At 34.5% G+C, this 72,089-nt stretch overlaps 4 protein-coding genes and 1 long non-coding RNA gene across 5 annotated transcripts; 3 read left to right on the top strand and 2 right to left on the bottom strand.

Moving 5' to 3' along the window:
* The first annotated feature begins 11,788 nt into the window (after nt 1–11,788).
* LOC145115748 (cysteine protease RD19A-like) lies at nt 11,789–13,239 on the top strand. Its single transcript, XM_079052105.1, has 3 exons — nt 11,789–12,269; nt 12,399–12,518; nt 12,615–13,239. The coding sequence occupies exons 1-3, from the start codon at nt 11,811–11,813 to the stop codon at nt 13,131–13,133; spliced, it is 1,098 nt and encodes a 365-aa protein (XP_078908231.1). The 5' UTR covers nt 11,789–11,810; the 3' UTR covers nt 13,134–13,239.
* Nucleotides 13,236–17,826, bottom strand: LOC145115747 (V-type proton ATPase subunit a3-like). Its single transcript, XM_079052103.1, has 16 exons — nt 17,531–17,826; nt 16,841–16,885; nt 16,534–16,656; nt 16,346–16,453; nt 16,169–16,279; nt 15,679–16,098; nt 15,472–15,579; nt 15,225–15,373; nt 14,976–15,129; nt 14,715–14,875; nt 14,419–14,625; nt 14,161–14,344; nt 13,990–14,073; nt 13,708–13,904; nt 13,543–13,602; nt 13,236–13,446 (listed from the first exon to the last, which is right to left on the bottom strand). The coding sequence occupies exons 1-16, from the start codon at nt 17,678–17,680 to the stop codon at nt 13,236–13,238; spliced, it is 2,472 nt and encodes an 823-aa protein (XP_078908229.1). The 5' UTR covers nt 17,681–17,826.
* A 10,354-nt stretch (nt 17,827–28,180) lies between these two features.
* On the top strand, nt 28,181–28,829 carry LOC145111069 (uncharacterized). The gene is made up of 2 exons (XR_013710163.1): nt 28,181–28,233; nt 28,528–28,829. It is a non-coding gene; the product is annotated as an uncharacterized LOC145111069 (long non-coding RNA).
* Nucleotides 28,830–51,466: 22,637 nt separating this feature from the next.
* On the bottom strand, nt 51,467–55,691 carry MCM4 (Minichromosome maintenance (MCM2/3/5) family protein). The gene is made up of 16 exons (XM_079052111.1): nt 55,614–55,691; nt 54,822–55,481; nt 54,602–54,730; nt 54,336–54,417; nt 54,089–54,226; nt 53,915–53,981; nt 53,582–53,821; nt 53,272–53,484; nt 53,105–53,203; nt 52,862–53,022; nt 52,689–52,785; nt 52,433–52,594; nt 52,186–52,345; nt 51,968–52,104; nt 51,808–51,861; nt 51,467–51,713 (listed from the first exon to the last, which is right to left on the bottom strand). The coding sequence occupies exons 1-16, from the start codon at nt 55,633–55,635 to the stop codon at nt 51,639–51,641; spliced, it is 2,496 nt and encodes an 831-aa protein (XP_078908237.1). The 5' UTR covers nt 55,636–55,691; the 3' UTR covers nt 51,467–51,638.
* A 5,445-nt stretch (nt 55,692–61,136) lies between these two features.
* On the top strand, nt 61,137–64,055 carry LOC145113285 (uncharacterized). Its single transcript, XM_079049397.1, has 2 exons — nt 61,137–61,857; nt 62,002–64,055. The coding sequence occupies exons 1-2, from the start codon at nt 61,137–61,139 to the stop codon at nt 64,053–64,055; spliced, it is 2,775 nt and encodes a 924-aa protein (XP_078905523.1).
* Nucleotides 64,056–72,089: the final 8,034 nt, after the last annotated feature.

Raw genomic sequence — 72,089 nt, forward strand, 5'->3', positions numbered from 1 at the left:
ACTGCTTGTGTGGGGGTCAGATGCAAGTAGCTTGATTAGGTCTAGATACGGACGGAAGTGGTTGGTCAGGACGATGTGTGCAAGCAAAGATTAGCCTGGTAAGGTATGTTGAAGACATTGAAGACTTGCATCTTGGTTTTGGGGGGAATACCCCTTAGTACTCCCGAGTCTCGTCCGAGCCTTACTTAGTTAGATTTTCACCACCTTTTTAAGATAGGTTATCATTTTTATAGGGGTCTAGAGTAGATAATTAGATATGTTATTTTTATCACACCTTACATTTAGGTGTTTGATGAACTTTGAGGCAGGCCCCCCAATTCACATTTTTGGGACTAAGTTTTTTTTTTGGTAACATCCATTTTTGAGTCATATCCCATCCTTTTTAGTAGATCTTGCCACATTGTCAATGATCATTAGGTGTTCATGTTAGCCTCTATCTATTACTCCATTTTTACACTATTGGAGTCTTATGTTATATGGTAAAATTATTTAGACCTTCCAAGAAGAAAGACAAGAAGAAAACATACAAAAAATGAAGAAAACTAGAAAAACAAAGACAAAAAGAGACAATAAAAGAAGATTCAGGAAAAAAACCCAACAAAAATGAAGAAGAAAAATGAAGGAGCAACACAAAAAGAAAATCCAAGTTCAAGCATTCTCTCCAAAAAACAAAATATAAAAATTAAAAAAAAATCAATGAAAAATGAGAGAAATAAAGACGAAGATCGAGCAACAATGAGACTGAAGACCAAATAACAGAAATTCAAGATTGAAATAAAAATTGTAATTAATATGGGTTTTGAAAACAATTGTATTGGATTTTGTGGTTGATGAGAATGTGTTTTGGTTAATCAAAAATGAAAATTTTCTTTTGAAAATTAGGTCGTTATAGAATTTGTAAAAAATTTGTAGATGTATAATCCACTCTCATAACCATGAATTGTCACTTTTCTTTAAATGACTTAATGAAACAATAACATTCAATAAATACAACTTCAATGAATGGGTTCATGTCTTAAGAGACAATCTCGTGAGAGATGTGAAATTGTGTAGACTTAAAGGTCCTATTCTTAAACAAATTGCTTTGAGCAATAGACCTGAATATGATACCTAGTAAATGCATCACAGTGATGCTCAAGATGCTTCTAACATTATACTAGGAACAATTACTCATGACTTTTAGGAAGTTTTTGGATAATATATATATATATATATCGGATAATATAAAAGGTTAAGCAATATTCCAATAAATATAGTGATATTTTGTTGGAATAGTGCAAGGCTAAAACAGTCACCTTGTGTGATCTAAAAGGCCCATGTTTTATGGACTAAACACCTTTAATCCCAGGAAATCCAATAAGGCCCATATAGATGGATCTTGTTTATTTTATGAAGAAATTGGACACTGGTAGAGGAACTGTTCCTCTTATCTAGAAAGAAAGTATGGAAGAGATTAGTACTTCAAGTATCTACTGGATAAAACTCATATTTTTCGTATAACACTCAGGTACTTGGTACTTAAATGTTAATCTAATATTTGTAACTTGATTGCAGATATTTACAAAAGAGTAACTAGATGAGCACAAGCAAGTTGGAACTACACTCTCGAAGTTTAGTTTATTATTTATGATTAGAACATAAATTCCTTGTAATATAAAACAATGTTTGTTTTGGAATAATGTATGTTTTAAATTTAGCATGTCTAAATATTTATGTCTCAGTTATTTATTTAAATGTTTGATTATTTACTAGATCGTTTTTCATAACGATAATACTCATATTCTAAAATGATTGACTTCTATTTCGGAGACTAGATCTCTTTATAGAATTACAAAGTAAATATCAACATTTTATAAATAAAATTAAGTTCTATATGCAAGCACTTTTGAATTAAACTTGTTTTAAATCAAACTTATCCATGGCCTTGTTATATTTATTGTATAAATGAAATCCACATATTCAAACTTCAAGAAAGGGATCTTTGAAGGCAAATAATATAGTTTATTTGACATATGTGAATCTTATTTATATATAAAAGATTCCTAATAATATTTTCACTAAAGTGTAGAGAAAATAATTATTAAGGAACTATACACCTTGGTGTATGACTTCCTTTCTAATGAATGTCTATGATTAAACACAAGATACAACCCAGTAATACCATCTAAAGCCTTCGTGATGATAAAGGGTGAATTAAACTTTACTTGATATAGTTTACTTTCTAATTAGTAGAAATGTCCTCCTTTTTAACCTTTTTGGGATTATACTTCAAACACTATTAATTATATCTAGAATACAAACACCAACTAATTACATAATTGTAGAATATTCTAAAAAGGGCATTTAGATTATTACATACTGTTACAACTAGCATTTTAGCTAGGAAAAATCTATTCTCATGAAATCATTCAACTATTGTAAAGGATGTACTCTAAGTGAATATCAATCAATGCCTATTTAAATACATCTCTTATGTTCAACTCAGGGTTGAAAACCCTAGAGATCCAAGTTCAAGTTCTTTATGGACTAGGATTTTCCTTATTGGGCCTAATCGACCAATAAGCATTCAATTAAACTATATTGGGCTTGGAAACCCTCTTTGGATTCTAAATGGACCCAATTCATAAACCTATAATATTTTGGACCATTTGGGCCTAGAATGATTTATTCTAACCCTAATGGGCCTTGTTGGGCCATAACTAATCCAATTAACCCTAATAAGCCATAAATCCATTCTTTTATGTCAAATTGGACCGTGAATACACTTAAGGGCCCAATGGGCCGAAAACCTTCCTTATGGGCTTCATAATTTCGAGCAAGGACCAAGATAAGGCCCAAGCTTCCCCATAATTGCCCCATTTCGGCCCAAGTGTGTAAACAAAAAAAATAGTAATAATAACAACAATGAAGGTTAGACTAATCAAACTATGACACATCATTATTATTTGGAGGATAACCAAGTTTAATACCCCACATGCATCTAGATAAGTCTCATGTATCCATGCACACTCTTCTCACCCTCTCTCTTCTTTTATTCTCAGCCGAGAGCAAGATCAAGAACACACACACACACAATTTCAAAAACAACTCTTCCTTTCCTCTCAAATTTTCGAGATTTTGAACATTTTCAAGAAGGTTTCACCACCAAAAATCATCATTTCTTGGTAAGTTCTTACATATTCAAGTGCTATAACTTCATTTTATGTCAAGACACTCCTTCTAAACAAGTGTTTGTAAATCATACTCTTAGAACCCTCCTAAGTTCGAAAACCACTCGAGGAAGTTTGCTAAGGGCCGAAAACCTCTTCATCTCTTCTTCAAAACCGAAACATCAAGCAAAGGTGAGTTCATACCCCCTTGTTTTCGGTTTTCCCTTGTTTTTGGGGGAGAATACAAGTATTTATGTGTAGCTCTATGTGTTTATGCATGTTATGTGTGATTTTCTTGGCTTTGTTTGTGGTTGGGTAAAAACTCGATGGATCTATAAAACTATAACAAAAATAAGTTTGAATCACAAACAAAGACACTCTAGACACTATACTACAAAGTTAAAAGTGTTACAAATACCTAAGTTGTGAAAAACCAAACAAAAACTTGTGTAGGGATCATTTTTGGCAAATAAACAAAAGTTTGGGGTAAAAAGTGACACCTACGGTTTTATAAGGACTAAAAGGGTATTATTGTCTTAAAAATGAGTTTTTATAACAACCATATTTTTTTAAGGGTCAAAAGTGTAAAATATGGCATTTGGGCCTTAATGTGGGCCTCACGGCCTACTGGGCCCAAATTGCGAAAATATCAATCTTTGGGGATAAAAATGTTATTTAATCAAAACTTGAGCCAAAAATGAGAATAAACGAGGTTAGGTGCTGAAAATGACACTATCTCAAAATTTGGATCAAAAATGTTAATTTTATAAAAATTGGGTCGAAAATGTTATTTTATGCAATAAGGGCTGAAATTGTAATTTTCTGCAAAAATGGACTAAAAATGTCATTATATGCATTTTTGGGCCAAACCCGTCAATCACTAAACATTTGGGGCGAAAATATAGATTTTTATAAATTTATGGACTAAAATGTTGTTTTTAATATAAAATAGACCAAAATGACATTTTATGTAAAATAAGCCCTTAAATGTTCAAATTAGTTCTCAAGGGACCTAAAGTGTAATTTTTAATAAAAACGAGTTTAAATTATAGAATTTTGACGTATTAAACTAAAAAGATCATTATAACGAAACATTGGACTTTTTTTAACGTCACGGATAAATAATTCGATTTAATGAAATACAACAATGATGCGATTATTGGGCCTAGTATTTGCTATACACGTTTATTGGGCCTACGTGATCCAATTACATGTTTATTGGGCCCAATGTATTCATCACATGTTTGTTGGGCCTCAGTGACCCAATTACATGCTAAATGGGTCTAATTTAGCATTTACATGTTATTGGGCCTTAATGGCCCATTTACATGCTAATTTAGCCTGAAAATAACTTACACGTCTAATGGGCCATAGTTGCCTTTTCTTCATGTTTGTCGGGCCTTACCTTGTCATTTCATACATTACCTAGTGTTCGAACTTCTAAATACATATAACATTATACAAATTCATGTGGAGACAAATGGGATCTAGTGAGACGTGTCGGTTGACACCACTGAGTGTATGGTCGTAGCTTGTAGTTATAATCAGAGTCTCCTGCAGGGAGAGCGAGAGTTTGTGTATAGATTTATACGGGGGTGACTCCCCCACACCTGAGTTGTTCGCTACAGTTAGACTAGTTCAGTCTAGGGTGTCAAAACCTTGAATGAAAATCCGGCATTTGGAAAAATGCCAAGACAGGCAAATCAGTCACTATCATGTATGGTTATAACGACTCATATAGAGATCCATTCCAATTAAGACATTACGGGAAAATTAGAAACTCGTAAGTCATAATGATACAAAACATTTCTAAAGTGCAAGGATCGCGACATTTTTATAAATAAGAAAATATCGGATTTTCTGGGGAAATACTATTATTCAATTACCACTCACGTACAACAGAAAGAATACAAAGAAATTTAAACTGCATTCTTATATGTTACTACCATGAAATGCACACATGCATTTATACTCGATTTTCACATCATTTTTCAGACATTTTACAGAAAATATCGGATTTTCTGGGTTTACAAAGGATACAAAGACTTTTATTCATACATGCTTATGAACTCACCAACATTATATGTGTTGACCGTTTTCAAAATAACTTGTATTCTCAGGTAATCGTTAAGCAGGAGGATTTTCAAGTGTGTATGGATTTCTTTTGTGTAACATCACTCATCGTACTATTAATACTTTGGATTTATGTAACCTATGACAATGTACTTGATGTGAACAATACCAGCTGTAATATGTAATGTTTGGTGATGAATGTGTTATGTTTCATGTATATTCATTGTGATGATATTTCAATTTATAGTCACACGAGCCCTCGGACGTTTCCGCCGTTTGGTTCGGGGGTGTGACACATACAAACCCACCAAGAATAAGTTCTTCTATTCCTCTGGAAGCCGAGTTAGCAGAAAGCAAGCTTATAATGACAAAGCAAGTGAGAGGCACATAGAAGTTGAAGTAGTTCAAGAACCATAGCCTGATCTAACAATTGTTGGCACTAGTTTTAACAAGAAATTGTTAAACACGAATAATAGCTATTCATAAACATAAATTGTTCACAATAATGGTAGAAATCATCTATGACTTGAGAAATGTGGAATCTCTCATTTATGAGTTCTTGATGGTTTCTAGTTAAAACATCAACTATCAAAATGTTATATCAGATCTTGGATCTGACAAATGACTTAGAGTCATGGACATTGAGATGTAATCCATGTTTAATAATCAAGTATGGGCTTGATTAATCTTCCTTTCTGTATCAAGGCTAGAAGGAGTAAGAGATTCTTCTAGAAAGAATATATACATGGATATATATACACATTTAGTAATACTTTTTATATAAGGATTTTCTCATACTCATGTCATTGACTATGGTCCTTATCATACTCATGACATTGACTATGATCAAACCTTTTCACAAGTAGATATGATTAGATCAACAATTAATTATATTATTTACTATAACTTCATATTCTTAATATGAGATATAGCAAATATATTTCAAGAAAGACCGATTTTCTTAATAGACATCTACTAGAAGATATCTATATAGCTTAGCCTGGAGATTTTCATAATCCATGTTATCCTAACCAAATGTTTAAGGCTTAAGTTCCACTTGTGGATATAAAGCAAACATCTCAAGGTTGGAATAGTCATTTTAATATAAAGATACAAGATATGCTTTTATATCAAAATGAAAAGAACATGTGTGTTTATTAAGAACTGGTGGGAGGATATTGATATTCCTAATCTTGTATGAATGAGACATATTTAATCATTTGAAATAACATTCTGACTATGCAAGGTCGTTTTCAACTTGACTCGGAAAGTATTTCTAAAATGAAAGACTTAGGAATGACAAGATACATTCTTGGAATGTAAAATCTATAGAAATAGATAAATATGAATGTTGAAAGTTTTAAACTCTTTTGCATGAATTAATAATATCTTGAATGAGGTCAAGATACAAGATTCCTTTGGATGATTCTTTGCATTGTTACATGACACCTTTTTGAGTCTGTCTCAAAGGACCTAGCACATATGTTTGAGCTAGATGAAATGATTTATATTTTGTTTGCTTGGCAAATGAATCCGTCATTTATGTCATATCATGAGATACTAAATTGAATACATGGTTAAGTCACTAGTTGACTGTGAGAACATTCTAAGAGTACTTAAGAAGAGCTAAGAGAATGTATATGAGATAATTAGTTTAGAATAAAATCTTAATGTAAAGAGCTACATATGATTTTGATTTCTAAATAAATATAGATAATTATGAATTATAATTAGGTTATGACTTCATTGTGGAATGAAGAGTAAGCTTAGTTGGAATGAGGTCCAAGCAAAACATAATGACACAATCTACTACAAAATAAGTATACACAACTTTTAAAGTTGAAGTCAAATATGATTGGATGAATGAGTCCATTGAAAAACTATGTTGATTTATGCCATTCAAGGATCACATAAAAATCTTTGTGACTTCGAGAGTTCACTTAATCAAGCTAAGAAACTCTATGTCACATCAGAGCACCAATCATATTCTCCAAGATATTTAAGTATACTTAGAGTAAAGTCAAATATGGAGATGATAGTATTCGTAAAATTCACACAAATTAAATTTAGTCAGACCCATTAATAAAGTCCTTTCTTTTAAGCTAAGTATGAATGGTCACACTTCAGCTATAGGACTTCATTATTCTAGAAATGGGTTGTAATTTGAATTTAGTATTTTGATATTGGAACATTAAGACAGCAAGTATTATATTGTTTATGATATATTGGGATATGATAATTACTTCAATACTTGTTGTGTTCTATATTAACATGTTAAATCCGTGAATAATCTTATTATTCTAAAAGTTCATAGTCGGTCATGATTGTGGGAGCAGTTATGAAGTAAGACTAATATGAATTAGATTGGTTGACTCTCACCAGATGAAAGTAGGCAAGTGGTTGTAACCAAGTTTCATAGGTACTTGTTAGAGAACTAGTATTGAACGGACCTACATCAAGATCAACTCATAGATCGCAGTTATGAGTGATACTTGATTAAAAGGTACTATATTTGTATCCTTAACACCTTAGATACATAGTGGGACTTAAGTATAGGGGGTGTTGTGCTTTGATATGGTCAAATGTTGATCATTAACCAGGCAGTTATAAAAGCCATTTTCAGGTATGGTGTGAACTATGCAAGAGACTTATGTAGTCAAGATGAGATTTTTTCCTCTTATGTGTTGAGAGTTAGCCATCTAACGTGCGTTACCCAAAGTTGAACACCAAATGAGATTGATTGTGATCCAAGTCCCATGTTCAACAAGATGTCTGTAACAAAGGGATAACTGATAAACTTAACTTAATACATCAATTGAAGCTTGAGGCTTTTGGGAATTGGATGTTGATGAATGGCATTCTTCGTCATGTGTTATTTGGGGGCAGTGAAATGTTGTTAGACGTTCACCACAATCTATGATGAGTCTTGTACAAGTGGAAGATTGAAAGATCTTGTATGCCCAAGAGTCATTATATAATGATATTGCTAATAACATATGATCATATAGGGTCATACTAACAACAACTTGATGAAAATATATTATTTATAAGAATTTGATACTTGATAAATAAATATATATATCATTTGATTAATTGGAAATTATTTATTTCATCGAAATATTAATTTTCAATGTTAAGTATCAAAATATATCATAATATATCATAATGTATGGTTTATTATGTCATGTACATCTTTTTGGACCAAAAGGGGTTTTTGTCTTATATGGATTTATATGTTTTATAAGTTATAAAAATTAGAAGAGTTTTTTTTATAGAAAAACTAGCTTCTTCTTATTCAAGGAGACAATAAAGGGAAAAGAAGACATGTTTGCTTTTATTTAATCATAAAACCATGTTCTTACACTTGTAGCCTTTTGTTGCTAGATGCATAGTGTATTAAAGTATCAAGACTCAATGGGTAAGGACTTGGATTAAGATGATTAAAAGACTTGCATGTATTTCTTCTTTTACTAGCTAAAAGTCATGAAATTTTGTGCTTCCTATCTCCATATTCTCTTTAGTTTTTGTCGCTTAAAGTGTTAAGAACATAAAGATGAAGATGATACTTGAATACTCTATTTGAAGACAAACTAGTTTCTTTGTCTTAAGAGCTTAACATATTCTTTTATTACAAAAAGAAGACTAGCATCTTATCAAGTTGATTTATTGTTGGTGGATATCTCTAGAGAACTTCTACCTTGAAGTTTCATGTCATACTTCATCATCTTCCAATCTCTCATGAGAATCAAAGTCTTCAAAGGTTGTAACACTTTTCTTTCTATGGCTGTTTTTTTTATCTTTCTAAGTCCTGCAAAAGATCATTGGCGGGTTAAAATAGTTTTGGTTTATTCAACAATTTTAAAGCTTTCGTTTCCGTTTTTACCGTTTGTGAAATCGGATTTATGAATAAAAACCCAACACTTTGTGCTTACGATTTGTGGTTTAAATGTTTTAGGTTTTTTATAATAGAGAAGGGGCACGACTTGATTGCATTGCATCAATTGAGATTTGTGTACATAATAACTTTTAAATGAGACTCTGATAAATGTTTTAAGATATTGTAGTTGTGAATTGAATAAACACTTAAAGTTTTAATTGAAAATTTTGGGTTGAAATTTGGGGCATTTCACAATCATGGATCGATATTTCAGAAGATGCGAAGACTGGCAAAGACCAGAAACATGACCGTTTTTGGATGCGAGTTAGACATAGGTTCCACAAAGGAATGAATGTAGGAGAGTATCGTTCAAAACACCAAGTTTACTCGAAATGGGGGAAGATGAACAAGGAAGTCATGTTGTTTAACGATTTGTATAACAACATGAAACGTCACTGGAAAAGCGGAGAAAGTGATGATGTGATTTTCCACAAAGCTCTAAAAGTCTACCAAAAAGAAAACAAGAAGCCTTTCAAGTTTTTTGAAGTTTGGAATCTCGTCAAAGATAACAAAAATTGGCAATTCAACAAAACATCCGACGAACATATCGATAGTGGTTCAAAATGGTCAAGAACATCCGAATCCGAACACACTACAACCGATGCTCGTGGGTTTCGACCTCAACGATGATGAACCTGTTCAAATTTCACCACCTTCCCGGCCAATGGGAATGGACAAAACAAAAAACAAAGGCAAATGTAAAGCATCAGATTCAGATCATTTAAAAGAAATCGGGGACGATATGAAGGGTATAAAAGATAGAATGGACAAAATTTTGCAAATTGCTTCCGAAAGAGAGCTTAAGAAACAAAGGGAAATTGACTTGAAAATACTAACGATGGACAAGTCGAACCTAATCGGAGAGGAGCTAGAAATTGCTATGACGATGAAAAACGACCTAAAAAAACGTTATGTTAAGTAGGATTTTTTTTAAATCGTCTGGTATGTTTTTTTTTCAAGTTTGTACGTTTAATATTTCTAGTTTTTTTTTTTCTAAGTCGTTATGATTTTTTTTAATGTGGTGTTATGTTTTTTTTCATGTAATGCAATGTAATGGTTTTTTATCTTTAATTAATGAAATATTATGTTTTTAGTTAAATTAAACTTTTTATTTATTAAAAAAAAAAAAACAAGTGTGACACCACTTCTTACCTATCCGGCTATCCGGCTCTAGTAACTTATTTTTTCTCTTTTTTAAATTGTCTTTTTAAGAGATTTAAAAAAAACAAACTTAAGATAGGTCCTTTATTTTTTCAAAGATAACTTTCAAATTTTCTACTATATATATTTTAAACGAAATTGAAAATTTAGATAAGTCCCAAAACGTAACTTTGGCATAAGTAGATACGCCCTATCCTCCTGGCTTAGAGAATGTTAAAGTTAGTTGGAGAATGTTGAATGATAGCTTTAGTAGCGTACCTTTAGCTTTGTATAAAGTCTATATTTGTTTTCATCAACGCAAGGTGATCATTTCATCTTCTTCTTCGCAAAGTTAATACATATTTTAGCATTTTGAAAAGTATCGTCTTTTGTAGTGTATATTTACGTAATATGTTCCTCCCACATTTAATAAATTCAAGTTCCCTAATTTCACTAACTATGAATTTTAACCATCTAACATATCTACAAATACGAGTTTGAACTCTATACCTAAACATGTTTTAATCATCTGTTCAAGTTCAGTAGCAATGAAAAAAAAAAAAAAAAAACAAGTTCAGTAGCATTGGGATTTTTTTTTTTTGTCGGATTTAGATTTTTAAAAGTTGATGTATATCCCTTTTAAATTTGAGTGCAATTGCAATCTTGTGGTTTTGGCTTGAGAGTTAAGCGTAGTGAATGTATCAACTAAATTGTTCCCCTAAAGCAACCTAATAAAGACTTCTAAGCTTCAAAATGCATTAAACTGTACTCAATATGACTTTGGTTTATATCAAACAGATGAAGAGGTTCTCATTTTAAATATCATTAAAACGAAAATTAGTAATAGTGTATAAGAATCGACTGTTAGTTTGGTTTCTTTAGGTTTAATTTTTTATTTTTTAATATTTTTTTCAATTTCTTTAGTTTGAAACTTTTTTAGCAGAACAATCTAAGAAGACATACGGATTAAAAGTACATTTTGATCGACTATTTTAAACTATTGTTTTTATGTAATTAGAAAATATAAAATACTTCTTTTGTTATCTTTACTCTGTATGATATAATAGAAGTCATCATAGTCATGGCCAATCGGCCATTACGTGCGACACTCTTTCATTGAAAATGTTTGTATTTAAGGATATTCTTTTCTTGTCACGCCATCAATACTTTCTTTTAATGGTTCATAAAATGGTTTAAAAGAAAAACTAAATTACAAATTTACATTTTTTTGGTTTAGGTCTATGGGTTTTTTTATGTTATTATATTTCTATTTCTATTTCTATATAGTAATAATCTTTGAATATTTAGAACGAGAAGCAATTCGCGCAACTACTACCAATCAAACTCTGCCACGTGTCATGTTCTCACTGGGACCACTTCCCCGTTCCCTTCCAAGCAACTGCCGTTCTCATCACGTCGATAGCGAAGGCTTCCTACATTGTTGCTAATGCTATACATCCCGCCTATATATACACATACCACATTGTATCTACATTTATATTCCTTCTCTCATGGATCGTCGATTCTCACTCCTCCTTGCTTTTTCTCTTTTGATCGCCGGCGTCGCTGCCACCTCTTTCGCCGCCGATGAATCCGGAGGCGATATATTCATCCGTCAGGTGGTGGAGGATGAAGATCACCAGTTAAATGCCGAGGAAGAGCACTTCGGTGCCTTCAAGCGCAAGTTTATGAAATCCTACGCATCCCAGGAGGAACACAATTACAGGTTATCAGTTTTTAAGTCTAACCTGCGCCGTGCTGAGCGCCACCAGAAGCTTGATCCCTCGGCTGTCCACGGAGTTACTCAGTTCTCTGACATGACGCCTGAGGAGTTCAGTAAACACCTCGGATTAAGGTCTCGTCTCAAGTTCCCCGCCGATGCCAGCGAAGCTCCGATCCTTCCGACCGATAATCTTCCAGACGATTTCGATTGGCGAGATCATGGCGCCGTTACTGGTGTGAAGAATCAGGTGCTTAATTTTTGTTTTCTTCCGTAAATCTATCCAGTCATCTAAGTCGAAAGTTTAAATACATTTACATGATCTGACCTCGAAGTTGGATTTGACGTCGTTTTTCGGAATGATGATGATGATAATTAGGGTTCATGTGGATCATGCTGGTCGTTTAGTACTACCGGAGCTTTAGAAGGAGCGAATTTCCTTGCGACAGGGAAGCTAGAGAGCCTTAGCGAGCAGCAACTCGTTGATTGTGATCATGAGGTTTGATTTATTTTTAATTCGTTTAGATTTCATTTAATTCTCCATTTATTGGTTTTAAATTTATCGTAAAAACTTAATCTCGTTAATCCTACACAGTGTGATCCAGAAGAAAAAGGATCATGCGACGCAGGCTGCAATGGAGGTTTGATGAACAGCGCATTTGAGTACACTCTTAAAGCCGGTGGACTCATGAGAGAAAAGGACTACCCTTACACAGCCAAGGACCATGGAACCTGCAAATTCGACAAAACCAAAGTCGTAGCATCCGTGAGCAACTTCAGCGTGGTCTCACTTGACGAAAACCAGATCGCTGCTAATCTGGTCAAACATGGTCCTCTTGCAGTTGCTATCAATGCGGTTTATATGCAAACGTATATTGGGGGAGTGTCATGCCCGTTTGTATGCTCAAAGAGATTAGACCATGGTGTGTTATTAGTTGGTTATGGTGCTTCTGGTTATGCTCCCATCAGATTGAAGGAGAAGCCATACTGGATTATCAAGAACTCATGGGGAGAGAATTGGGGTGAAAACGGGTATTACAAGATCTGCAAGGGTCACAATGTTTGTGGTGTCGATTCCATGGTCTCCACTGTTGCTGCAATCCATCGTCACTAGTTTGAATATTCTGGTATGAATCAAAATATTATTATTTTTAAACAGTCAACATGTATATACGAATTATTACATTTCGAAATTGAAAAGAGTGATATGATTGATTTAAGTTGATTCATCCTCGTTACCGAGTAATTGAAAGGAGAAGGGACGAAATTGATGTCCGTTTCCTCCGTAAAACTTGTTTTGGAATTCCACCCAGTGAAGTCTTAATGCGTGTAGGAAAGCACTTAGGGTTTCCATTACTAGCAACACTCCTGCTGTTGCAAAAATGAATACAACGATGCCTATGATGAGAATGACAACGTTGTTATACCTGAAAATAAATCGAATTTAAAAACAATTATAATTTGTAACAACGATAATTATATATGGAGATCCATAAACAGAATCAACTTAATTAATTAATTACCCCCATGCAAGTAGAAGAACCTTCTCGTAGAATACAGCTGACAACTCCGAATGTGCCAAACTAAGAAAGAAGAGAATGGTTGCAATAATTCCATTTCATCTTACCAAACCAAACTGAGGCATAATTGGGGAAAAAAGTAAACAGGGGGCCTTAATTAGTTGATACCTGAGTGCCCATAAACGAAGGTATGAAGCTGTATTTGATACAGCCCCAAGAACAAATTCTATTGTATGGATGAGTTGATGAACAAATACTTCACTGAACTCGAATTCATGATCACCCTCCGAATCAACATTAGCCTCTCCATGCAAAGAGTTGTCTATGTCTTCCAGCAGTTCATACTCATCTATATCTCCGTGTCTCTACAACACAAACAAAAAATCAAAAAAGATCCAATTTCCAATGTATGCTTTGTAGTTTTTATTAGCTTAGATTCGTAGTACATACCAGGTTATGTTGTGATTTCAAAATGAAAGGCTTAGGGAACAGCATCCATGGGACTGCAATTAGTGAAAGTAGTAGCAGCCCAATCTGGTGATAATTAATCAAAATGATTTATATCAAAAATAAAGAAAACATTATTCTCAAAGACAAGAATTAAAAATTAAAAATTACAACCTGAACTGTCTTCTGGTTATTAAAAAGCTGGTTTTCACCAAGATCATCAGTGGGACTTAGGAACATGTATATCATTATATGGTATAAATCAGCTTTTGAACCAGTGTACCACTTTGCGATTATAATAAGGGAAAGGTATCCAAACAGACCATTCAAAAAAATCATCTGTGGAACAAATTGAAACCTGGAAATTGCATAAACTTTATAAATCAATATTCTATTTGCAAGATGTTATGTAAGAAATTAAATTAAACTTACCATATATTCAAGCTATTTCTGAAATACAAGGCATTGACAAAACTCAAAATAATCCCAAGGTTCATTTGTGCTACCCCAATAAGAATCGACATTTTCATCTTCAATGAGTTGAGAAATGGCAACTCACTACGAGTCCCATGCCATACAGGATCCACACCAAATGGGTAAGTATCACGCACCTTTATCAACCCTATAGTCGTAGCATCTCTGCATCAAACCAGACTAAATTTTATTTTATTTTTTTGAAATAAAAAAATAAAATAAAATAAATACAGAAACGGTGTTATGAAAAGCACCTGCAAGAATCATCCCGACAGGCGTAGGCTGAAGGACCAAATAACTGAAAAGGAACTGAGAAAAACTCGTTGTATATCAATCCTGTGTAGATGGAGAAAAGTGACATCAACAATATGACATAACGCCCACCAAATGTCATCTCCACAATGTCTCCAAGCTTCTGTAACATTTAAAAATTTTATTATTGTAAAAATACATACATACATAAACAAACAAACAAATGAATTAATTAATTAATCTTACTCTAGTTAATTAGCTACCTGACCATAAAATTTCTTCTCCTTTGATATTAAATATAAAGTTGCTAGAAGGAGGCATATACCATGACCCCAATCACCAAACATTACAGCAAACAGAAATGGGAATGTGACAACAGTGTATACTCCAGGGTTTGCTTCTTGGTACCTAGCCACCCTGTTGTTTTTTTAAACAACAGGACATTTTTTTTAGAGATGGAAATATTGAATAAATAAAAAAGTTGTGATGATATTAATATTGTGAATTTGTACCCAGTTGCATCAACAATTGCCTGAAAGGACTCTGTAAATTTATTTGTTCGGAAAAAAGTTGGAGGTAACTTTTTTGTGTGCAAAACACGGAATATGGAGCCAACTTGTGAGCTTGAGTCAATTGCTGCCTTCCGAAGTGCATGCCGAATCTGCAAAATTATATTCCATAAGGTTTAACAAAAATATTAGAGAAATCAATAAAAGTAATAAAAATCCAAGAAAATGTGGAATGTAAGTTAGAACAGACCCGTTTGGTTGCATATACAGGGCTCCACCCTTCAGCCACAAGACACTTTTTTGTCACATCAATACTCAGCATGTTTAAAATGTGATAAATTGCTTTCTCCTTCCTTACCTTGTCATATCAAAAGAAAGAAATTTTTGTGACTGTTACTATGCTTTTAAGCATATTTAACAATTGAGTTAATAATGATAATAATAATAATAATAATACCACTTGATTCCAATGTTCGTGTTGTTCTCCTATTTTTTGTAACAAAGTGCCTTGGTGCAAAAGTCCAGCATGTATTGTCATCTTTAGCTCAGATATCCTTCCAGATACCTCTTTTAATATTTGTGATTGTTTTCCAAGATCTTCTGCAAAAGGGTAACGATTTGCTCCAAAAGCGTCACTTATTTTAACAACTTTGCTCTTCACTCTTTCTCCAGAAAAGAAAACAGCAAAAACATTTTTCTGAACCTTCTGTCCTGAAGTAGGATCAACCACGGGTTCTTCAAGAGGAGCCTGTCTTAAAAACACATTACCCCTTGTAGCACGAAATAGAATCCTCTCAAAAGCCATAGCTTTTTCTTTAGGCACAAGCCCAGTCAGAAACCCTAATTTCACTTGTTTGCTTAGGTCATTTTCTGATTCCTACATATATACATCAAAAGGTAGGTCATCATAAAAAATAATAATATAAGTAAAATATGGATATATATACATCATCCTTCAATAGAGGAATTGTCAAAGATTCAGCAGGCAGTTTATTTGATGAAAACTCTCTTTGCTTAGCTGTAGCACTGGTTTGTGCAGCTTTGAAAAATTCTCCAGCCTGAAGAACAGATTAAATTTCTTGTTAATTTGAAGCCATAAAAAAATAGAATTAAAATAAGTATACCTTTATTAGAACAAGCTTGTATTCTGTTAGCTCATTATAACTACGCTGCAACTTTTCATTGTTTGTGTTTATTTCAATTAGCTCTGCTTCAAGTTCTCCAAGTCTCAACTAAAAAGATATCCATTATAAGGGTTGATTTATTTTAAGGGATAAATAATATATGAATGCATATAAAATTACATATTTACCTCTACATCATCCAGATGAATATCAGCTAATATATTAGGTTTTAATGACCATGTGGTACCCGCCTTTGACATTTGATCTTTGAAGAACCGCAGCTTTCGTGCCATTTCTCCACATCTTTTGATCTTCACAACAGAAGCAAAATAAAGCAACAATCAATACATTAGTTGCAATCTCTTTTACAGTCAATATCAGTTTTAAAGATTAGAATGCAAAAATCAACTTCCAGAAGTCAATTTTATCTCTTATTTGGGAATCAAAAAGTAACAATAACATGTTTTTGAAGCTTGAAGCAGAAGCAAGTTTCACCTGGCTTGCATATGTTCTCTGGAAAGGACTTTTGTCTGCATTCAGCTGTAGATACCAATAAAGTTAAAAATTAAAGGACAGAACAAACTATAGAAGATATATATACATGTAAAGGATCTGTTCACATGAGCAAAATTTTCCACTTAACCTATCAGGAACTTATAAGAACACACTAAAATGTTTTGTTAGCAAAAGTATGAATAGCACAGCTCCTAATTTAAACTTCTTAATAGCCTTTTATATATAACTAATTATACTCAATTTTGTATGATTGGAAAGCTAATTACTAGCACATAAACGCTAACAACTTAATATCAATTAGAATATGAAGAGGAAAGAATGCAATAACTAATTACAGAACTTAAATAGAAGTTTTATCGTAACCAGATTTTCCTATGAGCTCCTGATTAGCAAGAAATTTTGAATATGTCTGAATTTCTAAAAACCATAAACATCCGGTTGGAAGAAAACCTCCGTGGTGCTCAATTTACTTAATGGCAACTTTCAGGTCATTCACTCAAAAGTCCTCGAACAAGCAAAAGCTTAATTTCAGTAAATCACCTTCGGAATTACTATCATTTTCAACCTAATGCACCAAAATACGCTACGATAATAATATATATTGTGATTATGATAACTATCTAGAACAATGCATTATCAGAGAGAGAGAGGAGAGAGATGGATACAGACATCTTTGAATTGAATGAGGCCGATATCTCCGAGGTAAGAGATTGTCGAGTGAACGGACTCAATAGGAATGATGAGTTGTACCAAATGCATGGGCTCTGAACGGAATAGATCCATCGGCGGAAACCATCCACCTCCTCCGTCCTCCGCCATCTGTGGCGCTTGATTCCGCCTTCTTTATTTGCTTCTCTCGTCAGATTTCTCGATCGATCAGTGTCTGTTTCGCGCTCGCTAATTGTGTTGCCGCCACAATGTGATCACATCACAGCATTGAGCATTGTCATTGATTTGGTTGTGGTTCTGGGCTCTGGCATTTGAATTCTAGTTACCGAACATCGTTGATCAACACGTTTGGGCACAAAACAAATTTACGATAAACCCCCTAAACTTATGATCAAAGATATGGAAGTACCCTTGTACATAGAAAATCGAAAAACTTTATAAATAAATGACAAAATTGTGAATTTGGTCCCTATGGTTTGCAAAAATTGAGACTTTGTTCCAAGATATTTTTTAGTTGTACCACTAGTCCAAAATAAATATTTTGTTGCCGTTTTGGTCCAAAATAGTTTAAAATATTTAAAATGATGGATATACCCTAATATTTTCTTTTTCTATTCGTTTAATATTACAATAATTAAAAGAAAAACTATTAGAAAATTCTTTGAGTGTTTATCCCCCACCACTCCCTTTGCCTACATTAGGTTCAACCTGAAAGAAGATGTCCGACTTTGACGACGTTTGGGCACAAAACAATTTTACGATAAACCCCCTAAACTTATGATCAAAGATATGGAAGTACCCTTGTACATAGAAAATCGAAAAACTTTATAAATAAATTAAAAAATTGCAATTTGGTCCCTGTGGTTTGTCAAAAATTGGGACTTTGGTCGAAGATATTTTAAAGTTGTACCACTAATCCAAAATAAATATTATGTTGCGGTTTTGGTCCAAAATAATTTAAAATATTTAAAATGACGGATATACCCCTAATATTTTCTTTTTCTATTTGTTTGATATTACATTAATTAAAAGAAAAAGTATACGAAAATTCTTTGAGTGTTTATCCCCTACCACTCCCCTTACCTACGTTAGGTTCAACCTGAAAGCAGATGTCCGACTTCGACGAAATCGACGCCTCGCCAGAAAGGAGGAGACACAAAATGAGGATTGTCACTAACTGAAGAAGGAGAGAGACGACAACGCTAGGTTTGTTGTAAGGGTTTTCGTCTTTTCAAAGCATCATTTGTCGGTTTACTGCCTTCATCCTTCCCAAACCGTCGGATATCGTCTCAACGTTGTTGAGGGTTTGAAAAACCCTAACTTCATCATCAAGGTGGTTTAGGGTTTGTTGTGACGAAGCTACCATTTGTAGATTTGAAAAACTCAAGCTTCGACTTTCCAGATCTAAAGATGGTGGCGACCTTGTTGTTTATTATGGCTCCGGTGACTGACATCTGGCAATCGACGTCCTCCCATCTGTTGACGTATTTCCCATATCCAGCCCTAACCCTCGTTGTAACATCCCAAAAATTCAACAAATTTTAAACTTTTCAAACGACCCTTTTTAATAATAAACATGTTTACAAAATTAGGGCTTTCAAAACATTATTTAAAAATCAGTGCCTCCCAAGATCAATGTCATAAAAGCAGGATGTGTACGGTCACACCTTCGCCTTGCCACGATTCTCTGAAGTACCTGAAACCATAAACCAAAATTGTAAGCACAAAGCTTAGTGAGTTCCCCAAAAGTACCAACACACAGACAGATGTCATATAGCAACAAACAGGGCCTTCAGCATGACTGGAACGCCCCACCGACCTACAGCCTATCTGGTACGCCCACAGAGCCTTCAGACTGACTAGAACGCCCCACCGGCCTACAGTCTATCTGGTATGCACACAGAACCTTAAGCATGGCTGGTACGCCTCATCGGGCCTTCAGCCTATCTGGAACATTCTATGGGCCTTCGGTCTAACTGCTACGCTTACTGGCCTTCAGTCTATCCGGGACGTCATGGGTCTGTTGGCCTTCAGCACATAGCAGGTCCGCCTTAACCCAACCACACACAACATGTCAACATATACATATCCAAAACACATATAAGCCCAGTAAATCATAACAACATATCGATATAAACATTGTTGGGTTTGTTGACTGACGGCACAAAGCAGTACAGTCTCAACCCACCCATATCACGACAACATATACACAACTAAACATATAACCAATCAACAGACAATTAGGCAGATCTTACAGACCACTAAGCATAGCACTATCCTAGCTACCAGGATACAGATCTAACAGATCGCTATAGTAACCAATCATACGTTAATCGGGATAACAATCCAAAGGGTCGGCCTTGGTGCCTTCGACCCATAAGTACAGTGAGGAAAACTCACCTCGCACTGCCGAACTACACAGACGATCCCTGGCTGCTGGCTGACAGATCCCCGAACTGTTAATATCAAAACAACACCCAATCATCATTTGGGTTCCAAACCATAACCATAAATCCATACTCGGGGTAAAAATACCATTTTACCCCTAATCTAGCTTGATGCAAGATTAAGGCCCAAACTCCCAATCTGAAAGGCCCAAAATCCAGATAATCAACCAAGACCCAAAATCCAAAATAAGCATCTAAGGCCCAAATATGGCCCAATTTTCCAAATTTGGCCCTATTCCTTTCATGGGCCTTCACCCAAGAAGGTCCAACAAGTCACAAAATCCCAACCACAAAATCCAGATTGCCCAACATAGCCCAAGACAACCAAGCCCAAAACGAATAAGCCCAAGTCTGCTGAGTACGCGGGGCATACTCAGCCTGTACGCTCAGCGTACAACATGAAAGGCTTGTACGTGCAACGTACATACTTGTACGCCCATCGTACTCACTGGCCATGTCCAACTTCCAAATTAGCACTTAATCCCTTAAGGCCTTGATCCAAACTCAGATCTTACTTCCCCAAAGTGGTTAATCACATAAAGTTGCCAACTTTATGTGCATGCATGGCTAAATGGGACTCTAGAGCTCAAAGGATCTTAATACATGACTTAATACATACATGGGACCAAAACCACCATAAAGTTTTCACCTTTATGGCCAAGGAACCCATAAAATATCCAGACTTCAAAGACAAGCTCCCAAAACGACCTTAACTCCCAATCTCCAACCAAAGAACCAAAATGACCAAAAATGAGCTAAGAAGTAGATCCATGAAATGAAGTGACAAGGTTTGAACTTTTTACCTCCTAAGCTACCAAAAGGAGATGCTAATGATGGATATCAAAGCCTTCCTCCAAATAACAAGTCTTCAAGGTTCTTCTTCTAGATCCACAAAACCTCACAAGAACTCAAGATCACCAAACATGGGCTAAGGGATGAATTAGGGTTTCTAGGGTATGGAGGCTGGCTTAGAAATGATCAAAAGAGGCTAACATAAAGCTTATATAGGGTACATTACGGAGAATTAGGGTTTTCATACTCACCCTCGTACACCCAGTGTACGAGGCCTCGCACTCCCGCTCCACCCTTAGCATACACCACTTTACGCCACGCGTACTAACCTCCGTAGCAATACGCACCGCGTACTAGGGTTCCCTCTAAAATCGTAAGACACTCCGAAGGCCATAATTCTTTGTTACAAATCTAATTCCGACAATCCTTATATCCCTGAAAAGGTAACAAGAAGTTCTACGCTTTCACTAACTCATATATGCCATAATATTCCTCGAACAAGAATCCAATTTCCATAAAACCCAAGCTGGAACTTTACCGAAATACCCATTTGCTCCAAAACACAAACCGAACACCCAGATCATCCATTTTATATCACCCACCTCCAAATGAGAAACGATTTGGAACAGGGCGTTACACTTGTCGTATCTTCATAGGGACCTTGTTACATCTGGGTTTGTGTGATAGGTAAGATCTTCATCAGTTTAAGAAAAATCAAAATTTGTTGTTCACCATTGTATATTTCTGACATTTCTTTCCTTGATTTCTGAATTTTATGTGTTGTTTCTGAGATGAACACAAGATTAAATGTCGAAAATGTAGGATTTGTGTATTATATGATATTTCTTTGACTTGATTTCTAGGTTTTGTGTTAAATCTTCATCAAATATGGAAAAAATCTTCATATGGATTGGGTGTTTGTGTTAGTGTTGAATCTGTTGGTTCAAATCTTCATCTTGTTCATCTTTGTATGTATGTATAAGAATAAGAAAAAGAGGAATATTGTAGGTTTAATCTAATAGTTCTTGAGGTTGAGATATGGAAAAATTGTGTTTGGGTTCATCAGGTGGTCGTGATGGTGGTGGCGTTCTTAAGTTCCGGTGAGTGGTGGCGGTGGCCTTCATCGGAGCTGGAGGTCCGGTGATGACAAATATTTGTGTTTGCAGGTTTGGGTTCGTATGTAATGTGGGTAGGATTTTTATTTTTTATTTTCTTATAAATATAGAAATGAAAAATAAAAAATAAAAAATAAAAAGGTAAGGTCATAATTGTATTTTTTTTAAAAGTTCAAAACAAATAGGACCAAAATCACAACAAATGAAACATTTTGGACCCGTGGAACTCCAAAACATTTTGGACCAAAGTCTTAATTTTTGACAAACCATAGGAACCAAGTTTACAATTTTGTCTAAATAAATCTATTTGAATGTAGAGCGCCATATGCAATGAACTTTTATTTTTGGATATGGTTTATTTGAAATTTTATATCGTAAAATACATTTTAGATCATTAAATGTCAATGTATCGATTAGTAGCATAATAAAAAGCATTAGAGTATTATAATCTTATTATTATCTTTTTTGATAATAAAATTTCATTCCAGATCTATGTCTTTAATAGGACTTGAACCTTCAACTTTAAAGAGAAAGAATAACACCTAATACAATTGGATTAGAAACCATTTAATATTATTATAATCTTATAGCATATGTTTATTGTTTGCTTTATCATGTCCTAATCTTATAGCATATGTTTATTGTTTGGTTCATCCTGTCCTTGTTTGTATGCAAACTATTGTTGGTTCGATCTTTAAATCTTGAGCGAATTGTATTCCATAAGTCATTAATTTAAATTACACTGTTAAAATCAATTTTAATTAAGTTAACGATAATAATGTTTATGTGGGACATGTTAGGCAAAATTATTCAACTTGTGTCCATTTTGTTAAGACCGGAAAAAACGGAAAATAAATAAATAAAACCTCAAAACCGATATTAAAAACCGAACACCAAAGTTTTTGAGGATTTCTTATTAGGGATGTTATTCGATCCGGAATTAGAACGGATACGAATAAACCGAAACCGAATTGGAAGAAAAGTAGAAACCAAAAACTAGACCAATTATATTAATACGAGACTAGTTAGGTTCGGATATTACGGCTTGCGGTTCGGTTAATAACAGAGAAAGACCAAAAAACATCTACAATATGCTTTGGAACCGAAAGGAATCAAAAAACGGAAAAGAACCATAAAAACCGAATTGTGTACCTTTTTCTAAACTGAAGGGGTTGTTTGATACTTTTAAAAAACTAAGGGGACATTTTGCTATCACTTATCAATTAGTATATCGATCTATCACATATCACTAACAAAAAAACATAGGGAAATTGAGTAACTAACCATATTTTAGAATGTTTTTTAGATAATAATCATTTTTTTAAAGTAACCATTTTTGTCGGAATGAACATTTCGAAGCAGTCTAAAACGGGTCAATTCTCCTACTATAGCTCAATGTCATATATATGAGATCCACAACTAAAAAAAGGAATAAGCATTCCAGACACTAATATTCCGAACCTGTTACCAAAATCTCAGAGATTTTTAAGCATTTTCTACCATGGATCCAACAAACCAGATTAGTTTATTGTTTAATTTACTTGCATTTTAGTTTACAAACGATTTTCTGTATTCTAAAATGTGTAGAACAATTACGGAATACGAGAAACAAGTCCTGAATAAGTTCATTTTTGTAGTTATTTTTACTTTTAGTCATTATAACTATATAAATATCTTAAAATGTGTTAGTGTCACTCCATAGAGAGGAAATAAGTCTAGATTATTCATTAAAAGTGATTATTGTTACGTGCATTTTATGCACCTATTTTGCACGTCTATTTCTGTATTTTCATTGTATTTTACATCATAATTCGTGTATTTAGTTAACTATTTGGGAACTTGCATGTTTTATTTAGAATGTCTAGTACTTCATTATTTTTTGATTTATTTTGCAAGCATTACAGAGGCAAACATGGAGTTTGGATGATGGAGCTTGCATCATTAGAGCATGAAAGAGAAGATGGATCGTTCGTGTCAAGGAAGAAAACTTGAAGAGACAACCTATAACTAAATAATTAGTTTTTATTTATCTTACATGTATCAACTTTTCAATTTGAATTATTATTCAACCCTAAAAAAACACATGTAAATACAAAAAATTTATATGATCGTAATGAGAAAGTCAGAAGCTTCAAATATAAAAGGAAAATAATAAACAGAAAAATAAACCCTAAATACTAATTAACCTTTCAATCTTCTAAAACTTTGTACACGATATAGAAACATATACATCATATTTGATCATCAACCAAACAAATCAAATTGAAAACCTAGCAACATAATCTACCTTTGAGAACTATATTTACCACTATATCAACCAATTAATAATCATAAGTATCATAGGTTATAAAACTTTTGAGTTGTAGTGGTTGATTATTATTAATTAAAAAAGAATATGAGAAGTCTTCTAGGTTTCAAATGAATATGGTTAAAGTACTTTGGCATCTATTATAATAGAACTAGACGAATACTCGCGCGTTGCGCAGAATACAACAATATATTTGAAATCTTTACAAATGTATGTTTTTAAATATATCATTGATGTTGTTGTCAGCTCTTATATAAAAAATCTTATAATAAGTTGGTATAAACATTGTTTGTTTTGAATTATATGACAATGTATACATCTTTTAAAATTCTATAATCCTAATTGTCTCAATAGTCTCTACCTGTGGGTTACTCATTAATAAAATTAAATATAATATATGGTTTAATGATATTTATAGTTATTGTTATAATTAATTAATTTTAAAAAGATTGTTTGCTTAAGATTTTAATTTTTATCATTGTAATTATTGAAAACATCAAACATTGTTTTTGTTTTTAAAGGTAACACTATAATTTTTGTATATAATATTATTTTTAACTATTGCTGTTGTAAGTTATTTAAAATAATATATTTGGAAACTCTTAATTAATTTAATTTGGTTTCAGAAATTTAACTTATTTAAAATTTATTTGATGAATATTTTTAGTTTCTTTTATTGTAATTATTTAAAACAACAAACATTGTTTTTGTTTTTAAAAATAACATTTTAATTTTTATATAATATTACTTTTAACTATTCTTATTGTAAATTATTTTTAAGCTACTTATTTGAAAATTATTAATGATTATAAAAAATAGTTTCATGGTTTTTTTTTGTTAATTTAGGATTGCAATTTAGGTTTAACACTATAATTTGTAACTTTTAACTATTTATAAAATAGTCTCTCAATTTTTTTTCAAGTTTAATTGAAATTTTTATTTAAGTTAACTGTTAACATTATATTTAAATTAATAATTTAACTATTTTGCATAAAATCATAAACTATACAAAAGTTATGAATTTAAAATAACAATTACTTACATACGACAACATATCTTAACTAATAAGTTAACTATAATATGTTAAAAAGTTAAAGTCATAATTTTATTAATATAAGTAAAATATAATATTTTAACATTGTAGTTTAGTTAATTTATTATTAGAATTTAGTTCTTTGCATTAATTTAACATTATTAACCAATTTATAATAATTATTAGAAAGAAATTGAAAAGTCATGGAGGTTTCAAATGCATGTGGTGTAAGTAAACATACCTTTTTTATAAGTATACTAGTCGAATCTCCACGCGTTGCATGTGAATATAATTATTTAATTAAAACAATAACATTTAACAAATTCTTATTTAATATTTATACATGTAAAACTAATGTCAATAGCAAAACAAACTCTATAGTTAACATATTAGTTTTATTAAATTTAATAAATTTATATAATTAGTTATTTCCCCTATTAATTCATAATTTTATAGACCGTTTTATGTTGTGTAAATTATATATCAAACATATATTTATTCCTATGTATAAAAAAACAAAGTAGTATGAAAAAATAAATACTACAACTTTTGATGATTTTATAGAACGTTTTAAGTTGAGGAAATTATATATAAAACATATGTCGGTTTGTATATAAAACAAATAACAAATAGTATGAAAAACACTATAGCTTTTAATAAAATAAAAACATTATAACATTATGACATTTACATCAAACAAAACTTATTAAACACTTATAAATCATTCAAAATAAATATTTAGAAAAACAACATACATTTGATATATAGAAACATTGTTATAAAAAATTTGTATTGAAATAACCATTGATACGACAAAACTTATATTTTTTCAACTCTTTCATTTTGAATCACAAATCTTTTCAAACATATGATTTTTTAATCAAAACTTACTTATATACTACTAATATAGCTACAATGTTTATAATAAATAAGTGGAAAATAAAAAAGCATTGTACATTAATAACCATAAGTTTAAACAACTTTTGAATGTTTTGGAAAATATAAAGACAAATTACATTAAATTTGAAATCATAATTACATTTAAATAAAAAAAAACTATTGAGTTATAGTTGGAGTTTTAAACTATTGATTTATGCCCAATAATATAATATAAATATTAACAATTATATGTTATAAAAACAATATTATAAGTATTTATCATTGAAATAATAATTTTTATACTAAGTTGTAACTAATATTATAATAATTTAAAGTATACGATAAGAAAGATATAAAAATTTGTGTTTGAATCAAATTGAATAAAGTTTTTGATTTAAAATTATTTTAAACTATACTTATTTTTAACTAGTTTATAAATAATTTATTTGAATATTTTTTATTTCCTATATTATTATTATTATTATTATTTCAAATAACAATAATTTATTAATGTAATATAATTTATTCTTTAGTTTTACGTTATTTTAAACAATTATTGCTTTTTACCAATTAAAAACTACTTATTTGAAAATTTTCATTATTATATTTTAAAAAAAAACTATCATACTTTTTTATTGTATTTTTATTTTTTTCCCTTAAAGCTACGAATTATTGGAAGAGAATGAACGATCCAAATAAAATGGTAATTTGAATTTCAAACTATAGTAATTGTTATGTACTGTGACCAATCTTAAAAACAATATGTTAAGAGTGGGTTAAGGGAGGAGGAGTGTTACAATTGAGGTATATTTTGATCACTTATATTATCTTATGAAAATATTAATATTTTATTTATTTTACTTTTCATTTACGATAAAAAATGAATATGAAAAAAGGAAATTGACAAATGTAATAAGATAATTTATTTTTATTACTATCAAAACTTTTAAAATTGGGTACATCCATATAAGTTTTGGTAGAACATAAAGAATTCATTTTTATAACACACATAATTATTGGTTTTCAACAATAAAGTCATATCATATTAAAAATCATTTGTTCTAATTCGTCATTATCACCAACAATTTGGAATAATAATTGTAAACTCCTTTCATCAAAATCAATTATAAAAAACTCCATCGATGTTATTTACAAAATAAGCGATAGAAACTAACATAGTATATACATACCATAAAATACATGTTGAATAATGTTCTCTTGTACATAAAATTATTTTCTTAACATAAAAACGAGAGAGACGACATAAAGATACATACATGTTAACAAAGTTAATTGCTCTGACTTATAAATAGCTTGATGGTTGATTTACCGAAAGTTCATGAGAAGTAATTATCAATCACACTTCATCATCTTGTGATTTTAGAAAGATGCATAACACATAAACTTAAAAAATGATCTCAAGTATACCTTTACAAACATACCTAAATTTGAACATTGGTTAATATCTAAAACTTTATATGCACCCAATTTGAGTTTACATATATTTGAAAAAGTTGCAGTTACTTTCTTACATCCATGGAACCACTCATATAACTCTTCAAACCCTACAAATATAATCTATCATTTTGTGTTGACATACATACAATATGTAATCTACAAATTTCTTATATAGGCTAAATATTTTATTTAATTCATCGATTAAATAACATGATTTGAAGAGTTTTAAGAGTTACAAATCATAATGTTTCAATTAATCATAAATTAATTTGTATAAATTGAATAGTCTTGGGAGTTTCAAATGCATGAGGTTCAAGAAAAAATGGTCTTGGGAGTTTCACATGCATGTGGTTCAAGAAAAAATGCTAGCTTTATAAGATATATAGATATAGATAGATAGATAAATAGATATAGATATAGATACATATAGATAAATATATAGATACCGGAAAATTTTAAAATAAAATGTAGTGCACTTACCGTATTTGAGTTTGAATTGGTGGTTTCTATTATTTAATTCATCAATAAATGCTATGTATCATAATTAATGGTGTATAAACTTTGACATTTTTTCCTATATAATAAGTAAGCCTTATATCATATAGCCCACAACATCAACATGAAAAAATCATTGATATTCAACATATTTCTTGTGCTTCTCGTTACTACAGGTGATTTCCAATCCTTTTCTTTTCAGTTAAAAGTTTTGTGACTTGTAATTTCCAATCTTCTTCTTTTCAGTTAAAAGTTTTGTGGCTTGTAATTTCCTATAAATCGATGGTTTTTCTTTATTTTAACTGAAACATCTATAAGTTACTAACATAAAATCCATTAATATTACTTTCTAATATTAAAGGAATTTTTCCTTTCTTTTTTAAATTTGTTGCTAAAAATGAAAGCTTGATATATTACATCACTAGATTTATTAATGAATACAAAACCATACATGTATTCTAAATTTGCAGGTATGAAGTTGCTCATGGCCCAAGAATTTTGCACTACCACTCATTTTTTACCGATATGTGAAAAGTATGCATGTATTCATGTATGCCTTAAGCTCTATGGACATCATTCCTTTGGAGAATGCAAAAATCCAGTAATGTGTCGTTGTTATCATCAATGTAATATTATAGGAAAGGATGGGATCCGTAGAAGCGATGAAAACTCTCCCCTCCCTTCTCCTCACATTAAGAATCACATAGTTTAAAGTTTAATCTCTATAAGTGTTGTTAAGATTATTAATAAAGTTGTTGCTTATTGTGACAAATATTATGGATGGTATATATATGCCTATAATGATATCATATCCTCAGTTAATGACACATATCTGCAAGTGAAAAGGCAAGAAGTAGTTGACAATTAAGTTATAAAATACAAGTAGTTGACTTTGTATTATAAAATAAAGAGTAAATTATCGAAATTGTCCATGTCAAAATTGTTTTCTAACTTTTATTTTGCACCCCGGTTATTCCTATGGTATAATTTTGCTGCGTTTTTTTAGTTTTAGTTTTATTATTTTTAAATGATTTATTAATTTTTTTAGTTTTAGTTTTATTATTTTTAATTCTCTAAATAAAATTAATATTACAATACAAATGGGTCCCACCCTTTTCCCCATTCCCTTTTTTGATAAATCTTTCCGACTTTCGTCTCCCTTAAATCATTCGTCTTCCGTTTACTTTCTGTCACCGGTACATGAAAGCTTAGAAAGGACGACATTGGAAAGAATCAACAGTTAGATCTGTGAAACGAGTTCTCGGTGAGAACTCAACAAACGTAAATCAAAATAAAAGCAGAACTGATGTGTGGATCTTGACAACAAGAGAGAGAGAGAGAGAGATGTATATGAAACTTTGTCAACGGTCGTCTTCACATAATAGAGAAGAAGCTACCATATTTAAAGGCGGGTCCTATGACTCATCTAATTTTTTTTTTAAATTTTCTTTAGTATTATTTTAAAAAAATGGATGGAAATGAAATTCGTTCTTTTCCTTATCTCTCAATTTTTAATACCAAACAAACAAGAGAATTAAAAGCATTTCTGTTTGGGATATTAATATAAAAACTTGTCATTTTTAATGGTTTTATGACTTTATCCCAACATTAATTTTGTATACAGATGATTGAAACTTGAAAAATAAAAAATACATAAATAACATTTAGCCTGTTCATGATTCCTCAACTCTTATCTAAGCAAATTACATATGAACTCTTATCTAAGCAAATTACATATGACTTGTCTAAGATGAGTTGTAACTTAGGAGGTGCTTGGGGTTGCTTTACAAAACAATTTATGACTTATTGGCTTTCTGAAACCCAATAAGCCAAAAAAAAATGACAAAAGTCAAAAGCACTTTTTAGAATAGTATTTGGTTTCAAAAAACATGTTTTAAAAAACATGTAAAATTGGTTTTTTTTTAGAACTGTTTTTTGCTTTTTAACCGAAATAACTTCAAAAATGAGATTTTAAGCCAAAAACTCTTTAAGTTATTGAGTTACTAGTTTTTTCACCATAAAAGTTCATACATACACTTTTAAAAAAAATCATTTTACCACCACTATAAGCGAATAAACAATTTTGTCTAAAAACGAAAAAGCGATCCAAAACACCCTTTACACCTACATACACCTACAACCGCAAATCGGAGGGGAAAAGGAAGGCGCGGAGAGGACTAAGATGGTAAACTATATATGGGTATTCCTTTTTTTTATTTATTATTATAGAAATAATGTCTTAATAGCTAAAGTCAGAGAAACAATGTTTTCCCCCATTAAGTCCTGACTTCTACAAATTTTATTTCATTTCTCTTTTACTAGATATTTCACTCCGTAAATAATCGTTGAAGTGACCAGTCAAGATTTTCTTTTTCTAGAGGGAATTCGAGGAAACCGTAGCATCCCAATTTCACAATAAATTTGAACCTTTTAAAACAGCCTAAATAAACCAAATCGTATCTTTTATCCAATTTAAGTTCAAAACCACACCCTAAGATAAATTTAGTTTCAAAAACCATTAATAGTTATAAATCCCAATTCCAAGGAAACATAACCAATGTAACATCAAAAACTCCAACGATCTGTCTCGATCCAGTGTGTACCTGTCACACCCCCAAACCAGAACGGTGGAAACGTCTGGGGGTGGATGACTTCATGTACAGTATCATAACAATTGAATAGTAGTGATCAAAGCCATACAACCATTGTATTGATAATTAAGAAGTTTACATTGTACATATAACATTGTTTACTTGATGTTAAATACATATGTCAAAAGTAAATAACGTGACGCGGCGACGCCCCATTCCTCAAAATCCTTTTGGTTACCTGTTTACTGATTTCATGAGAATACAAGTGGTTTTGAAAAAGTGTCAACAATTAAGCTGGTGAGTTCATAAGAGTGTTTTATGCGAAAAATCGGTAATGTTTCCTTGTATGAATGATAGAGTATTCTTTCAGAAAATCCAATATTTTCTTTAAAATGAGTTGTAAGACTTAACCCACAGACCAAAAATATAAGTAGTGTTGTACTGGGAAAATAGTATAATGAAGTTTTATCTTTGTATAATACTACTTGAATGTATGTTAACCCCGTAAACCAAATGTATTGTTAACTCCCCATGTGAGTTATCATAACCATGCTAGCGACTAGTGGCCTGCTACGACGTTCTTCGGGCATCAGAATGTTAGACATTTGTCACCCTAGACCTGCCGGTCTAACTGTAGCTAACAGCTTCGGTGCGGGGTTGTCAGTCCCGTATAGATCTATACACAAGTGTCACGCTCTCTTACCAAGATTCTGGTTATAATTTAGGACTTTAGTGTGTACTCTGGTAGGTACGGTGAAGCTAGTGTCTCACAAGATTGTATTAACATGTTTATGTCTAGTGTAATGAAACCCTTACTGGAAGTATTACCCTCCTATAGGGCCATATAGTGTAAGTATATTGATACCCTTAAATAATTATATGATTCGTCCAAAATGATAGTGTAGTATCTATGATTCCCAAACTATACCAATTATAGTTTATTATAAATGATTTGTTAAATCTATTTATATAAATATTTATATAAATACGTGATAGTTATCTTGTCTAGATGTTTTTAAAAGATTATATCATAAAAACTTATATCTAACACAAGTATGTGAAATTGGTATGAAAAGTCCATTTCTAGTTTTTGCCCCATTTTTAACGATATTTTCCGGGAACTAGGAAAATATAAACTTGATAAAACTTGTTTCTATCCCATTTGGGATTTTAACTCATAGTAGCCTAATATCTTTTAAAACCATATATTTTTAGTTAACACTCACAAAATGATGTTATAAACTTTTTATGTCCATTTTTGTTTAAAAACCCATTTTTACATAAAATGATACATTCATGAGTTTTCTTTTTGTGAAACTAACTCCTTGATATTTTGTCTAGTTTCAAAATGTATGACCAAAACAACATATTTTGGGTTTTATCCCACAAAAATGGTATAATAACTAGGTTATAACCATTTTTGCTAGAAAATCCATATTTTGTCCAAAGAAAATCTTAGTCTTTGTAGTCTTGTAATTATAACTTTTTCGTGGAAATATATAACATAGTTTTTGTTTTGTTTTTCTTATTTTTACATCTCAAAACTAACATACCACAAATAAATGTTCTAAAAACTAGTGATAACCACATTTCATGCAAATAATGCTTTATATTCAACATAAGAATGAAACATGCAAACATTTGTGTTGTAAACCAAACTTTACTTGTATCCCCCCCCCCCTAAAACATGAAAAAATCGAAAATATGGGGGTATGAACTTACCTTGAGTGTGGTTGTGGTTGGATAAAGAGGTGTCACAACTGACATTTTAGCTAGGAAATTCTATTCATGTTAACCATTCATCTACTGTAAAACATATACTCTAAGTAAATCTCACTCAATGCTCATTTAGATTCACCATTCATGTTTATCAAAGAGTCTGAAGCCCTAAGATCCATGGTTTAAATCCATATTGGACTAGGAGTTCCTTATTGGGCCTAATGGACCAATAAGTACCCAATGCAACTTTATTGGACTTAAAAGCCCTAATTGGATCCTAATTGGACCCAATTCATAAATCTAAAACAGTTTGGACCATTTGGGTCTAGAATGATTCATTCTAACCCTAATGGGCCTTATTGGGCCATAACTAATCCAATTAACCTTAGTGAGCCATAAGCCCATTCTTTTATTATAATTGGGCCGTGAATGCTTCCAAGAGCCCAATGGTCTAAAAAAATTTATGTTTAGGATCCAAATATCCTAGCTAAAGTTAATTGGCCCAATCTACTCCACCCTTTCTTCTTGGCCCAAAATCTCGGCCCATGTATGAACAAAAAAAATAAGAGAATTAGGGGGGTTGACTTTGGAGGTGTCACCTCCATAATATCCAACATGCATCAAGGCTTAAAACCACCATGCAACCAAGCTAGTCACCTCACCCCTCTCTCTCCCCTCTTCTCTTCTACTCTCGGCCGAAGACAACAAACACACACACACACATTACACCAAATTCTCTCTATTTCTCTCAAGAATCATCCATCTTCTTCCTCCAAAATTCTCAAGATTTTGCTTAGGTTTCAAGAGGATTTTCACAAGATAATCATCATTCTTGAAATCTTCTTAAGTTCGAGATCTACTCACGGGAGTTGCTAGGGCCGAAAATCACTTCATCTTTTCCACTTCTTCTTCAAAAACCGAAACATCAAGCAAAATGTGAGTTCATACCCCCTTTTTTCGTTTTTCATATGATTTTTGGGGGATAATGCAAGTAAAATGTGTAGATCTATGTGTTATATGCATGTTTTGTGTGAATTCTTAGTTTGTTTGGTAATAATGGGTTAGATCTTAGCAAATCTCGAAACTTTAAGTATTATTTACCAAAGATCTACAAACTATGACATGATATACATTACATTATCAAGCCAAAAGTGAATACATGTTTAAGATGCAAAAGAATTCAACAAAAACCTTGTTAAAGGTCAAAATTGTCAAGAAAACAAAAGATAAGGGTAAAAAGTGAAAATTCTGTTTTTAAAAGGGCCAAACAGGTCCTACATGTATAAAAAGGTATTTTTATGCTAAACATACTTTTAAAAGGGCCAAAAATGCAAATTTTAGCTTAATGGGCCAAAACTTTTGGGCCTCACAGTTTTGGCCCCAATTTGCGAAAAAAATGAAGTTTTGGGGTTAAAAATGTTATTTGGCCAAATTTTGAGTCATAAATGTAAATAAACCAAATTTAGAGGTGAAAATATCATTTATTTTCAAATTGGACCAAAAATGTAAAGTTTTCCAAAAATTGGGCCGAAAGTGTAAACTTTTACAAATAAGGGGTTGAAAATGTATTTTTCTGCAAAACAGGGTTCTAAATGTGAAAATATAACATTTTGGGTTAAAACCGTAAATTTATAGACATTTGGGACCAAATTACAAATTTTTATAAATTATGGACTAAAGTGTCATTTTTACAAAACTTTGGGCCTTAATTAAAAATTGGAGGATTATTGGCCAAAAATGTCATTTTTACAAAATGAATGCTTCTTATCATCCAGCTAGTAAACCTTGAGCTAAAACAAACAACGGAACAAAACAAACGAACGAAATACGCCGATAACTATTTATTGGGCCTAATATTCACATTTCTTGGCCATTGGGCCCTAAGGTAGCGTTTGGTACATGGACAAGGTGGAACTGGACTGGACAAGACTGAACAGAACTGAACTGGACTGAACTGAAGAGAACTTCTATATAGTGTTTGGTGTAATTAGAACTAGACAAACCATGATGGTCAAATTACCAAATCATCCTTAAGACTTAACATGTTATAATTATAAAATTTTCATATGATATTTTTTTAAAAATAAAAATATTGATAAATAATATATATATATATATATATATATATATATATATATATATATATATATATATATATATATATAATCCAAACCTATGTAAGCACCGAGAAGAACTTGGAAGGACTTTAGATTATTGTTTTATTTTTTTCATGCATCAGAGGGTCTTTTATTTTTTTTATTTTTTTGTTTTTAATTATCGCGTGGCATGAGAATGACGATCTTTAATTTTTTTAGTTATTACAGTGGAGGAGTTGAGGATGAGATTACCAAATATGTGGTTTCATATGGTATTAAGTTGCACAGGAGAGACGTGAACATGAGTGGTGGTGTGGTATTTTAGTCTTAATGTTCTTGTCCCACTTTGTTCTATGTTTTTAGGTGGGACTAAAATTTGAAGGTTTAGTCCCATTTGACTTAGTCTTTGTTCCACTTATTTCTAGTCTCATCTCTGCCAAACGCTATTTCAAATGATCTTGTTATGTTCTGTCCCGTCCAGTTCCACCTACCAAACGCTGCCTAAGGGCCCAATTAAGTGTATATTGAGCCCAATGTTTTTCCATGACATGTTTATTGGGTCTTGCGACCCACTTACATGTTAATTTGGGCCTAAGTTATGGATTACATGTTTATTGGGCTTTTGTGGCCCATTTACATGCCTATTGGGCCTAAATCACCCTTTTTCATGTTATTGGGCCTTTGTGGTCTAATTACATGCTAATAGGGCTTGGAATGGAAACTTCACATGTTAGTATGCCGTAACTAATCCTTTGTGTAATCATTAAATGTCGTATACCTATATATGTACCTTTCGAATACAAAAACATACCACTTATACGTAAACATTAAACATAATACAAAAAGGGGTTGAGAATCTAGTGAGACATGTCGGTTGGCACCTCTGAGTGTACAATCGTAGCCTGTATTTATAATCAGAGTTTCCTGGTAGGAAAGCGGGAGTTTGTGTATAGATCTATACGGGGTGACCCCCCACGCCTTAGTTGTTCGCTACAGCTAGACTAGGCCAGTCTAGGGCGACAACATCCTTAGCAAGACCGGCATTTGGAAAAATACCAAGACGGGCGACCTAGTCACTATCATGCATGGTTATAACGGCTCATATAGGGATTCAATTCCAAAAGTAACCTTTCGAAGACAAACTCTTCAATTGTGTCAATACAAAACGACTTATTTTACGATACAAGAATCTAGACATTGTTATAAATCAGAAAATATCGGATTTTCTGGGGAAATTATTCATATACATTTATCATTTATTCACAATACAATGAATCTAAACTACACTCTTATAAGTTATAACTATGAAATTCACACATGCATTTATACTTGATTTTCACATCATTTTCAGACATTTTACAGAAAATATCGGATTTTTTGGGTTTTTATGAAAGATACAAGGACTTTTACTCAAACATACTTATGAACTCACCAACATTATATGTGTTGACCGTTTTCAAAATAACTTGTATTCTCAGGTAATCGTTAAGCCGGAAGATTTGCAAGTGTGTATGGTTTCGTTTATGTAATAGCACTTATCGTACTTTTAACAATTTGAACTTATGTATTTTAACAATGTACTTGATGTGAACAATGCTAGTTGTATTATGTAATGTTGGTGAGCATTGTGTTACGATTCATGTATATTCATTGTGATGATTATTCAATTGTTAGTCACACGAGCCCCCAGACGTTTCCGCCGTCTGGTTCGAGGGTGTGACAAGAGGTGATGGTGAAAATCTTCTAGCTTAGAGCACTTTGAAAGTGGTTGAAGAACTCCTTGAAAATGGTCTTATCTTATGGGTTCAACACACAATAATGTGTGTAAATGAGATGAATCTAACATGAAAATGTGTAGAAACACTAGATTAACAAGAACACATCCTAAGAACCAACTTGGAGGTATTGATATTGGGAGGATTTGGACTTGTTTCTTGAGAGAAAAGTGAAGAACTTTGAAGATGGTGGGGGGGGTGTTGAATGTTCTCGACCGTAGTTAAAGAGGGAGGGGTGAGGTGATGTTTGCATTGTTGTTTGTTGGATAAAAGCCTTGATACATGTTGGGTAATATTTTTTGTTGGAAAGGATGAAACCTCATGTCACGAAGTCAACTCTTTTCTTCTTTTCTTTCCCACCAAAAACCTCATAAAGCCACCGAAATCACATGTGATTTCGGTCTAGCACCACCGAGTTCACAAGGTGATTTCGGTCCATATACCAACCGAGATCACATGGTGATTTCGGTCCAAGTACCAACCGAGATCACAATGTTTTGGGTCCTAAGCCGAGAACCCTAAAAGCAAGGTATAAATCATGATTTATGTCCTAACCCGTTGACTTTCGTTGACTTGTTTGGCTTTTGCTGACCCAGAACTGCCAGTTGTCACGGTACTATCATGCACTGCCATCCCGCATACATTTTGATCTTGAAACAATATTTTTAAGGGAAAATAGGTAAGCACAAATCTTAGTGAATTTCACAGATACACAGTATCATATCATACAAGCTCTACCCCTAATACACATATATCAACAATATCAGCCACCCAACCACATATGTATGCCAAAGAACAAATCAGAAACATCATACACCTACTAGGACACATTGGCTATACTCGATCCCCCTTTCTCGGTATGTCGAGCCCTTCGGACACATTGGGTAAGCTCAATCCCTCGAACCCGAACCTATTGGGACACATTGGATACGCCTGATCCCCCTTGCTCAGTTCGTCGAACCCTTATGACACATTGGCTACGCCCGATCCCCCCTTAGATACGCCGAGCCCTCTTATATGTATTCCTCAGTACGTAAGAAAATATCATACTCCTACTAAACACTAACCCAGCCTAGAGCTACCCTCATAAACATCCTATAGCACATACGAGCTAAAGCAAAGAATGCATTACATCACACAATGTAGTGAGAAACACACAAAACAAAAATCTCACACTTATGTGCGCATACTAGGATAATAATCTAACCACATCTAATAAAAGCTTCTGGAGGAAATTGAACACTATGATTAAACCTGGGCAGTTATGTAGTCGTATTAGGGATAAATATAGCCTGATCAACTATATTTATTCAGAATACGACCAACATGTGTTCGGGAATAATCATAGCGGGAAATGAATCCAAGAGCCTACCTTACTCTCCAAAAACTCTAGGGAACTCAAAACTAAATAATTAAAAATATACTATAGGAATAATCAAAACATGACTTGTTCCCGCACTCCCATGCAGTCACCATGGATGATGGACAGCAAGGGGTGCACTTCTACCAAGAACTAGTGGCTCAAGGAGTGTTTGAAGAGGGTCTTGAAGGGGGACAAGGGGGAGCCCATGACGTTTGACCCGACGAGTACACCGATACCGACTATGAGTTTGAGGGAAACGACGAGGCCATGGAGGAAGATAGGGACGTGAATGAGGCCCCTGTCGAACCACTTGTCGATGAGGCACACCATGGCCACCCTGCTCCATCAGCGGATCCCGTTGGCGAAGATCGTTCTCTGGAGGCGGAGGTCGCCACACTTCGACAACAGTTGTTCGCTATGGAGGCGCGAGCCGTACAGGCTGAGCAGGAAAGGGATGAGGTCATCGGAGAGATGACCGAGATGGCTCAGTTGTTGGCACAACATTTTGGGATATGATTTCGCTACCATCTTTAGACACTTCTCAGTATGATCAGGATTAATAGCGAATCTTATTAGTATTAGGATTCTCTTAGGCGTACTATACTATGTACTATGGACTCTTTGTTTAAGTGATTACACTACTCATAGAGTCGTTATGCTACCGGATTTTATATTTTCCTCATGTACTGTATGCCTTCTGGAAAATTTTCATGTATCAAAACTATTAGTATTAATGAAAATGCTTTATCATGACGTTGTCATCTGCTACGTGTTTTATTTCCCTTGTTTTATGTTAATGCATGAAATTACCTAAATACACACACTATACCCCTAGCCTATAGGATCACAAACTCGCAAAACAATAGACACTCAACATCTTTTCATTCCATGACAGAAAGATGCCTCAAAGACCCAACTGTGGAAACAACGCAACACCGACCCCACCTGAGATAAACTCGGTTGCATTCCAGGCAGTAGTGTTCGTTGCGGTCACTGCAGCACTTACGCAGATTCGCAATGGAAACAACGGAGAAGGCAACGGGCAGGGAGCCGGAAGCACCAATCAAGGGACAAACAACGGAGCCGCACGAGCATGCACCTACAAGGACTTCACCAACGCCAAACCTCGGACCTTTAAGGGGACAGGAGGCGTAATAGCCCTGAAGAGATGGATCGAGAAGGTAGAATCCGTCTTCAAAATCTGCGGATGTCTGGATGAGTGTAAGGTCAAGTTCGCAGCCTGCACGTTCATTGACCAAGCTCTCTCCTAGTGGAATGGCCACGTAGAGGCCATGACACTTCCGGTGGCGAACGCGATGCCCTGGGAAGAGTTAAAGGAGATGTTGTTAGCAGAATACTGTCCTAGAGGTGAGATTCAGAAGATGGAACAAGAGTTGTGGAACCTCACGGTTCAAAACTCCAATATCGACGCATACATATCCCGGTTTAGCGAGCTATCTCTTCTGTGTCCCGGAATGATCACCTCAGAAGGGAAAAAGATTGAGAGGTTTATCTGGGGATTGACTGCACCTATCCAAGGGAATGTCATTGCGGCAAACCCTGAGACGTTTGATAGCGCCAAGAGACTGGCCAAGAAACTGTATGATCATGGCAATAAGAAGGGTGCCAAAACAGTGGAAGTGGAGGTTAAGAAGGAAGAAGATAACAAGAATGGGAGAAACAACAAGAGAAAGGGAAGGAAAAACTCGGAATCGTCTAAGAAGCAACAAACGGTGTTTGTCCATGCTACCACCACACCACATGCTCCAGCCTCATCCACGCCAAATGCTTCAAAGTAGTATTCAGGAATTCTTCCCAAGCGTAACAAATGCAACTTCCACCATCATGGAGAGTGCAGAGAGATGAGTTGCACAAGGTGCAACCGGAAGGGCCATACAGCAAAGTATTGTAGGACTCAACTCCCACAGAACCAGATGACAAACAACAACAACAACAACAACAACAACAACAACAACAACAACAACAACAACAATAACAACAACACCAATGTTGGAGCCAGCTATACCTGTTACCGATGTGGGAAGACCGGGCATTTCAGGAGAAACTACCCCAACGCAAACAATCAAGGGGCAGGAGCAGCAGGGAGAGTGCTGACAATGGTTCAGGGTGAAGCAGTGCAGGACCCATCCGTTGTCACCGGTACGTTCCTACTTAACAACTCGTATGCATGCATCCTATTTGATAATGGGGCGGAGCGAAGTTTTGTTAGTAATAAATTCAAACACTTGCTAAATCAACAACCCCAGAAGCTCAACGAAGCCTTTACGGTGGAAATGGCTAATGGGAAATCAGAAACAACAGAAGATATCTATATAGGATGTACGTTAGCACTAAACAATTACACCTTCCAAATAAACTTAATGCCAGTAAATATTAGGAGTTTTGATGTGATCATCGGCATGGATTGGTTAAGCCCCCATCATGCTGATATTATGTGTCACGAGAAGGCCGTTCGCCTTCATCTTCCTAATCACGAAACCCTAATAATCTACGGAGATAAACCCAGTGCAAAACTTCGCCTTATCTCATGTATCAAGACACAAAAGTGTCTATAAAAGAAGAACTATGCATTCCTTGCTCACGTGGTGGATAAAACCAAAGAGGAAGCGAGCATTCGCAACATCCCAGTGGCATGTGACTTCCCGGACGTGTTTCCAGAAGATCTTCCGGGAATACCCCCAGAACGACAAATCGAATTTCAAATCGACCTAGTGCCTGGAGCCACTCTAATCGCCAAATCACCCTATAGGTTGGCTCGTGCAGAAATGCAAGAATTATCAAGCCAACTGGGCGAACTCCTGGAGAAAGGATTCATCAGACCCACCTTCTCGCCGTGGGGAGCTCCGGTTCTTTTCGTTAAAAAGAAAGACGGATCCTTCAGGATGTGCATCGACTATAGGGAATTAAAAAAACTCACCATCAAAAACCGGTATCCACTTTCACGAATTGATGATCTATTTGACCAACTTCAAGGAGCTAGTTACTTTTCAAAGATAGATCTGAGATCCGGTTATCACCAACTCAAAGTCCGAGATGAGGACATTCCTAAGACGGCTTTCCGAACTCGTTACGGTCATTACGAATTCGTCGTAATGCCCTTCGGTCTAACAAATGCCCCCGCTGCATTTATGGACCTCATGAATCGAGTCTGCCGCCCATTCCTTGACAAATTCGTGATCGTATTCATCGACGATATTCTCGTGTACTCTCGAAGTGAAGAAGATCATAGCCAACACATTCGACAGATTTTAGAAACCCTACGGGCTGAAAAGTTGTATGCAAAACTCTCCAAGTGCGACTTCTGGCTCCGCAGTGTGAACTTCCTGGGCCATGTAGTCGGTCAGGAAGGAATACATGTGGACCCCTCCAAAATCAAAGCAATCGAAAACTGGGCAATTCCATCAACGCCAATAGAAATTCGCTAATTCTTGGGTCTCGCAGGCTACTACCGAAGATTCATTCAGAACTTCTCCAAGATAGCCAAACCCCTCACCACGTTGACCCAAAACGGCGTACCCTTCAAATGGACCGAAAGGCAAGAGCTTGCCTTCCAAACCTTGAAGCAAGCCCTCTGTAGTGCTCCGGTGCTATCCTTACCGGAGGGAACCGAAGACTTCATAGTTTACTGTGATGCTTCGAATCAGGGTGTAGGTTGTGTCCTCATACAACGAGAGAAAGTAATTGCTTATGCATCCAGACAACTGAAAACGCATGAAGTAAATTACACTACGCATGATCTTGAACTGGGGGCGGTGGTCTTCGCCTTAAAAATTTGGAGGCACTACCTCTATGGTACCAAGTGCACCATTTTTACAGACCACAAGAGCCTCCAACACATTCTTAATCAAAAGGAACTAAACATGAGGCAGTGAAGATGGGTTGAGCTATTAAATGATTATGAGTGTGAGATCAAATATCATCCCGGCAAGGCTAACGTGGTAGCCGATGCCCTGAGCAGAAAGGAGTATTCAAATTGTTGTGTGAAGACTCTGTCAATCACCATCCAATCTCATCTAGCTTCACAGATCAAGGAAGCTCAATTGGCCGCATTGAAGCCAGAGAATGTCGCTAGTGAATCGCTACGAGGAATGGAGAAGGAGCTCGAAGTTAAAGACGACGGAACCCACTACTTCATGAATAGAATCTGGGTTCCCAAAATTGGGGGATTCAGAGAGATAGTCATGCGTGAAGCCCACAAGACACGATATTCTATTCATCCGGGGTCAGATAAAATGTATTTGGATATCAAGCAGCAATATTGGTGGCCTAATATGAAGGCAGAGATAGCTACTTTCGTGGGCAAGTGTCTTACTTGCGCCAAGGTGAAAGTGGAATACCAAAAGCCCTCGGGACTATTGCAACAACCAGTGATACCCGAGTGGAAATGGGAAAGGATTACTATGGACTTTGTGACCAAATTGCCAAAGACAGCTGACGGATTGGATGCTATCTGGGTAATTGTCGATAGATTGACAAAATCCGCTCATTTCCTGTCAATAAAAGAATCCTACAAGATGGAAAAGCTTACCCGAATCTACATCAAGGAGGTCGTGAAACTCCATGGAGTTCCAGTATCTATTATCTCGGATCGAGATAGCAGATTTACTTCAAGATTCTGGCAATCTCTTCAGAAGGCAATGGGAACACAGCTAGATATGAGCACCGCCTACCACCCACAGACGGATGGTCAGAGTGAGCGTACCATCCAGACACTTGAGGATATGCTCCGAGCTTGCGTGATTGACTTTGGCAAATCATGGGATGCCTACTTGCCTCTGATCGAATTCTCTTATAACAACAGTTACCATACGAGCATCAAGGTTGCTCCCTTCGAGGCTCTCTATGGTCGTAAATGTAGATCGCCCCTATGTTGGCCGAGGTGGGTGATACTCAACTAGCAAAAGGGCAATCGCCAGCCAGTGCTCTTACAGGACCCAAAATCATTCGTGAAACAACCGAGAAGATAGTCCAAATCAAAGCTCGACTTCAAGCATCGCGAGACCGACAAAAGAGCTATGCTGACAAGCGGTGAAAGCCGCTAGAATTTTAAGTCGGGGATCGCGTGTTGTTAAAGGTCTCTCCTTGGAAAGGAATGATTCGATTTGGGAAAAGAGGAAAATTGAACCTGCTGTACATTGGACCGTTCGAGATTCTTGCCCGGATTGGTCCAGTGGCTTACAAGCTGCAGCTACCCGTCGAGCTCAGCAACGTGCACCCAGTGTTCCACGTTTCGAATCTGAAAAAGTGTTTATCAGATGAAACCCTTGTCGTTCCTTTGGAAGAGATAGAGATAAACGAGAATCTCTTATTCGTCGAAGAACCAGTCGAGATTATGGACAGGGAGGTGAAGCGTACAAAGCAAAATCGCATCCCGATCGTGAAGGTTCGATGGAGCGCAAAACGCGGACCGGAATTCACGTAGGAACGTGAAGACCAGATGAAGCAAAAGTACCCTCACTTATTCCTTCCTTCACGATCCTAGTTTTCAAAAGAATTTCGGGACGAAATTCCCTTTAACGGGGGGATGATGTCACAACTGGCATTTTAGCTAGGAAATTCTATTCCTGTGTAACCATTCATCTATTGTAAAACATATACTCTAAGTAAATCTCACTCAATGCTCATTTAGATTCACCATTCATGTTCATCAAAGAGTCTGAAGCCCTAATATCCATGGTTTAAGTCCATATTGGACTAGGAGTTCCTTATTGGGCCTAATGGACCAATAAGAACCCAATTCAACTTTATTGGACTTAAAAGCCCTAATTGGATCCTAATTGGACCCAATTCATAAATCTAAAACAGTTTGGACCATTTGGGTCTAAAATGATTCATTCTAGCCCTAATGGACCTTATTGGGCCATAACTAATCCAATTAACCTTAGTGAGCCATAAGCCCATTCTTTTATTCTAATTGGGCCGTGAATGCTTCCAAGAGCCCAATGGGCCGAAAAATTTTATGTTTAGGATCCAAATATCCTAGCTAAAGTTAATGGGCCCAATCTACTCCACCCTTTCTTCTTGGCCCAAAATCTCGGCCCATGTATGAAGAAAAAAATATAGGAGAATTAGGGGGGTTGACTTTGGAGGTGTCACCTCCATAATATCCAACATGCATCAAGGCTTAAAACCACCATGCAACCAAGCTAGTCACCTCACCCCTCTCTCTCCCCTCTTCTCTTCTACTCTCGGCCGAAGACAACAAACACACACACACATTACACCAAATTCTCTCCATTTCTCTCAAGAATCATCCATCTTCTTCCTCCAAAATTCTCAATATTTTGCTTAGGTTTCAAGAGGATTTTCACAAGATAATCATCATTCTTGAAATCTTCTTAAGTTTGAGATCTACTCAAGGGAGTTGCTAGGGCCGAAAATCACTTCATCTTTTCCACTTCTTCTTCAAAAACCGAAACATCAAGCAAAATGTGAGTTCATACCCCCTTTTTCGTTTTTCATATGATTTTTGGGGGATAATGCAAGTAAAATGTGTAGATCTATGTGTTATATGCATGTTTTGTGTGAATTCTTAGTTTGTTTGGTAATAATAGGTTAGATCTTAGCAAATCTCAAAACTTTAAGTATTATTTAACAAAGATCTACAAACTATGACATGATATACATTACATTATCAAGCCAAAAGTGAATACATGTTTAAGATGCAAAAGAATTCAACAAAAACCTTGTTAAAGGTCAAAATTGTCAAGAAAACAAAAGATAAGGGTAAAAAGTGAAAATTCTGTTTTTAAAAGGGCCAAACAGGTCCTACATGTATAAAAAGGTATTTTTATGCTAAACATACTTTTAAAAGGGCCAAAAATGCAAATTTTAGCTTAATGGGCCAAAACTTTTGGGCCTCACAGTTTTGGCCCCAATTTGCGAAAAAAATGAAGTTTTGGGGTTAAAAATGTTATTTGGCCAAAGTTTGAGTCATAAATGTAAATAAACCAAATTTAGAGGTGAAAATATCATTTATTTTCAAATTGGACCAAAAATGTAAAGTTTTCCAAAAATTGGGCCGAAAGTGTAAACTTTTACAAATAAGGGGCTGAAAATGTATTTTTCTGCAAAACAGGGTTCTAAATGTGAAAATATAACATTTTGGGTTAAAACCGTAAATTTATAGACATTTGGGACCAAATTACAAATTTTTATAAATTATGGACTAAAGTGTCATTTTTACAAAACTTTGGGCCTTAATTAAAAATTGGAGGATTATTGGCCAAAAATGTCATTTTTACAAAATGAATGCTTCTTATCATCCAGCTAGTAAACCTTGAGCTAAAACAAACAACGGAACAAAACAAACGAACGAAATACGCCGATAACTATTTATTGGGCCTAATATTCACATTTCTTGGCCATTGGGCCCTAAGGTAGCGTTTGGTACATGGACAAGGTGGAACTGGACTGGACAAGACTGAACAGAACTGAACTGGACTGAACTGAAGAGAACTTCTATATAGTGTTTGGTGTAATTAGAACTAGACAAACCATGATGGTCAAATTACCAAATCATCCTTAAGACTTAACATGTTATAATTATAAAATTTTCATATGATATTTTTTTAAAATAAAAAATATTGATAAATAATATATATATATATATATATATATATATATATATATATATATATATATATATATAAAATCCAAACCTGTGTAAGCACCGAGAAGAACTTGGAAGGACTTTAGATTATTGTTTTATTTTTTTCATGCATTAGAGGGTCTTTTATTTTTTTTTATTTTTTGTTTTTAATTATCGCGTGGCATGAGAATGACGATCTTTAATTTTTTTAGTTATTACAGTGGAGGAGTTGAGGATGAGATTACCAAATATGTGGTTTCATATGGTATTAAGTTGCACAGGAGAGACGTGAACATGAGTGGTGGTGTGGTATTTTAGTCTTAATGTTCTTGTCCCACTTTGTTCTATGTTTTTAGGTGGGACTAAAATTTGAAGGTTTAGTCCCATTTGACTTAGTCTTTGTTCCACTTATTTCTAGTCTCATCTCTGCCAAACGCTATTTCAAATGATCTTGTTATGTTCTGTCCCGTCCAGTTCCACCTACCAAACGCTGCCTAAGGGCCCAATTAAGTGTATATTGAGCCCAATGTTTTTCCATGACATGTTTATTGGGTCTTGCGACCCACTTACATGTTAATTTGGGCCTAAGTTATGGATTACATGTTTATTGGGCTTTTGTGGCCCATTTACATGCCTATTGGGCCTAAATCACCCTTTTTCATGTTATTGGGCCTTTGTGGTCTAATTACATGCTAATAGGGCTTGGAATGGAAACTTCACATGTTAGTATGCCGTAACTAATCCTTTGTGTAATCATTAAATGTCGTATACATATATATGTACCTTTCGAATACAAAAACATACCACTTATACGTAAACATTAAACATAATACAAAAAGGGGTTGAGAATCTAGTGAGACATGTCGGTTGGCACCTCTGAGTGTGCAATCGTAGCCTGTATTTATAATCAGAGTTTCCTGGTAGGAAAGCGGGAACTTGTGTATAGATCTATACGGGGTGACCCCCCACGCCTTAGTTGTTCGCTACAGCTAGACTAGGCCAGTCTAGGGCGACAACATCCTTAGCAAGATCGGCATTTGGAAAAATACCAAGACGGACGACCTAGTCATTATCATGCATGGTTATAACGGCTCATATAGGTATTCGATACCAAAAGTAACCTTTCGAAGACAAACTCTTCGATTGTGTCAATGCAAAACGACTTATTTAACGATACAAGAATCTAGACATTGTTATAAATCAAAAAATATCGGATTTTATGGGGAAATTATTCATATACATTTATCATTTATTCACAATACAATGAATCTAAACTACACTCTTATAAGTTATAACTATGAAATTCACACATGCATTTATACTTGATTTTCACATCATTTTCAGACATTTTACAGAAAATATCGGATTTTTTGGGTTTTTATGAAAGCTACAAGGACTTTTACTCAAACATACTTATGAACTCACCAACATTATATATGTTGACCGTTTTCAAAATAACTTGTATTCTCAGGTAATCGTTAAGCTGGAAGATTTGCAAGTGTGTATGGTTTCGTTTATGTAATAGCACTTATCGTACTTTTAACAATTTGAACTTATGTATTTTAACAATGTACTTGATGTGAACAATGCTAGTTGTATTATGTAATGTTGGTGAGGATTGTATTACGATTCATGTATATTCATTGTGATGATTATTCAATTGTTAGTCACACGAGCCCCCGGACGTTTCCGCCGTCTGGTTCGGGGGTGTGACAAGAGGTGATGATGAAAATATTCAAGCTTAGAGCACTTTAAAGGTGGTTGAAGAACTCCTTGAAAATGGTCTTATCTTATGGGTTCAACACACAATAATGTGTGTAAATGAGATGAATCTAACATGAAAATGTGTAGAAACACTAGATTAACAAGAACATATCCTAAGAACCAACTTGGAGGTATTGATCTTGGGAGGATTTGGACTTGTTTCTTGAGAGAAAAGTGAAGAACTTTGAAGATGGTGGTGGTGGGGGGGGTTGAGTGTTCTCGACCGTAGTTAAAGAGGGAGGGGTGAGGTGATGTTTGCATTGTTGTTTGTTGGATAAAAGCCTTGATACATGTTGGGTAATATTTTGTGTTGGAAAGGATGAAACCTCATGTCACGAAGTCAACTCTTTTCTTCTTTTCTTTCCCACCAAAAACCTCATAAAGCCACCGAAATCACATGTGATTTCGGTCTAGCACCACCGAGTTCACAAGGTGATTTCGGTCCATATACCAACCGAGATCACATGGTGATTTCGGTCCAAGTACCAACCGAAATCACAATGTTTTGGGTCCTAAGCCGAGAACCCTAAAAGCAAGGTATAAATCATGATTTATGTCCTAACCCGTTGACTTTCGTTGACTTGTTTGGCTTTTGCTGACCCAGAACTGCCAGTTGTCACGGTACTATCATGCACTGCCATCCCGCATACATTTTGATCTTGAAACAATATTTTTAAGGGAAAATAGGTAAGCACAAATCTTAGTGAATTTCACAGATACACAGTATCATATCATACAAGCTCTACCCCTAATACACATATATCAACAATATCAGCCACCCAACCACATATGTATGCCAAAGAACAAATCAGAAACATCATACACCTACTAGGACACATTGGCTATACTCGATCCCCCTTTCTCGGTATGTCGAGCCCTTCGGACACATTGGGTAAGCTCAATCCCTCGAACCCTAACCTATTGGGACACATTGGATACGCCTGATCCCCCTTGCTCAGTTCGTCGAACCCTTATGACACATTGACTACGCCCGATCCCCCCTTAGATACGCCGAGCCCTCTTATATGTATTCCTCAGTACGTAAGAAAATATCATACTCCTACTAAACACTAACCCAATCTAGCGCTACCCGCATAAACATCCTATAGCACATACGAGCTAAAGAAAAGAATGCACAACATCACACAATGTAGTGAGAAACTCACCTCAAGTAGCATAATAAACCTCTAACTGCAGCTCAAAACCCACTCACACCAAGTCACCCTTCAACACTCCTAAGAATATCAATCAAGATTAAAAATGGCTATGAATTACCCTAAACATACAAATAAACTACTAGGTTAAATTTTCATATTTTAACCCAAAACAACAGCCTGTTCAATACCTTTTTCCCCTCTTAAACACATCCAAACTAGATTATGAAGCCATGTTCATACGGTTCAGGCCAATACCTTTTCAGGGACTACTTACACAAGTCCATACGATTTTTCTATAATTTATTATGGATTTTATGAGATGGTGTATAAATGCAGCTAATTCTGGACCAGTTGGTGAAAATGACAATTTTCACCTTAGTTAGGATCAACATCAGGTCAGGGAAAAAATCAAGGACATACTAGACTCAAAATCTGAACATTTAGAGTTTATAGATCCTAAATCCAACTTTCGATAATTTTTCTATAATTTTTATTAGACAATGACAGAATAGGTATTTTTTGATAATTTCCCAGTTTTGACTTATTGGATTAATTTGGCATCTTAACCCAATAAGTCATCAACCATAGACTCTTAATGTTGGAAAATAACTTCTTAACAGTAGCAACATTCCATTGAGTCAAAATGACCACATACACTTCAAACCATATCCCAAAGTATGTTGTCACAAACGAAAAATCCAAAGTATGATGATATATGGGTAACTGATGAAAAACCATACCCAAAGTATGTTGTTACAAATGAAAAATCCAAAGTACGTTGCATTCAATTGACACCCAAAGCACACCAAGAAGCCAAAAATGTTGTTGGAAACATCACTACCCAAAGTACATTGCTTAACAATATAAAATCAAAACCAAGGACAACCTTGTGGCAACAGCGGCGGCGTACAACTATTTCAACGGTGGTGGCGCTAGACGACGACGATTATGGTAGTTGTGTTGTGGAATGACGTCGAGAGAACGAAGGGAGGGCTAGGGTTGGATAAAAGACGTGCACCATCGATCGAAATAGGAGAAGGAATCGTTCCATGCTGCCTCCCGATCTTGACCTCGTCTAGTCGTCCAGATAAGAGATGAATTCTGAATTTTTCAAAAAGTACCCCCTAGATTTCCAATATGACTGTTTCTACCCCCAAAACAAATATGTTTGCACCAACAAGTTTCAAAGCTGCCAAATTCAGTCCTTCCTTTCGAAAATAGTTACAAGAACCCCCAAAACTTGGTTCTTAATTATTTTTATTATTAATTGTTATTAATCTTATTTATTTATTTTCCTTTATACCTATTACTAGGTTAAAGACCTGTAGAAAACCACGTATTTATAAGACTGATAATGAAAGTAAATTGATAAAATAAGAAAAAATTAAAAATTCAATACAATATACTATGTTGAAGTATGATTGTCAATGTGGAATGATATTGTACTTTTTAATAAATGAGACTTAAAAGTATTGCAGTAAAGTATACATTTGAAGTATAATGTTGAAAAAAGTTTTTATTTTATAAGTGAAATGATGTATAGAAACATTTAAACTACATTTGTTTAAGTCTTTTGGATATTTAACAACATAAATTTTTAATTGAAGGTGTAACATGTCATTACACAATAGATAGAAGGTAAAGAGATGGGAGAAAAAAAGTAGTTGATATCATCTGTAAAAATAAATGGTAGTCTAAAATAATAACTTTTTAATGTTTATTTATTGATGTTAATCCAATTTAATATTATAAATTATTATCCTCATCATCTTGTTATTTTGTTTTCGCATTGTTCTCTTTTTCATATATGTCAATCCTTTTATTTGTTTTTATTTATTAGATAGTATAAATATAGATATAAATATAGATTCTTTGGAATTTTATTGTTAAATAACTAAACGGAAAAGGAGGCATTAAAGAAACTGCAAACAAAATTCAAAATCATGAACATATTCGACAAATTCCAAAGTATGATGAGACTCTTTTTCTCATTCTACATATGCAACATCAGGCATGCTCATCATCCCATAAATATCGGTATTAGACCATGTGCCTTGACTTCATCAAATACAATATGTAGCATGTGAATATAAACGCTTGTTTGGTAGAAATATCAATGAGTTGAGGACAATGGTAAAAAAAAAAACCCAAATTACCCTTCTATGAAGCAAATACCTTTAGAGTGCAACCATGGAAAGGGTATGTAAGCTATCATCGTAGGATTGTTGGACCATAGCCATAGCCATCCTTTCTTGAGCCAAACGGAGTATTCGTTGCCATCTTTGTCTACTGGCAGCCTGAGACATGACTATTTGGCCCAATTGAAAGACAAAAAGGATGGAATCTTGTGCCATGGCTTCAAGAATGTTGTTTATTGGTCTCAAACTCAGTAGTAGTTTGAAAAAGAATGGCCAAATTAAGGTGGCAAGAATTGGAGTAGCAGTAAACGTGTGACATTTTGAAAGCCCTATCAGTTTCACCTTTGCGAGCATCAGACAGTGTAAAGGCATATTACTTGATATGGAAGAATAGAATGAAAGAATTTGGGATATAATGGAAGACCTTTCTCTTTTTCCTACCCATTAGTGGGGCTTATTAAATCTTGATTTAGGAAGCTTCCTTGAAGTTGCTACTAATGTCATTACTCCCATTATTATTCTAATGGAGACAACATAGGAGCTACAAAACAACATACCATGACCCCATGACATTATTATGAGAGATTTCAAGGAGAATGTATGGGACAAAAAGATGTAATCTTATTATAAAAAAAACAATCAAATGTATTATAAATAATTTACAGGTTGGTATATATAACATCATGATCAAAGCCAACATGTTACTTAAGATTTCAAGAACGAAACTATAAATTACTTCAAAGTTGACTAGGAGATCGAATAAACTTGAAGTGGAATTGGTAGTAATGTTTCGTATAGAATTTAGATAAAGTGTTCGATTAACATTGTTTTTTTTTTTTTTTTTTTTTTGCCTTTAGTGTTGAGTTTCTAGGGTGACATGCTCATAAACACTTTAAAGGGGGTTCTCATAATGAATCTCCCATACTTGTCGTTTTCAGTGATTCGATAACATAATAATTAAAAGATTTAACATTTATTCTTGGACATTATTTAACAAGAAAATATTATAAGGAAATGAAGAGTTTCAAGTATGGGAGATTCATTATGAAGTCAAAAGGATCATCATCTTCTCGTTTGAACTCAAGAAGCATTCCTCTTTTGATTGCAGACAGAAATATTTGGAAGAGTTATCGATATGTTTTATAGCATTTGATCTTTTAGATAAATAGTTTACCACAACATCAACAACTAAAATAACACAAAGTCAAACCATAATTATCTTAAGCACACAACAAATCAGCAAGAATCTGTGTCTTGGGGTTAACAATAACAAAAATAATAATAATATGATTGCTTAAAGTTGAGCCCTCTTTCTGCTGCCTTTCTTTCCTATAAAACACAAGTTTTATCTCTCTTCATTTGTTCATCATACTCGTTTAACACTGTCACCATGGATCACCACAAATCCCTCACTTGCAAGACTACCAAGTGCATTTCGTAGCTGACACAAACAAAACAAAAAAAAAATCAATTCGTTTATTAATAATAAACTTAATTTTGTTATTTGTATTAAAAGAAAGGGAAGTGAAACTTACATCATTAAGGTGAAGTTCAGCATTATTGCTTTGCTGCTTCAGCTCTTCCAGCAACTGTAAAAAGTAATTACATTTTTTTTTTATAAAACTCAAGATAATAGTTCTTATATCTATAAATAAGTTGCTTAAACTTATTAAATAAAAAAAAAAATCATGTTACCTCTAGCATTCGAGTAGATGGACCTCCTAATTGCATTTTTTCCATGATGATATTTCGAGTCATCCCTACCAAATTGTCCCTTCTCATTCTTTCACTTGCAGACACACCAGTTGTTATCAGGTCCATATCAATAGTTCCTGTTAACAAAACAACATTATTAACCTAAACAAAACAAGAAAATAATACTTTTTTAAATATAAATAAATGTATATATATACCAGTAGCATGATCTGTTGCAGATTGCTGTAATGCAACTTCAAGAAGCCGAAAAGCCTCCACAACATCTTTTTTCTCCACCAATTCTGAAAATCTAATTCTAGCCAAAGCCTCACTGAGACGTATCAGACTTTCAATTTGTCTAGGAGTAGCTGTTATCACCTGTTAATTTTTAAAACCAAATATTTATTTCATTCTATTTTCTCATTATAAAATTCAATAAGGTTTAGGAAAAGAAAAAGTACAAACCTTTTTACTACTTCCTGGGAAATTCCCTCTTCTTCTCATTTCAACATAGCCACGTGTCAACTCTTCAGCAGCTTCATCAGACAATTCCGGATGTATGTTTTTTCTAGCATAACTCAAATAAGCAGTCAAGGTTGGAATGTCTATCACATTCTGCTCTGAATTCTGCAACCAAAAAATTTAAAATTTTAAACCTTTATTTATACTTTGATTATGTAATCGTATTAGTCACCACAATATAAAATTAAAAAAATGTTACCTCGGGATTTTCAAAATGCAATGCAACAATATGTTTGGCAAGTCGCCTATCTGTCACCTCATCAGCTTTGTCAAGAAGTAAATAAATCAAATCAAACCTGAAATCCATAAAGAAAAAGGTTAAAAAAAAAGTTACGAAATCAAATTTATTTCATACAACGTTTTTTTTTTAACCTTGAGAGCAATGTTGGGGGAAGATGTATGTTATCAATTACAGATAAACGAGGATTATAACGTGAGCCACTTGGATTTGCACATGCTAAAACTGAAGTCCTTGCGTTTAATGACGCAATTATCCCTGCTTTTGCTATTGACACAGTTTGTTGTTCCATCACCTATACACAAACAATTAAATATAAATTCAAAATTTTTGTGGTTTTGAAAGATTATAAAGAACGTATATTGGTATATTTTCACCTCATGTAACATGCTCCTTGCGTTTTCAGACATTTTATCAAACTCATCAATACAGCAAATGCCTCTGTCACTAAGAACCAAAGCCCCACTCTCCAAAACCTAATGATTAGTTGTAAATATTATTATACTTTCTTTAGCAAAATAAAATAAAAAGTTGAAGAACATACAGTTTCACCAGTTTCAGGATCTTTGGACACATAAGCAGTCAATCCAACGGCTGAGCTTCCTCTTCCACTTGTGTAAATCCCACGGGGAGCTAATTTGTGAATGTATTGTAAAAGCTGGGATTTACTGGTTCCAGGATCACCTACTAAAAGAATATTAATGTCTCCCCTGAATGTGGCTCCTGTATCATGTGTCAAAGCACTTCCACCAAAAAGCTACATTCAGATTGAAAAACAAAAAAATAAACTTTAGTTAGGTATATGTATATGTCAATGTTGGAAAATGAAAAAGAAAAACATTTTACTATTTTACCTGACAAAGAAGTCCTTTCTTCACATCATCTAGTTCCCATATGTTTGGAGCTAAAGATCTTGTAAGCATGTCGTATATATCAGGCTGTTTTGATAGCTCTTTCAGTTTCTCAACCAGCTCTTCATTATCCACACGGGGTTCTTCACCATTTTGAGTAGAGTTCTGTTCAGTTTCCATTGGATCTTCAGCATTCATTCTTGATTTATCAGTTTTCTTTAAATGAAGACAATCGATATAAGTCTGAAAACAAAAAAGAGTTGTTAGCTGACTTATATCAATAATTAGAACAAGTTTTAGTGGAATGATGGAAATGGGATAATAAAAAAAAAGTACCTTGAATAAAGACTTCACAGTTCTTTGAGTTGGGCCAACTCTCACACTCATAGCTCTGTATATCCCAGTTACCTTTTAAACAATAACAATCATTTAGAACAACAAATAACAGTAAACAAGAATACAAGATCGATCTTTAGCTAAAATGAGTATTTTTTCAAGTTCATATTGAAGGTTACCTCAACTCTGTCACCAGGTTTTCCAGCATCGACCAATTTGTCATGCATCAGCAAGCTCACTGTGTGAGGTGTACCCCCTTCAGGGATTTCATCAGGTGTCTCCTGGAGTCTTACAATTTGTTTATCTGCAAACCTGTTTCAGGGTATCACACGTTTTAGTCTAAAAACATATGCATTTATTAGTGAAATGGTGTGGTTGATAGAAAGGTGTATTAAAGACTATAGATTTTGAATGGATATACCTGCATCTATTGTGAACTAATGTCATTGAGTTCTTTGTTTTGCACTCTTCCTTCATACATATGGTTGGTTCACTGATTTGCCCTGGTAACAAGAGATAAATTTAATAGAAATAAAAAGATCGAATAGACATAATCACATATTACATTATTTATATCTGCTCTTGTAAAACAAGGTACACACAATCAAATACACTCGATCCATTTGCTAATAGCATCAACATTGTAAACTACAGTAGTAAGGTAAGATGTGAGTGTCGAAAACTTACCTCTGTCTACAACAATGGGTTCAGAAAAGTGCCCACACACTATGCATCTGAACACTGCTTCCCTGATTTCGGGAATAATCGAACTGCATCTGATAACCATTCCTTTCAATGACACCATTTTCTCAATATCTGATGATGCACAAAAGTTACAAATTAAATAAGCAACTGGAATTTAATACAGCCTCAGTTCAAAGATAAAAGCTTTATCAAATAAACGAACCAGCTGGGTTGAGATTTCTCATGGAAGTTGACGTTTTCAAATTAAAAATCCGCGCTTGTATGTGCTTCTCGAATAATGGATTGATTCTACTAACCATATCCATCAGCACAATATCGAATATGGCAAGAACTTCTAAGGGATACCTCACCATCTTCGTATACAGGTCGCTATCATAGGCATCTACATCGTTAGCATCGACTTCCAACGACTCCCCTTCGATCTCGATGACGTGGTTGATGGCTTTCATGTATTTCCCGTCAGTGTGCGACTCGTGTTCGCGGAAATGCCTCAAAAACCTCAAGATCGCAGCGTTCACGTCTTGCACGCTGATATTGGTTCCCCAAACAAACATTGCAGGGGATCCATTTGCTTCGTCTTCTTCTCCACCTTCGGATGAAGGGACTACATCGTCGGTCGAAGGAGACGTCAGGGGCACGGAGCCGGATCTCCCTCTACCACCACGACGCGATGATGGGGCCGTGGAATTGGGTGTTGGGGATGGTTCAGGTGTGCCAACATAGCGGGAATGTGATGGTACTGGCGGCGTCCCAACTGCCGCAGATGGACGACCGCGCTTTCGACGGCTGTTGCGAGTATTGTTCGCAGGAGAAAGTGTGTTCCTGCCTGGGCTTGAAATTAAGTCATCAGTTGACGTAGGTCCTGTGAAATATAATCGAGTTAATTCAGTTAAGACCTAATTCCGATGAAAAATCCCAAACTTCTAAAAGATAAACTGAAAACCGAAAAATCAAATCAAGCAAACAGATAGAAAATTATCGCCGGAGGTATTACCTGGAGAAGAGTCGGAAGCCATTTTCAGTTTCCGGATTGATTATGGCGGGAGATTGAGATGCAACTATGGTACGTAGGTTAACCAGTGGAGAGTAAAAAGGGAATCTTGGAACTTTTGGCGGGAAAGAGCTGTTGCTTGGCGCCAAGAAAGTAAATTGGGCTTCTTTTTGGGGTTTCAGTGTTGATGAATAGGCCCATAAGGGATTTAAAAGTAGTCCAAAGTATGTTAACTTAAGTACTTAACGATGAAAACATGTGTATTTTATATTTCTAGGGTTTGTTACTTGTTTATAATTTTATTGTTCACGGTTTCACGCAATGGTTTTTATATAAAAAAAATATTTTTTTATATATATGATTAATCTATTAAAAATGATACATAATTAATATGGTCTGAATTTGAATATATATATATATATATATATATATATATATATATATATATATATATATATATATATATATATATATATATATATATATATAAATGTTTAACTTTTCTCTGAATTTGAAGACAAAAAATTACTTATATTTTATTAAAACAAATATTTTTTTAAAATAAAATATGAACACTTATTGTTTTTTTTTTTCAAACTCACTATATAATGAGTAAATTAACCCTTAAATTTTTCAGGACATTTTGAGACATATTTATTTGTCATAAAACATTTAATTTTTTTTCATGATTATATTCTTTTTGTAAACAATACAGTAAATTTTAAAAGTTTGATTTTTTACAAAGAAAAAACAAAAATTATCGACACATAATAAAGTGACTGAAAACAAATGAAGTCACAAAAATAACATCCTGACACATGGCAGAGACAAAAATAACATCTGTTGTAGAAAATGACCCCACGTTTTAGATATTTGTATATTTTTCATATTAAATCTAAAGCGTTCAATTTTGCAATTTAATCTAAATCATTCAATTTTGGCGTCGACAAGGACTTCGTCGGTGCCACCCATTTTGTTGTCTCCTTTGAAGGCCACATCACCGTTTGTACCACCAGAACATGTCAAAATCACAACCTCCACAGTTCATCACCACCATAACCATCAATTTTCTGAAAGAGGCAAAAACACATTCGATTTTCCGACGAAGACAAAAAACCCTCCGGTCTTAAAACACACTCATCTTCATCCCCCATCGTCACCGGAGCCATCAACCTCTTTTTCTCTGGTTGTTTAAGATCACTATAACCCTTCGTCGGAGTCGTTAGAGCCGTCGGAGCCTTCGATTTGAAAAACCTTCGTTGGAGTCATTAACATTGTCAGCGCTTCGATTTGAAAACCCTTCGTCACATAGAGAAGAACTGACGGAGAAGAAGAAACAAAATCTGAAAGATTTAGGGTTTTTGGTCGGGGTGGACAAACCGAGAAAGGCAGCAAACGAACTACGACCGTGGATAAGGACATTGCAGTGCCGCCGATTTAAGCAAAACATCGATCTGAAAATCGAAACATCGAAGATGTGGAAACATCGATCTAGAAATCGACCACGACGAAGATGTGGATCTGAGGGTTTCTTTCTTCGTCGGATATGTGCCTCTTCATCTCCCACCTATGTCTTTCTTTATCTCCCTAGTTCTGGTTGCGTCTTTTCGTCTCCTTCTTACCGGCATCGACTTCAGGTGGTGGTGGTTGTGCTATCGGTGGTGGTGGTGATTGTGCTTCACCAGTGATGTGGTGTTAAGGATGTTAACAAAAATAAAAAAGGCAGATAAAGGGGAGGGTGTTTACATTTTTTTTTATTTTGTATAATACAAAGGGCAAAATCGGTATTATAAAAAAAATTTAAAAAAAATGGACAAAATTTGCAACAAAATGAAAATTTTGGACCACTGGTGATAGTCCAAACATTTTTGGACCAAAGTGGCAGAATCGAAGGCTCCGACAGTGACATTTTTTAGATTAGATTAGAAATGGTTGAAGAAAGTGACATTTATGTTTTCTAATTTGATATTATATTTACATTTAAGATGATGAAATTAGGGATAGTATTTTTTTCACATTTGAATGTATCTAATTTTCTTTTCATGTTTGAGAGTTCATACCACACGTTAGGCAACAAAGAGCATATCTAGAACTTGGAAAATAGTTTTTCACATTGATGTTTGCATGTTTTAATTATATGGATATGAATTTGTTTGGAGAAAAAGAACACTAGTTGCATTATTGTTTTATAAAATTATTTTAAATACAAATTTAATACAAGTATTGCGGGCATTATTAAATTTTTTAGTCCAAGGCATTAAAACCCAATGGACTGGATTTATAGCAATGGTTTGTCAAGAACCAAGGGTTGCTCCATTTGTTTGGTAATGATTCTCAAATGGATATTTCATTCGTGATAGTTGATTCTTGTATTCTATATTTTTCAAGGATTAAGTATAGTGATATATCGTTTTCGGTGGTATTTTTTTTTTCGAGCTTGACATCTATAGAAATAATTCGCTTATTAGCATGTGAATATAATCATTTTCCAATAAAAAATTTAACATTTTAATCAACATTTTGGAAAACGTTTTTTTATTAAACTAAGATTAAAGATTAATATTTCACTTTATGAATACCTCATAATGTGGTGACACCGATATCGTTATTTAGATGGTCAACGATTTGTCAATTATACCGTAATACAACCTGTAGACCATTATAGCATATATATATACATCGGTATGTTTTGACTTGTTTAAATGTTCATTTCGGTTAACATTTTGAAATATTTAGATTCATATTTTCATCTTCATGAATGTCCCACAATGTGGTAACATTCGGTCCAATTATTTAGGTAAATAAGAGTTTGTAATTATTTCATAACGAGGGTTTTAAGTATGATGTTGCGGCGAAAGTTTAAAGAATTTGAGAAAATTGGTTGCGTTTGAGAGATAGAGAAGAGAGAATGTGTGTGTAAAAAACAGAAATAATAATGCACTTTCTGTTTTTGTCACACACAACAAACTCACACATAAACATACACACACAATCACTTGCAAGCGCAGACAATGTTTTAAAAATCGCTTTGAACCGATCGGTCGAACTGGTTGGACCAGGAACCGGTGAATGAAGCGGGTCAACTATCACTGGTTTTATGTCTATTTTTAAATCGGAATGAACTGACCGGTTTTTACAATAACTCAGTTGAACAGGTTTTTACAAAAACTCAGTTGAACTTGTTAAACTGAATACAAACAGATGGAAAAAAATCATTTTTCATAATAAACTTTGGTGATATTTTCACATTTATTTAGATTTTTTAAATAAAAACATATAGTAAATGTTATGAAGTTTTTGATTAAATTGCATTCATCTAAAACTATATTTTTTTCAATATTATACTTTATTTTATTTTTGATGTATGCGGATTTATGTAAAACTTACTGTTATGTGCTATTTTAATTTATTCGGATTGATCTTCAACTTGTTTCCGTGTATTTTTAATGTTTGAACCTGTGGACGTCAGATTCTTGATTTATGTATGTATGTATTTGTTGAAAAATAAAAAAAATATGAAAATTAAAAAAACTGGTTGACCCGACGGTTGAACTATCATTATTCCTGTTCAACTACAAACTGGTTTTTAAAACATTGAGCACATACAATCAAACATATAACCACAAATACATAGATGTTTATTGCATTGTCCCTTGAAAACCTTAGTAACCATAGCAAATTTGCGACACATAATTTATGAACGTTGCTATTGGCACCCAAAAATTGAGTTAAAACCATTATTTTTCAAAAGTCAAAATCACTTTTCTTAAAACCCAATCTAAGATGACGTATTATATATTATTAATTTGTATTTTACTATCTGAATAAAAACTATCTTTATATATTATTAAATTGTATTTTACTATCCGAATAAAAACTATCTTATTTACGTTTTTCTTTTGCCTTGTTCCTTTTTTCTTGAATAATTTTTTTTTTATTTTAAAGACGTTTTTTTCTTTTTCCTTTTTACTTGAATAAATTTTTTTATTTTAAACACTTTTTCTTTTACTTTTCATATATATATATATATATATATATATATATATATATATATATATATATAATTTAATGTCTTTTCTATTTTTTTGATATAAATAAACAAAATATGATATTTTTCGTAACTATATAACCATGTTAGGCAAAACTAATAGGTTTTAAATGAGTATACTAAAAATAACTTATTAAAAAGTTTTCAAGTTTTTTCTTTTAAAACCGAAAACATACACATGCGTCCTAATATTACATATTTTATTGTTAATATAAGCACCTTTATAATAAAATTAAAATAGGACTATGTTTAAGATCAAATAAAAATAATATAACTATTTGTAGATTTACAATCCTTCAAGTTACTCCATGTTAATATTATATGTTTTATTGTTAATATTAACATATTTCTAACAAAAATTAAAATATGACTGTGTTTGACAAAACAATGGTAAATAAAGACTAACTTTTATTTATCGTAGTTGCGTTTGATTAAAAATAATTGTAATTATGTTTTGTTAATTATAAACATTTGCCAATAATGATTTAATTTTGACCTCATAAAACTTATTGGAACTCAAAGTTGGAATGTATTTATATTTATGGTCCTTTAACTTACACTGCATTTACAATAGATACTTTATCTTTATTTCGGTGCGGTGTAAATGAATATCACTAGGATCAAATCAAAATAATATAACTATATTTATATTTATGGTCCTTTAATTTACCCTACATTTACAGTAAATACATTATTTTTATTTCAGTGCATCAACTCAAAATAATATAACTATATTTACATTTATGGTCCTTTAACTTACCTTATATTTACAATAAATACCCTATCTTTATTCAAATGCCATCAAATCAAAATAATATAACTATATTTATATTTATGGTCCTTTAACTTACCCTACATTTACAATAAATACCCTATCTTTATTTCAATGTGATGTAAATGAATACCACTACGATCAAGTTTACATTTATTGATAGGCATATACCGGACCAAAATTGCAACTTAACAGTCACAAGCCCAAATCAGAAATGGGTCACAGTAGCCCAACTCGAGTACCACATTAAGTGACTGTCTTGAGATGAAGTTAGCCACGTTTTTAACCCACAAGTTATTTTCCATTTTTCAGTTTAGTATTGTCTTTTTACTTATTGTTTGAAACTGTCAAGTTAGTTTTATTTTGATTTCCACAAGTGTAGGAAACGTGGTTAGTGGGTCTTTTCTTTTGGCGTATATGTACAGAGAAAAAGAAGGAATGAAACAGTTTTTTAGTTCCTGAAATTTATTTGCTTTCTCTGTATTTTCATGGAGGAATCAAGGTCCATGTTATTCTAATTTGTGACAGGTAATTAGAAGGTGAACTTGGGCAGCTAGATCGGAAGTCTCGTGGTGTAACTGTATCGAGAATTCAGGTTTAGTTTTCAACCTGTTATAATTTATTGTGTTGGGTATTTTCGATCCTGTTTCATAGCTTGTTGCTATCATATTGGTATCAGAGCATGGATACCCAAAGCATAAGCGAGATGAAGAAGCTAATTGCTGATGCTCTTGAGAATGACCGAAAAGAAAGAGAACAACAGATGAAAGCAATGCAAGACCAGGTGCAAGAACTTATAGTTTCCCAAAATCATCGATTAGAAGAAGAGATTAATTCAGGAGGTACTGGCGGTTCGTTTGTTCGTGGCGACAAGGAGAAATCAGGTACTCGTTTAATTGACATCAAAGTCGACATTCCAGAGTATGATGGGAAGATGGATCCTGATGAATTTCTAGATTGGCTGCGAACGGTGGAACGGGTGTTTGATTACAAGCAATTGACAGAGGTTCACAAGGTGAAAATCATAGCCCTCAAGTTTCGCAAATACGCTTCCACCTGGTGGTCCAATGTTTGTTTACAACGTGAACGCTCTGGGAAAGAAAAGATTCAAACATGGTTTAAGATGAAAAAGAAACTAAAAGAAAAGTTCCTTCCATCGTATTATATTCAACAGAGTTTCGCCCAACTACACTCATTGAAGCAAGGCACGAGTACTGTTGAGGAATACTCGCGTGAATTTGAGTATCTGTTAATGAAGTGTGATGTACCAGAGGATGACCCCCAGACTTTGGTGCGTTATTTGGGAGGTCTAGAATCTCGGGTTGCTCATGTTGTTGAACTACACCCATATCAAACCCTATCTGACCTCACTTTACTGGCCCACAAAGTAGATGTGCAACAGCGTGGAAAAGGAAAATATGAGTTCGGTCGTTTTTCTCTTAAGCCCAATTTATCCTCAAAATCCAACTCTAACTTTAAGCCCACCTCACCTATCGTTCACAAAACACCTTCCGCTCCGAATACCAATTCTGAACCTCAAAAAGCTCCACGCTGATGTTTCCGATGTCAAGGCTTAGGGCACATCGCGTCTGAATGCCCAAACAAACGAGTAATTTCGTTAGCTGATTTCGAATCAGCAGGAGGTTTTGAAGCTGAATCCAGTGAAACCATCATTCCTAAACCCTTAATTGAAGATGAAGTCGAAGTAACTGGTCCGGATGACGGGCCATGTCTTGTAGTTCGTCGAGCCCTCAGCACGACTACAGCTTCAGGTACGGAATTACAACGTGAAGCAATTTTTCATACTCGATGTACGATTGATCAAAAGGTGTGCTCGGTGATAATTGATGGGGGTAGCTGCACCAATGTTGCTTCTCAGACTTTGATTACAAAATTAAACCTCAACACACAACCTCACCCTTCTCCTTATGTTATTCAATGGCTTAATCAGGGAAAAGGGATACGTGTATCTCACCGCGTTCTGTTATCTTTTAGCATCGGTAAATCGTATGCAGATGAAATTTGGTGTGATGTTATACCAATGGATGCTTGTCATGTGCTACTGGGGCGCCTTTGGCAGTATGACAGACGCGTAATTCACGATGGGTATTTCAACACCTACTCTTTTTATCATAACAACCGCAAAATTGTTCTCACGCCCATCACCCCAACTTCAACCTCATCAAAAACCACGACCACCCTGAGTACAATTCTCCAATCTGAGTATCATGAATACGCGTCTTTTAAAGACCATCTACTGTTGGGACTCGACGAAGAAGAAAAGCAACCTCAACCACTTTTGTCCCCTGTTATACAGACTTTATTGAAGGCCTATGCACAAGTTTTTCCCGATGAAATTCCCATGGGACTACCACCTCCACGATCTATTCAACACAAAATCGACCTTATACCGGGGTCTGTGTTACCCAACAAACCTGCATACAGAACCAATCCCAAAGAAACCATTGAAATCCGAAAACAAGTTGACAAGTTACGCGAGAAAGGACTAATTCGTGAATCTCTTAGCCCTTATGCAGTGCCTACCTTACTTGTACCCAAAAAGAACGGAGAATGGAGGATGTGTATGGATAGTCGATCCATAAATAAGATCACTATCAAGTATCGTTTTCCTATTCCGAGGCTTAACGATTTACTGGATGAGCTTCACGGCTCAACCGTGTTTTCTAAAGTAGACTTGCAGAGTGGCTATAATCAAATCAGAATCTATGAAGGGGATGAGTGGAAAACGGCCTTCAATACCAAGGAAGGGTTATACGAGTGGTTAGTTATGCCGTTCGGACTGTCCAACGCGCCAAGTACTTTCATGAGACTGATGAATCACGTACTAAAACCATTTCTGGGGCGTTTTATTGTTGTGTATTTCGATGACATACTTGTGTACAGTCAGAGTATGGAAGATCATCAGACTCATCTTGCTCAACTATTCCAGGTCCTTGATCAAGAAAAGCTGTATGGAAACTTGGAAAAATGCGAGTTTTTCACGAAACAAGTCAATTTTCTTGGTTATCTAGTTACTGACCAAGGAATACAAGTAGACGAGAAGAAAGTTCAAGCAATCCGCGACTGGCCCGTACCGCAATCCATCCAACAAGTTCGAAGTTTCCATGGTCTCGCCTCCTTTTACCAGAATTTTATCAAGAACTTCAACACAATCGTCTCTCCAATGACTGAAATTACCAGATTCAAAATCTTCAATTGGACACCTCAAGCTCAACGAGCTTTTGATGATCTCAAACTACAGCTATCGTCTACTCCAGTGTTGGCGTTACCATGTTTTCAGGAGATGTTTGAAGTCGAGTGTGACGCGTCTGGTGTCGACATTGGCGCGGTTCTGTCCCAACAAACCCGTCCCATTACCTATTTCAGCGAAAATTTTAATGATTCAAAGCGGCGATACTCAACTTACGATAAGGAATTTTATGCAATTGTTCGGGCCTTGGATCATTGGCAACACTATTTGATTTCTAAGGAATTCATTCTACATTCTGACCATGAGGCATTAAAGTACATCCAAGGCCAGCATAAACTCAGCCACGACATGCTAAATGGGTCGAATTCCTTCAGGCGTTCACATTCACAATTAAATACAAGGCAGGGAAGTTAAATAGAGGTGTTGATGCTTTATCTCGTAAGTATTCCCTATTGAATTCGCTTCACCCTACGGTTATGGGGCTCGATCTTTTACAGTGTGCATACCCAACAGACCCTGATTTTGGGGAGATATATCACACTTGTTGCAACCATGCTAAAGGAGAATTTCACATCTTTAATGGGTTTCTTTTTAAAAGACAGCGGTTATGTGTTCCTCGCCACAGTGTGCGGTTGGTTATCCTACGGGAAGCACACGAAGGTGGCTTGGCTGGTCACCTTGGAATTGATAAAACACTTCATATTTTGGGCCACCAGTTTTTTTGGCCACAAATGAATAAAGATGTGGGTCATTACATTCGACGATGTCTTCCATGTCACCAAGCCAAAAGTCAGTCGTCCCCACACGGCTTATACCTGCCACTGCCGGTTCCTGTTGCGCCTTGGGAGGATGTGAGTCTAGATTTCATTACCGGGTTGCCCCGTACCCAGCAGCGCAAGGATTCCATAATGGTTGTCGTCAACCGATTTTCTAAAATGACACACTTTGTAGCGTGTCATACCACCTATGATGCTGTCAAGATCGCGACATTATACTTCAAGGAGATAGTTCGACTTCATGGGATTCCGAAAACCATGGTTAGTGATAGAGATGCTAAGTTCTTGAGCCATTTCTGGCTGACTCTATGGCGGAAATTGGGAACGAAACTCAAATTTAGCACCGCTAGCCATCCTCAAACAGATGGTCAGACAGAAGTTACTAATCGCACACTTGGGTCGTTACTCCGTTCACTTATCACCACTAACCTGAAAGAATGGGAGGAATTGTTGCCCCGCGTTGAGTTTGCATACAACACGGCTCCTAGCAAGACAACAGGCTGTATCCCTTTCGAGGTTGTTTATGGGCTGAATCCATCCACGCCCCTTGATTTAGCTGTCCTTGACACGACCACTAAGTTCAGGTCAGAAGCAAGTAATGCGGCAGTTGATATCAAGACAATTCATCAACAGGTTCATGATAAAGTTACCAAGTCAAATGAACTGGTTAAATATCGTCGGGACAAGGGACGAAAACATGTGCTTTTTAAACCAGGTGATCTTGTTTGGTTACACTTTCGAAAAGAGAGATTCCCTTCCAAAAGGCGTTCCAAATTAAGCCCACGCGCAGATGGTCCTTTTAAAGTTCTCATCAAAGTCAATGACAATGCCTATGAAATTAACCTCTCGGGAAATGCATCTGCATCTGCTACCATTAATGTCGCTGATCTCCAACCTTACTACGACCCTGATGAAGACCTTCCAAGTTTGAGGTCAAACTTTTTCGCAGTCGGGGAGGATGATAAGCATATACCGGACCAAAATTGCAACTTAACAGTCACAAGCCCAAATCAGAAATGGGTCACGGTAGCCCAACTCGAGTACCACATTAAGTGACTGTCTTGAGATGAAGTTAGCCACGTTTTTAACCCACAAGTTATTTTCCATTTTTCAGTTTAGTATTGTCTTTTTACTTATTGTTTGAAACTGTCAAGTTAGTTTTATTTTGATTTCCATAAGTGTAGGAAACGTGGTTAGTGGGTCTTTTCTTTTGGCGTATATGTACAGAGAAAAAGAAGGAATGAAACAGTTTTTGAGTTCCTGAAATTTATTTGCTTTCTCTGTATTTTCATGGAGGAATCAAGGTCCATGCTATTCTAATTCGTAATAGGTAATTAGAAGGTGAACTTGGGCAGCTAGATCGGAAGTCTCGTGGTGTAACTGTATCGAGAATTCAGGTTTAGTTTTCAACCTGTTATAATGTATTGTGTTGGGTATTTCCGATCCTGTTTCATAGCTTGTTGCTATCATTTATGGTCCTATAGTTTGCCCTACAATAAAAACAACAATGTCGGCTCCACCACCTCCACCCGACTCTTTAAATTTCGGTGAAGACATCAACTACAATGTACTTCGTTCAATATTCTATGAATGTAGTCATAAGATTGCAGAAAACCAATCTGAAATGCAACGGTTGAAGGAGCAGCTCGGACAGGAGTATATCGTGTGCAAGATCGACCACATCAGTCTCCAGCACAAGTTGGATGACCACGATTAGAAGTTTAAAGTTGTTGGTGTTGCGATGGGTGGCATGATGGTGGGGATGCTCTTGTTGCTGGTGGTTGTGCTCCATTTCGTTATTAAGCTTGGGTGATGGGTGAATTTGAAGCAATGTTGGTTACGAAGCATATTAGTATGTATATTTCCTGTTTTTTATTTTTATATTTGTTTTTTCTGGCGATATATGTAAAAGACCTGTCTATATGACATGCATTTTGTAAGTGAACTTCAATGATGAATGAAAGACATGTCTTCATGACAAGCATTTTCTAAGTTACATGTTATTTGTTTATTGTGTATGATCCTATTTACTAATTTTTATATAGAAAAAATTATGTGAAAGTGCATTAGAAACGGGAAGAATGAAAAAGTGGGGATGTTAGTGACCCCACATGCCTTGCACAGTGGGGGTAATTTAGTCTTTTCCACTTATTAGCAATCAATTAAAAGTTTCTTATATACCTACTTGTTTCATTCTAGCACATTGTTTTCTTCTTCAAATACTCTCCACTATGAAGTTATATAATGAAGCACATGGAATGTAGATGTGGAGCCGAGGCTATAATACGAACATCACGTACTACCAATAACCCAGGAAGGCCCTTTTATGCATGTCCCAAAATGGTAATTTACCATTTGTTCATTTTGTGATGTTAAACCTAGTTTTCTTAACATGTACTAATTCGGGAAAATAATTGGAATCAGGATGCTCGTTCAGGTTTTATAGCTTGGGTTGATGAAATGCAGTGCAACAATGAAGGTGTGATCATAACTGGATTGTTTAGGTCGAACAAAAAGCTTCAATAAGAGGTCTTTAAGTTGAAGGTGTACCTAATATGTAGTTGGGTATTTTTTTGTGTTTAATTATGTACAAGTTGTAATGTACTTTGTTTTGGTTTGTATGTTTAAATTATGAATCATTGTTGTATTAATTTGTAGTCAATGTCATTTAGGTTAAGTTATGAACAACTTGTAATGTACTATGTTTTGGTTTGTATGTTTAACATGAATGGTTGTTGTATTAATTTTGGTTATTGTATTACATTAAACTTATTGACTTAATCATTATAGTGGCCACTGATGTTACCCTACATCTTATTCAAGGACCATAACCAAATTATTGGACCACATGTGTTAACTGATGTTACAAGGACCACATATTACCTTGTAACCTAACCAAATTAACATTGATTCCTGGAACTATTAACCCCGTGTTTTCTTTGGTAACATGCAACATACACGATCAAGAAAACAAGTACATATTTTTCTTAAACAAACTAAGTTTCTCAAACAACATAAGTAGTACAAATCAGTCACAGACAAATAAACAAGTACATATTTTTCTCAAAGAAACAAAGTTAGTACATATCCAACCAAATCAACCTAGTACAAACAAATTCCAAACATAACAACTAATTCCAACCAAGTACAAACATAACAATTTCAAGGAAAACATATCCTACTCATTAAGGTCCAATAGGTTTGCACTATTATCTCATTTCCCATCTTTTCCTTTGACCCTCTTATCAAGTTTCATCTTGATGATTCTCTCCAATTTCTTTCTTTTACACTTACCCACTGTTTTGTCTCCATTTTGCCCTTTAGACACACATTCTGATCCAATGCTTCCTGCACCAACTCCTTGTGCTCCTTCACCATTTTCATTCATAGTTGTTTTCCTTTTTTTCACATTTAGTTTTTGCCTCCTTCCAACTTGAGGTTTTTGCACTTGAGGTCTTTCACCTTGAGGACATGTTACCTTGTTACGACCCACTTGTTTACACACACTACATGATATTTTTTCCTTGCCTTAGACACAGTGTGTCTTGGGAGCTTTTTTGATGCATCTCTTATTCTGTTAACCTTTGGTCTACCTGGCATTCTTCTCTTCATTGGTGGAAGAGGTGGTATGAAGTCAGTAGGTGGCTACATATTGCTATCATTCATCCCATGAATTAGGTACTTGTGAGTGTTCTTGTACACAACACCATAGAACAATGTATACACATAAGTACCAACATCTCTATTCATAAAGGATATAGTTGCAACTGAATGCACGCATCCATACCCATTAAGTTGCAACACTCTACAAGTACAAGTCTTATTGTCTAGGTCGACAACAAGGATTCAACCATGTTTCTTGTTTCAAATTGATTTAGATCACTTGGTAAAACCTGCCAATACCTATTGCAGACATAACATAAGTAAGTACCTAAATACAATTAGGAGTATAAAGATTAGAAAATACCTTTGAGCTCTTTTTCATTGATTCAGTAGGAGCGTAATTGTTGGGCAAGGCTTGTAATCAGACCATGAACTACCTTTGATCTTTAAATTGTATATCCTCTCCATAACATACAATTTAATCTCCTCCAACATGGTGATGATTGGATTTTTCCTTTTATCCTTGATGACACTATTGAAGCTCTCAGATAATCCATTCTCCACTGCATCACACATCCTTCCCTCTTGAAAGAATGCTCTACTCCAAGATTTAGGGTTTGTTTCCATAAGATAAGCAAAGGCTGCAGGGTTAAGCACTTCGATATCCTTCATAGAAGCATTGAATAAAGGCTTAATGGATGCCTTTCTTGCCTTCCAAAACATGATCTCATAGTATACATCACTGAATCTTTTATTAAATTGGCAACAATATGCCTTGCACACTGCCTATGTTCAGCAATAGGCAATACTTCTTTGACAGCCTCTAACAACCCCTATATAACAATGGTAACATGTTAGATAATGTGACAACTCGAAATTTCTATTTTGTACAACCATTCACTTCAATCTAAGTCAGACTTATTTCTGCTAACTTTTAGCACTGTTTAGAGTCTGTTTGAGTGTTCTAAAGCCTAGTACCTTCAAGAGATAATTGTAGGAAGTATACTCTAGAGTTAAATGTGCAACATTTAAGTCTCAAAACTCCAAGAGTTTGGAGTTTACGGCCATAAAATGGAGTTTACGGTCGTAAACTCTAAGGTATAAATATGACACTTAGCCATTTTAGTCATTTTTACCATTTTCAAGCCTAGAAGTCATTCTCTCTCAAGTATCATCCGATTTTTCACTAAGATCTTCAACTTTGTAAGTGATTCTTTCCTTGATTAGTTGATATACTTCAATATCTAGTGATTGTACATGATTTCATCCATGAAATCTCTTCATTTTGATAGATCTTCAAGTGTTCTTCATGTCACCAAGAACACACACTAGTGTTCTTGAACCTTAAACACCCTTACAAGCTTATATATTGATCCGTGTGTGTGCTCAAGTCTTCACTTGACACTTAGCATCCTATACCATCCGTTCATCCAAACCACTCACTACAGGTGAGTTCATACCCCTTAATCAACCTTTTAAATGATTTTAAATGCTTTTATGGGGGGGGGGGAATACAAGTTGAATTATTATAGTTATTATATCAATCACATGTACTTTTCAAACTGTGTTATCAAACAAACTACTTCAAATCGTTTTACAAACTCTTCTACATGTTAAATACTTTCATTAAACTCTTTTAAACTTATATTTTGTCAAATGTATATCTATATAGATATAGCTATATAAGTAGGATTGAAAGGACTTAGGACTGATAGCTCACCTTAATTCCTATTCCTTGTTTGGTTGTGGACTTAGGGTATCGGTTGTTTGTCCGAAGGTCGTTTGAATCTTAGTTATATATTATGTATATGTATATAGATATAAAAGTTCCTTCATTCAGTTCAATACCTTTGGGTAGCAAGGGTATACAATCATGTTCATTCATACAAACAACATTACTAGTAAACTATAATAGGTATAGTTTAGGAAGTTACTAATACTATTACAAGAACAATGAAACATACAAAGAGTCAGTTCATACATGAGTCAATACATACTATTATGAGAAACTAAGAGAACATACATACATACTAGACAGAGAGAACATACAATACAACTAGTACATACTATACAATATACAAGAGAGCATACTATTATGAGAAACTAAGAGAACATACATACATGCTAGACAGAGAGAACATACAAAACAGCTAGTACATACATTACATATACAAGTATACAATAACATAAATGTGAACCATCGTTCGGGGCATGACATCACCTGTCATGGCTCGATTTGTAGCCAGAATCTCCTAGAGGGAGAGCGTGAATTTGCGTATAGATCTATACTGGATTGACTATCCTACACCTTGTTGTTCGCTACAGTGGGACTTGCAAGTCTACGGGTGCCAAATGTCATTTCTTCTGACGTCTTTCATCGTCGTGTTATTAGTCGATAGTATGGTACAATCAGGTCACATCATACCTTAAATATCAATTAGCTTAAGGTAGAAAGTACAGCAGTAGTTACTATAATACAACACTACAATACTTTATTATTTCCCCATTGCATTCACATTGTGATCTTTTCACATAAACGGTAATGTAAAACTATATTTTTGATTTATGATAGTCACACTTGGGAAAATATACACTCTTACAAGAAACAAACATACATTTCGTTTGATGCCTTGGTAGAAGGCAACGTTTAGTAGAAAATATAGGATTTTCTAGGAGATTCAAACATTTACAAACATTTACAAACATTTACAAACATTTACAAACTTATACATCAAGTACATACAAACATTTTCATACAAACAATGACACTAAGATGCTTATGAATTCACCAGCTTTAAAGCTGATAAACTCTTTCAAAATAACTTGTATTCTCAGGTCATCAGTAGACAGGTACCGATGCCTGGTTTTGAGAAGATGGAGCTCGTTCAAGACTCATCTCTTATTTTTGATTTACATTTTTGGTGTCTTATAAACTTCACAGAACACACTTGTATGAAATTATATTATTAATTTAATGGATGATGTTGTTGCTTGTTTACTACTATGCTTTGTTGTGATACTGTACATGACGTCCTTGTTGGGTTTTGAGCATTCTAACACTCCTATGGTGTACATGCAACCCTATAAACCTTGGATCTATGTCTTTCTCTATTATACATGCAAATATTAACTATTCCAAGGTTTCATCCTAACTAGCATATTATGAAGCACCTATACTACAAAGTTCTAGTTAGATGACATACCTTTTGATGTAGCTTGATGTCTTCAAGCTTTAAGAGCTTAGCCCCAATAGTGTGGAAGCCTCAAATGGAATCACAAATCACCAAAACACCTTGGAAGAACTTGAGAGAATATGTATGCACACTAAAATCATCCCACTCTTATTTTCACACACTTGTGCCAATTTTGTGAGCCAAGGACCCCTTTATATATTATGGAGGATTAGGGTTACATCCATGTAAACCCTAATACCCATGACCTTTCATTTACATAGGATCCATGGGTTAAAAGCTCCATGGACCATCCATGAAAGCTTAGCCCAACCTAAATGAACTTGGCCCATTCCATATATATAAGAGTCCATATTTAATTAGTTCTTTTTGATCACTTAATTAATTCTAAATTAATTCTTGATCAATACTAATTAAATAATATGATTCCATATTAATATATTAGAACTTATAATTGTTAGGTTTTGAGCATTCTAACACTCCTATGGTGTACATGCAACCCTATAAACCTTGGATCTATGTTTTCTCTATTATACATGCAAATATTAACTATTCCAAGGTTTCATCCTAACTATCATATTATGAAGCACCTATACTACAAAGTTCTAGTTAGATGACATACCTTTTGATGTAGCTTGATGTCTTCAAGCTTTAAGAGCTTAGCCCCAATAGTATGGAAGCCTCAAATGGAATCACAAATCACCAAAACACCTTGGAAGAACTTGAGAGAATATGTATGCACACTAAAATCGGCCCACTCTTATTTTCACACACTTGTGCCAATTTTGTGAGCCAATGACCCCTTTATATATTATGGAGGATTAGGGTTACATCCATGTAAACCCTAATACCCATGACCTTTCATTTACATAGGATCC

This window comes from Lactuca virosa, chromosome 5 (genome assembly GCF_052849685.1).
Source record: "Lactuca virosa cultivar CGN04683 chromosome 5, Lactuca_virosa_CGN04683_v6, whole genome shotgun sequence".
Taxonomy (NCBI): domain Eukaryota; kingdom Viridiplantae; phylum Streptophyta; class Magnoliopsida; order Asterales; family Asteraceae; genus Lactuca; species Lactuca virosa.

Excerpts from the sequence above, each read along its gene's own strand:
- LOC145115748 (XM_079052105.1), top strand. The coding sequence starts at position 11,811 with ATGGATCGTCGATTCTCACTCCTCCTTGCTTTTTCTCTTTTGATCGCC. Across the intron at positions 12,270-12,398 it reads TTACTGGTGTGAAGAATCAG|GGTTCATGTGGATCATGCTG; the intron begins GTGCTTAATTTT and ends GATGATAATTAG. Across the intron at positions 12,519-12,614 it reads TCGTTGATTGTGATCATGAG|TGTGATCCAGAAGAAAAAGG; the intron begins GTTTGATTTATT and ends AATCCTACACAG.
- LOC145115747 (XM_079052103.1), bottom strand. The coding sequence starts at position 17,680 with ATGGCGGAGGACGGAGGAGGTGGATGGTTTCCGCCGATGGATCTATTC. Across the intron at positions 14,876-14,975 it reads AGAAGAAATTTTATGGTCAG|AAGCTTGGAGACATTGTGGA; the intron begins GTAGCTAATTAA and ends TAAATGTTACAG. Across the intron at positions 14,074-14,160 it reads ATAACCAGAAGACAGTTCAG|ATTGGGCTGCTACTACTTTC; the intron begins GTTGTAATTTTT and ends AATTATCACCAG.
- LOC145113285 (XM_079049397.1), top strand. The coding sequence starts at position 61,137 with ATGAAGAAGCTAATTGCTGATGCTCTTGAGAATGACCGAAAAGAAAGA. Across the intron at positions 61,858-62,001 it reads AAAAGGAAAATATGAGTTCG|GCTTAGGGCACATCGCGTCT; the intron begins GTCGTTTTTCTC and ends TCCGATGTCAAG.
- MCM4 (XM_079052111.1), bottom strand. The coding sequence starts at position 55,635 with ATGGCTTCCGACTCTTCTCCAG. Across the intron at positions 53,982-54,088 it reads GGTGACAGAGTTGAGGTAAC|TGGGATATACAGAGCTATGA; the intron begins CTTCAATATGAA and ends TTAAAAGGTAAC. Across the intron at positions 53,485-53,581 it reads AGAAAGGACTTCTTTGTCAG|CTTTTTGGTGGAAGTGCTTT; the intron begins GTAAAATAGTAA and ends ATCTGAATGTAG.